Source organism: Hydra viridissima, unplaced genomic scaffold (genome assembly GCF_058129835.1).
Source record: "Hydra viridissima isolate aposymbiotic clone 2 unplaced genomic scaffold, HvirCarnegie_v1 scaffold_1, whole genome shotgun sequence".
In the NCBI taxonomy this organism is placed as follows: Eukaryota; Metazoa; Cnidaria; class Hydrozoa; order Anthoathecata; family Hydridae; genus Hydra; species Hydra viridissima.
In genome coordinates this window covers 22,979,228-23,051,316 of record NW_028324300.1, presented here as the reverse complement: position 1 = coordinate 23,051,316, position 72,089 = coordinate 22,979,228, and the positions used below count along the sequence as shown (strand labels likewise).

The window sequence follows — 72,089 nt, the reverse complement described above, 5'->3', positions numbered from 1 at the left end:
AAGAAGAAGAAGAAGAAAGTGGTTTTTCACCATTCAACATGACTTTAGGATCCGAAGAGTCATGGTATGTATCAATTTGAATAATGAATCTCATATTTAAAAAATTATATATATACATATTTCCAAAATGTGAGATTCTTTAATCAAATTGATAAATACAATGCCTCTTTAAATCCAAAAGTATATTTCAAGCAATATGTATAATATATATATATATATATATATATATATATATATATATATATATATATATATATATATATATATATATATATATATATATTACACATATTACTTAAAATAAATTTTAGTGATTATGAGGATGATGCGATTCTGTGGAAAAGAAAGTCTGCAAAGAAGCCGGTCTATAAATGGAGGAAAACGCAACTACCAATATTTGATGCAGCGTTCCAAGGAGAGGAATTTTCTCTACCAGAACGCAATGACATGACACCATTTGAGTATTTTAAACTATTTTGGGATGATAGCATCACCCAGAACTTAGTTGAACAAACTAATCTCTATAGTGTCCAGGTAACAGGCACTAGTATAGCCACAAACTTAAAAGAGATTGAGCAATTCTTAGGTGTTCAGATGTTGATGTCATTAGTTCGCCTCCCTAGCTATGAATCGTTTTGGTCAACAGAACTTCGATGCGATGCTGTTGCTGATGTTATGAATTTAAAGCGTTATGAATGTCTTAGAAGGTTCTTGCATGCAGTGGACAATACTACAAAAAATAAATACTCTGGCAAATTGTTTAAGGTTAAACCTGTATTAGATGCTGTTCGTAATAACTGCATCAAAATTGAACAAGAGCAAGACCAATCGGTAGATGAGCAAATGATACCTGCAAAAACAAAACGCAGTGGGATATGTCAGTATATGCCCAAAAAAATCCACAAATGGGGTTTTAAAAATTTTGTTAGAGCAGGAAAGTCAGGCATAATATGCGACTTTTTCATCTACGCAGGTGCTACTAGTGCAGGTGGCCAAACTTGCGGTGCTGAGGATATAATACTTCGACTAGTTCAAGAAATGCCTAAACACAAAAACTTCCGTATATACTTTGACAACTGATTTTCTACATTGCCATTAATTAATAAACTGAAAACTATGGGAATATTAGCTACAGGAACTTTCCGTAGTAATCGAATCGGAAAATGCCCACTTTTATCTGACATAGTATTGAAATCTCAAGGAAGAGGATCATGGGACTACCAAGTGGATCAGAATTCTGGGATACATTTAGTAAAATGGTTTGATAGCAAAGCCGTTATTGTTGGATCAACTCATGCTGGTGTCGCAGGATCAACGAAAGTCAAATGGTTTGACAGCAAAAAGAAAGTATATGTTGATGTCAAAACTCCTGATATTGTTGTTGCATACAATGCGTCAATGGGAGGAGTAGATCTGGCAGACATGCTGATACCATTATACCGCACGAGAATAAACACTAAAAAACGGTGGTACTTAAAATTGATTTTTCACTGCATTGACATATCAAAGATAAATGCTTGGTTGTTATACCGAAGGCACTGTACTAAACTTCAAGTGCCTAAAAAAAAACAGCTCACTTTAAGAAGATTTATTTTACAGGTAGCAACAGCGTTGAAGCTCAAAGACAAAGATCCAGAAAAAAAAGTTGGTCGTCCCAAAAGAAGTTTCTCACCTTTAAAGACTCTCGGAAGAAAGCCATCAAACCCAAAACCAATTAGTGATATAAGATATGATGGATTCTGCCACTGGCCCGAAATCAAGGATAAAAGGGGGCGGTGCAGAATATGTAACATGACCTGTTCTTTTGCTTGTTCAAAATGTAAAATACAACTTTGTTTGAACAAGGATAGAAACTGCTTCAAAGACTTCCATGTACAATAAAATTAGATAATATATAACTATAGTAAGAAAAAATTATTTTAAAACTACAACGGTCTATTAAACATGCCTGAATTTACCCATATTACTATTACTATTATTTTTTTTTTTTAAAAAAAAAGCGTTATTTTCTATACCTCTTTTCGGCAAAGTTGCATATATGCAACAAATCATAAAACAATAATAATTATCAAAAAGATTTATTTTGTGTTTTTTTCTAGCACATAATGCCATATTCTTACAAAAAATTCATTAAAAAATTTTTTTTAGTAGTTTGATCATAATGTGCCGGATAGAGGGTTAACACTCTGCATGTTTATTAATGGTTATCAATTTTTGGTTATAAATGGTTATAAATGCATGCATTAAAACTTAAAACTTTAAGTTTTAATGGACGCATTTATTATCGTCTTTTTAACTCTTTGCATCTAATTGACATTACAAATTCAGCGAGAAAGGTTATAAAGGGAACTGTCCAATGGATTTGAATAGAAAAAGTGGCTTTAAAGGGACTCTACAAAAATTCACTTTCAAAGATTCATTGTTTTAAGAAAAAGTTTAAATGATGAATTTGTTAAACTTAAAATATTTTCATGAACTCATTGTGTTGCTTTATATTGATTTATATTTTATCATATTGTATCATATAATATTATATTATATTATATACAATGTTTAATTACATTATATTATCTTACATCACATTATATTTTATTACATTAAAGTAAATGAAATTGTATAATATATTATATTATATTATTATATAGTCCATTATAACATATTACATTATATATTATATTTCATTATATTATACTATATCATATTATTTTATTAACATTTTACGATGTACACAGTAAAAGAAAAATCGCACGTGTTACATGGACGAAGACTGCTTCGCGTGAACTTACAAAGTTTATTAGCAGAAAAAAATTTCTTCTAAAAGGAATTTTTTTACATCATCATGGAGGAAACATCCACATGCAGTTTGGATGTGACTTTCGTAAATCTAATCAAAAACTCTTCGCTTCATAAACACTTTACAATCGCCCTATGAAATTGTCAAATGGATTAATTTAAATAATTTGAATAATTTGAATAATTTAGTTTAAATGATGAATTGAATGAATTGCTGCAGAATCTGTGCACCATTTCATTAATATTTTATCTATCTTTTTTAAAGCGCTTTGACAAATTTTTTTAATGCCAATGGACTTTTTTTAAGCATTTTACGCTGATTTGGGTATTTAAGGGTTTAAAAAAACGTAAAATAAAATACCTTAGAATTTATAAGGGTTTATAAAAATGTTAAAACAAAATGACAACTTCAGTTTTAACGATTTCATATTTTTAACAAAATGCACTAATATATTCAAAAAAAGAGTGGAATTTTCATTAGAAAACATATCACTAACAAATTGTTATACAAAACACAAGTTACATTAATCATTAGTTTTAAAGATGCCAATGACAAAGGTAAACACGTTAAGCAAAGCTATATTTAATCAAAAACCAAAAAGACAAATTTGGTTTTGAATATCAAAAAAGAGCAAAATCAATAGCAACTTGTGTGCATCATAATCGTAGCTTAAAAAACCTTTGGGAGATTGAAAGTGGAGCTCGTCACGCAAAATCACTCATTAGATTATTGTGGATCTAGCGTCTACAGGATTTAAATAAACGTCAAATATTCGGACTTTTATTTTTGGCATGGAAGGAGCATGAGGATGATGAGGAGGAGAGCGTAGTTTTGATGAAAGTGATCATTGGTTTAAATGAGGTGATGAAAACAGCATCATGATGCTAAAAAAAACTTAAAGCGCAGCAGCTGAAACAAGATTTTTTTAAAAATCAATCAATATATTTCGTGTTAAGGATGTTACAAAAAACACAGGTCATTGCAAATAGTAATTCACTAATAAAACGCAATGACCTAAATATTATAAAGAAAAGACAAGAGAAAAACTTAAGAAATAAACTAGTCACATAGTAAAAGTAGAACTTTACAAAAATTTATAAGTAACAGAGTTTTAAAAGAGTTAAAATATAATTCAAATAATTATTATGTAATCGCATCTACATACATATATACACATATACACAAATAAGAAATTATAAAATGTACATAAAGATAAAGAAAAAAGTTATAAAGTTAAAGAATAAAGTTAAGCGTAACTTTTTAGGTAAAAATGATGGAGTGACTTTAAGAACAGATTCTTGGATTTAAGAATAAAATCTGTTTTTGAGGTCTACGGAAGGGTGTTTTAAGAAAGGATAAACTGATATGTAATGGAATTTTTTCCATGTTTAGTTGTCTGTTTTTGTGGGATGGTTAAGTTATTAAAAGTGACTAATTCTAAAGTTCAAGTATTTTGGAAGATTCTTGTTAGTTTTTTTAGAAAAGTTACTGCGTCTTAAATATTACTATTTCTGGTTTTTTAGTATTCAATGAGATTTTATTTGCTCGGAGCCATTGAACAAGACTGGCCATATCCTCATTAATATATTTATTTAGTTTTTTGAGGGAGTTTGTCGTTAATTGAAGATTTGTATCATCAGCAAAATGATACGTATTTAAATGTTTGATGGAAAGATTAAGATCATTGATGTAAATAATAAAGAGAAGAGGACCTAACATGGATCCCTGAGGAATGCAAACGCTTGACCAATGCAAACGCTTTTAATGTCTAAGAAAATGCCATTTAAAGTAACAAACTGTTGACGATTGGAAAGGTATGATTTAAACCATGGCAACGGTATGCCGCGTACACCATAATAGTTAAGCTTTGATAGGAGAATGTCATGGTCTACCGTGTCAAAAGCTTTTTGTAAATCAATGAAAACCCCACAGGCAAAGTTTCCATTATCAAGAGCAACTCTTATACTTTCTGTAATTTCGAGAAGAGTCAACAATGATTCTTTTCTTTTTTAGGAATTTGAAACGGTCACGTGCATGTTCAAATTCCTGATTTTTTACAGACAAGCGTTAGAACCAGACTAGGGAATGTCATCGGGTTCCGTTCGGCCGCTAAACAGGAAATTTCAAAAACATTTTAGGGTCCCGAACCCTTTTGGTAACAGAACCGTTAAATACCCGATAGCCCGACAACCTGAAACAATCATCAAGTTCGGGTATTGACTTTTTTAATACCCAAAAACCCGAACCCGTTCGGTTTTTGACTTTATCACCGTTCAGGTCCCGAAACTTAGTAAAAGATTTTAAAATTTGCGAAAATCGCTAAAAGCCACTAATTTAAAAAAGTACTAAATAAAACTTATTTAAGCTGAGAGTTAATTAAACAACATGTGTAAATGAAAGAGGTTAAATAATGTGTAAATTAGGGTGGTCCTTATTCATTACAAAAAAAAGTTTCTTCAGTTTTCTGACGGGGCACCCCCTTCAATGGTTGACGTTTATAAAAAAATTATTGTACTGAAAATTTTATTTGAAAAAAATACATTTTAGGGGTCTCTACCGCAGAGTTTATATCTATAAAAGTGCCCACAGAAGGCTCATATGCTTAGCATTCTACAATATGGATGATTAGGACAAATATGATCATAGAGCACAACATTGCTTTATTGAAGCACATTTAAACAACTGTTACAGTGGTAGATATTGTAATTATTATTGTCCTTCTGTGTTGAGACTGTCAAAGTGACAAAAACCGTCTAGTTAGTCCATTGCCAGGGTATTCTTCACTCGATCAGGAAATCGCTGGCGGTACTTCTTTACAATTAAGAGAAAGCACTGTTTCTGCTCCTCATCGTTTGTGTGCAGCTTGTTGTATTCGTCCATTAAGGCAACTCCACGTTCTGCTATGTCATTCACAACTCTCATACTACTGACAGTGCTCTTCGCCAACTGATAGTCAGCATCTGCAGACCAGAGCTTCACATCTTAGTTGAGGAAAGTTGACGGTAGACCAGTGATGGTGAAGAATCTACGACTGCTCTTGGTGACAAAGTCTTCCAAGTTCTTGGAGCTCACCAGCGTAGGATACTCAGTTATCCTCTTCAAAGGATATTCTGCACCCGGTGCTTGCAGGGCACTGACCATCAGACGTTTAGTGTCATCGGAGACTTCGTCATCAAAGAAAGCCAATGCAATCAGTTCTTCTGACAAGTACCACAAATGTCCTAAAATTTTCTTCATTGCGATCTGAGAGACTGCTTGATTCTGTGCCTTGTGTGAAATCTGGTACGGTGGAGTTTTCCCGCCACGGCGCTCCTCCGTGCCTCATGGCAAATCCCTCTTGTTGTATTATATAGTTTTAGTTGAAAGAAAGAGTATTAGCTGGAAAGACGTGTCTATATAAAAATTGAAAGTCTTTTCCCTGTCTTAAAATAGTTTATATTTTAAATTGGCGCCCGATGAGTAGAAAGTTGTTGCTTTATTGAGTTAGTTTAGTTCTTGTTTACATCGAGTTGTTTAAACATCAACAAAGTTGTTTGACATAAGTTATATTTTCAGAGATTGTTTTGACATTCATACTCATTTATTATGGCAGCCTTAAATAGGAAAATATCGCGAAGAGCGGGTTTACAAAACGACATAAACGAAATTAATGAGGAAATTGAAACGAACTTGTTAAATAATGGTGATAATAATTTAGACATTCTAAGAGGATTGAGGAACTCATTAAGTAGCAGTTTAATAGAACTTAGAGAAGTCGAGGAAGAAATTATTAATTTAAAGGAGCCAGACGACATTGCTGAATTCGTCATTCAGTCCAAAAGATTTGTACGCCATTCTAATCAACTTCTTGCACAAATTGATTACAAAATAAATTTTCAAAAAGTGTCACCCAATTCTCAATCTGTTAGTTCACAAAGCATCTCATTTAACTGTAAATTGCCTAAATTAGAAATACAAACCTTTGATGGAAACCCTCTAAAATGGTATTCATTTTGGGACCAATTTAATGCCACCATTAATCAAAATGATTCCTTAAGTGAAATAGATAAATTTTCATATTTAAAAAAGTATTTGCTTCATGCTCCTCTATCAGCCATATCAGGTTTAACATTATCAAATGAAAACTATAAAGAAGCAATTGATATTTTAAAGCAACGATATGCAGACCCTCAAGTGCAAATTACTGCACACATGGAAACCTTGTTAAAAGTTCGTCCTGTGACATCAATGGATAATCTTGAACAATTGAGGAAGCTTTATAACGAGATTGAAATCTGTATCAGAAATCTAAATTCATTAAAAATGGACATCACTTCATATGGTTGTCTATTTATACCTATTCTTAATGAAAGAATACCTGAAGAGTTAAAAATCCTTATTTCAAGAAGGTTTGGTAATAATATTTGGTCGTTAGAAAAAATGTTGGAATTTTTTAATGAAGAACTTTTAGTCAAAGAAAGATGTCAAAGTCTTCATGGACAGAAAGAACAGAAACGAAATAATGTGAATGGAAACATTCAATTTACTACACAAAACTTACATGCCCAAGGAGGTCAAGATTATAATAAGTGTTTGTATTGTCAAGGTAACCATTCCTCTACTAAATGCCGTGTAGTCACCAATATTGAAGCTCGTGTAGCCACTCTAAGAAAGTTAGCAAGGTGTTTTGTTTGTCTACGAAGTGGTCATATAAGCAAAAATTGTAGTAGTAATTTTGTATGCAATAAATGTGGTAAACGCCATCATATCTCAATCTGTCAAAAGGACAGTGATCAAAGCAAATATAATAACCCAAAAAATCAAGAAGCAAAAGAAACTAATGCAACTCACACATGGTCAAACACCAGCAACACTGTACTTCTTCAGACTGCCACAACTCAAGTTTCAGATTGTCAAAATTCTCAATCAAAAAAAGCGTGTTTAATGTTTGACAGTGGAAGTCAGTTTTCTTACATAACTGAAGAGTTAAGAAATGCCTTAAAACTAAAAACTTTACGAAAAGAGAGGCTCATTATTAATACCTTTGGAAACTCAGTTGGTCAAGTAAAAGAGTTAGATGTAATTCAACTTTATGTGAAACACAAGATTAACAAAGGGTGGACATATTTAGAAGCATTATGTATCCCAGAGATTTGCACCCCTATTAAAAGGCAAAATATTGCAGAAGCCGTCAATAACTATAAACATTTGAAACATTTAGCACTAGCAGACAATAAATTTAATACCACAATGAGTATTGATATTTTAGTTGGAATTGACTTTTACTATTCCTTTATCACTGGTGAAGTAGTTCGTGGTTCTGATGGTCCAGTTGCCATTAAATCATCATTAGGCTGGATTTTGGCAGGCCAAAGCAAGTTATCAATTCCAATTGACTCAAATAAACATTTTAACAGTCATTCCATGAAGTGTAGTGTTCTTCCTTTACGTAGTAATGTTGATGGTGAATTAAAAAACCAATTAGAAAAATTTTGGGAGCTTGAGTCCATTGGTGAGTTTAAGGACAGTGTTATGCATCAATTTGAAAAAGATATAAAATTTAATGGTAAAAGATACGTCACAAAATTACCCTTCAGACCAGACCATGTAATGCTGCCTGATAATTTTAACATTGCAAAGAAACGTTTAGAAAACCTGTATAAAAGGTTAAAATCGGATGAAAAGTTGTTAAATGACTATAATAAGATATTCACACAATATGAGAAAGATGGTATAATAGAAAGGGTTACAGGTGATGAAATTATAAAACCACCTGGATCAGTATGTTATCTTCCACATCATCCTGTTGTTAGAGAAGAAAAAGAAACAACAAAAGTGCGTGCTGTTTTTGATGCTTCATGTGCTGTAAATTTTCCTTCATTAAATGATATTTTATACCCTGGTCCAAACTTACTTTCAAAGATATTTGACATTCTTATTAGATTTCGTTTGAATGTTTTTGGTATTACGTCTGATATCAAGCAAGCCTTTTTGAATATAGAAATTGTTCCTGAACATAGAGATTTTGTTCGTTTACTTTGGTTCAGTAATTTAAGTGATGATGGTCAATTAGTTATTTATCGATTTACTCGTGTCGTGTTTGGTCTTACTTCAAGTCCATTTATTTTAAATGGAACAATACAGCATCATCTCAATAAGTTTTTGTGTTCTAACCCCGAAATTGTTAAAAAGATCTTACCTGATTGGTATGTGGATGACTTAGTTTGTGGGTGTGACAGTTTAAGTGATGGTATACAGTTTTATCATACAGCAAAAGATATTATGCTAAAAGGAGGTTTAGAACTTAGGAAATGGACAACAAATAATTTAGAATTACAAAGCCACATTAACAACATTGAAGGAATCAACGTTGATAATGATGAATACAGTAAATATGATAAAGTCAATATAAATACTCCATTGAATAATAAAATGATTTTGGGAAATGATTGGGACATTAAAAATGACCAGTTTGTGTTTAAGTTTCAATCACTTTTAGAAAAAGAGAAGTTGTTACCCAAGACGAAAAGAAACATTTTACGTTTAGCTGCATCAATATACGATCCTCTTGGGCTCATATCACCAATTACTACTCGTGTTAAAACTATATTTCAAATACTTTGTAAGGATAAACTGGAATGGGATGAGGAGATTCCTGATAGCGTCAAGTTTCTATGGGAGTCCTTTGTATTACAGCTTTCAAAAATTCAGCATATATGCTTTCCACGATACGCTATAAGAGAAATTAAAGAAGATATTATATCAATAGAGTTACATGCCTTTTCAGACAGTTCAACCCAAGCATACGCTTCTGTTATTTATATTCGTGCTATATCAAGAGCATCAATAAAAACCTGCTTACTAACCTCAAAGACTAAAGTTGCACCACGTAAAACCTTGTCCATCCCGCGATTAGAACTGTTAGGTTGTCATTTGTCATCCAAACTCATGAAACAGGTCAGACATTCCATTGGCGATAAGGTTATTGTATCAAAAATTGTAGCATGGTCAGATTCTTTAGTTGCATTACATTGGATAAAAGGTAGATCATGTTGTTGGAAACCATGGGTAGAAAATAGAGTAGTAAAAATTAGGGAGATAATTGGTTGTGATAGTTGGCACTTTGTTCAGGGTGAAATTAACCCAGCTGACATTCCTACTCGCCCTGATGATTTGTCTCATTGTAAAAGCAGTAGATGGGTGGAAGGCCCAGAATTTCTTAGGGAGGAAAGTGTCATTTTTCCAATGTTTGAGTTTAACAAGAATCATTTAATAGGAGAGGCTGATAAAGAATGTAGTAAGCATGGTAAAATAGTTGATTCAGAGGTAGTTAGCAATTTGTCTTCGTGTACTTTGTTTTGTGGGGAAGTTGTTCTCAAAAACATAATTGATATAAACAGGTATAGCTCTCTACAACATTTAGTTAGAGTCACCGCATATGTTTTACGTTTTGCAAAAAAATTGTTAAAGAACATTAGAAATATTAATGACAATAGCTTAACATGTGATACACTGACAGTTGATGAGTACAATTATGGTTTACATCTATGGGTTAAAGAACATCAAAATGAGATTTGTAAGGATGAAAAATTTAATAAAGTAAGAACTGCATTTAATTTGTTTGAGGACCAATATGGTTTATTGCGACTAAAAGGACGTTATTGTAACAGTGAAGTTTTAAATTTTGATCAAAAGCACCCTATCCTTTTGCTGAAAAGCAGTTATTTGTGTTATCTTGTAATTCAAGAGGCCCACAAAAAGGTATTCCATCAAGGCGTCGAAAGCACCCTTAATGAAGTACGAAAATTATTTTGGATCACCCAAGGTAGGAAGACTGTTAAATCAGTGTTACACAAATGCTACATCTGTAAATTCTTCCAAGGACGAACAATAAAAAAAGGGGGTGAACCTGATCTTCCAGAATTCCGAATACAATCAACCAGGAGCTTTAAATATACTGGACTTGATTATGCTGGTCCATTGTTTATAAAGGAAGATAATGAAAGAGCTAATGTGTTAAAGGTGTATGTATTATTATTGACTTGTGCAACAACTAGAGCAATTCATTTAGAGTTAACGAATGATCTTCAGACACCTTCATTTTTAAGAGCTTTGAGAAGATTCATATCCAGAAGAGGAAGTCCTGAACTTTTAATAAGCGATAATGCAAAAACCTTCAAGGCAAAACCGGTGCGTGAATTTATGTTAAATAGAGGCATCCGACAACAATTTATTCTTTCTGCTTCACCCTGGTGGGGTGGGTTTTATGAGCGATTAGTACGTTCTGTAAAACTTTGTCTCAAGAAAACCTTATGCAAAGAAATAGTTTCATATGATGAGTTGTCCTCAGTTTTATGTGAAGTTGAGTATTCGATTAATCAACGACCGTTAGTTTATGTTAGTGATGAGGACTTGTGTGAATCATTAACTCCATTCCATCTAATGTTTGGTGCTGACATTTCTCGTAGAGAGTGTATAATATCAGATAATGTACCGATCTGTTCATATCCACAAGACTGCTCCAATCGAACAAAATATATTAGAAAACTGTTTGAAAGTATTTGGAATAGATTTTATAATAGTTACCTGAACGAACTGAGACAACATAATTTGTACAGGAAAGAATGCACTGCCTCAAATAACTGCCAATTATCCAAAGGTGACATTGTATTAATCAAAGGTGAAAACAAAATTCCCCGTGGACAATGGAGGATTGGAAAAATTGAAAAGTTAATCACTGGTCGAGATGGAGTTGTACGAGGAGCAGAGTTAGCCGTTATTTCTAAGGAGAAAAGATGTACGAAAACTGTTAGGCCTTTACAGAAATTAATTCCTCTAGAAGTTAGTACAACACAAAATGTTGAAGAGTTAACACAAGAAAATGAATCTGAAAATACCAAACAATTTGGAGCTACTCGTCCGAAGCGTAGAGCAGCACTCGTCGGAGAAGAAACTAGAAGAATCTTTGAACAACTTTATTAAAACGAAAATTTTTCTTACATAATAGTTTGTTGGTTATATTTGTATTGTTGACTACAAGGGCTGTAGTCAACGGGGGGAGTATGTGAAATCTGGTACGGTGGAGTTTTCCCGCCACGGCGCTCCTCCGTGCCTCATGGCAAATCCCTCTTGTTGTATTATATAGTTTTAGTTGAAAGAAAGAGTATTAGCTGGAAAGACGTGTCTATATAAAAATTGAAAGTCTTTTCCCTGTCTTAAAATAGTTTATATTTTAAACCTTGTATTTGTCGATCTCCTTGATAAGCTCGAGATCAACACGAGGCGAAGATGGCGCTGACGGCGCTCTAAACCAGGTCTTGACATACAGAGTCACTGTGAAAAGACACACGTCTGCTATACCCTTCTCTTCTTTCTTTGTCATCTTGAACTGGCTTCTCAGCATCCATATTTTAAATGAATAAATAGCCTTGGCCATCCATCTGGCTCGATGCAGTCCTGCCGGAGCTTTGAATGAGCATCCTTGAGATGGAACGCCTCCCAGAAACATTATTGTCAGCTCTAGCAGTTCGCGATAATCATCACGAGGCTGAAACTGTTGCAGTTGGTTTTCAGCAAATGCAATAATTTCATTTGCAACACTGGAAACGGCACTGTGCACGATGTCATTCGAACTAGATGCCTGAAAGTTTGACCGGTCAATGATTTCCCAACTGCTTTGAAACCTTTTAAAAATCATAATGTCTGGACCCTTTGAAGGGCCAAGAGAAAGAGTAACCGTTGCCACTAAGACTATTTCTAAAATGTGATGACGGCAAGCAAACCAGAGCAAATCTTTGTCAAACTTCTGCTCCAGTAGAATGCAAGCACCATTTCTTGGACCACTATTGACGGAAGTAGTGTCGAAGCACACGCACTTGACTTTATCAGCTATGCCCCACGCTACAGTTACATCATAAACAGCTGTTGCTGCAGCTTCTCCAGTTCCAGATGGCAGCTTCGGTACACAAAGAAGTTGGTCAACTCCTAGTCCAGACACGAGGATTGGGAGCCAGTCCACAGTTTTTTTGCTACTGATATCTTCCAGCAATTTCCCATCCCAGTGTATTGTTAGTGGAACTGTTAGCTTGAATTCTGCTTTCAAGTTCTCTGCCATTCTCTGCCTACATTTCATCCTTTCTCTTCGAATGGACGATCGATTGATATTAAACTCTGCTGGGTCATGACCGAGGTGCTGCAGTGCTGGAGTCAGGACTAGTGCAGCATTTCTATCACTGACCTTTGCCATATCCAGACATACTGCTAACTTGTCATTCAGTATTTTGTGTGTGCCACGATTACGTTTAGTTCTCTTTGAAGTTGTGCTTGATGATGGCTCACCAAATGCTTCATTATCATTACCAGACTCCTGTTCGCTTTCGGAATTCTGAAGAATAGCTTTCTCCTCTCTGGCCACTCTGTCCTGTTCTTCTCTCTCTTTTCTTCTCTTGAAGTTTTCTTCTCTACTGTGAACATCTCTTTCTTTTTTGGCCATGGCTTTGTCAACACTTCCCATCTTACCACGTCGTCCCGCCTCACGCTGAGCTAACAGGAACTCCTTGTCCTTCTGCATGCTAATCATCTTCATGGCGTCCGCATGAGCAATGTCAAAAAGACTCTCTAAGCCATCCTTCCATTCTTCTTCCTTCTTCAGTAGACTTTCAGAGCGCTTTGCTTTATTTTCCTTATTTTTCTTCAGTTTGTCATATTCATGGAACAGACATTCAACTTTTTCAACAACGTGTTTCTTCAACCGTGTCGGGATGCGGGCTTTAGCCCACACTTCAAGAACGTCATTAGTTGTTGAATGTGATGCTTCACGAACGGTCTGTTTGGTGGCCTCTTTGTAATAGAAGAAAAGTGCCATGACTTCCTTCTTTGACGGTAACTTTGTAGAGCTGAGAATTTCAGACATTTGGCCTATCAGCCACAACTCAGTTTCTCGTCTTGTAGTTGGTTTCGAAGTCCTACAGCAAGCACTAGCCATCTCCCTTAAAAGAATAAATTTTATTTGTTACCATCCAATTTAATTATTCAAATTATATGTAATTTCTAACAAAAACTTATAGAGCTCAGAAAACTAACTGACAAAATTTATGTTATGCAATATAAATAAACGACAATGACATATGAAAACTCTGACAAGGTCTAAAACCAATAAATAAAATACACAATTATATGCATAAATGAAAAGTCAAGTTCGATACTATGGCACTCGGGCAATTGATATTAATTAACAATTTAAAATGGATTTAGCACAGCGGATCGGTCATTCTGTCTGTTTTATAATAATTCATTGTTAAATCAATATAATTTGGCAAATTAATATTTAAGCAAAAATAAACAAAGAAAACACTCACTTTTGATCCAGTATCCACTAGGTCAGTTGTTACGGAAGTTTCCCTGAGAGAGTCAGTAGTCACTAATTCAGATTCATCAAATATTATTGTTATATTGAGTGTCTGTCAGTGTCTGATTACAAATGGCTGACAGCTGGTGAAATGCATTCTGGATAATTTAACAATAAATAAGTAACATCATATTGATAAATTATGCAGGCGGTATAGTGTGCAGTGAAAGAGTTCACCAGCATAACAACTAGTGACATGCAGCCATGGAACCCCACATGATACTTAACTATTATATATGTGGTAGGGACCTCTAAATGTTTTCAGATTTAGCTGACTTTTTTTGTGAATTTTTTATGCATGCATATAAACAAAATTCAAGGGTGCCCTGTACAAAAATCAAACTTTGAAAATTAAGGACCACCCTAATGTAAATGAATGCAGTTTTGGTACGAAAAGTTAACTTTCTAAACACATTAGTTGCTTTATCATCATAGAATAAGTATAGCATTTTCACCTAAGAATTTTTACCTAACACTGATTACAAAATTAACATTTAAAGTTTGGAGATGTACTCATTCGGAGACTGTTTTCATGAGTTTCTTAACAGAAATAAATTAAAAAAAAGTCTGAACCTAGTTTTAAAAAATCATTTTCGACAAATTCTTTGTCTTCTTCAATGACATGCATGTCATCCATAACATTAAATGCAACAACAGGGCTTCCTCGATGTCATCAGGCTCCTCATTTAAAACTGATAAAGAGCTTTTTTTTTCTGAACAGAATTTGAGCAACATTTTTCTCTCAAACTTAGAGTAGTTGCTCTTGATGAAGAGCAGTTTTTCAGCCTTTAGAGGATCCATGCGATTTCTTCCCTTCGCGACTCTCAGGCTGGAAGCCCTGAACAAGCGCTCTAAGGAGGCAGAACTTGCAGGAACGCTGAGGATAACAAAAATGTTTTTATACTTTTTGTTATCGGAACTTTCAAACAAACAAAAAATACTTGTTTTCAATTTTGTTAAAATCATTATTATGATAAAAATTAAGAACTCAGTTTTTACCTCTATCTAAAGTTATGAGAGCGACCTTTTTGGTTAACAAAAGAGTGTGCTTCTGTTAACCAAAAACTCAAAATGTACAGAATGCAGTTAAAAAAAATTTATTTACAAGTGAAATTTTTACCTGTTAACCAAAAACTCAAAATGTCTGTTAACCAAAAACTCAAAATGTACAGAATGCAGTTAAAAAAAATTTATTTACAAGTGAAATTTTTAAGTGAAGCTTTTCATCTTTAAATTTAGATCAAAATCATAAAATTGTCAGTCTGACTAAAGGAGACCACATGTTGAATAAGTAAGGAAATTAAAACCAGAAACAAACAAAAAATTGCGAATCTCTACATAATTTGTTTCATTTAATAATCAAATGTATGATACTCTAAACATTTCCTATATATTACTTATTACAATCCCAAGAGAACCATATACATCTCTTTTGACAATATTTTGCAACTTTATTATAAAAATAGATTTCTGTTTTATTTTAAAGTTAATAGAAATTAACATTGAACTTCAATTTTTGTAGATTTTAAGATATTGCTGTCCGCGTATGGAACACATTGGATACAAGCTTATGTACTAACTGCGAAGTGTAAAATACAAAACAATTCGTTGCGATGAGTGATTAAAAATATTCTCTGAGACATAAAAAACAGAAACTGTCACGCTGCTACTACAGAAGATCAATAAATATCAAGTTTCTTTTAGTAGGTACGTGTGCAAAATTTTTAAACTATTCAAATATTTAATTATTATATATCATTGTAAAGAGCTTTAAATCAGTATTACAATGGTGAAAATTTCATAAAAAACTAATGATTCTACTAAAAGTTATGCCCATTTAAGTGACAAAAATTCATTATAAAGAATGCTTTAGAAAACTGCACCAACTTAAAAAATTAGCGTTCGGTTTACGATGGTTTTATAATTGAACTTCTTTGTTTAGTTTTTAGCGCACTACTTTGCCTCGGTTATATTTTTATTCAACTAATAACAGAATATGGTTTATGTGTGTGTGTAAATCATGTTTTAAATACTTTAAAAAAATCACCAATATTTTAAATAAAGTTTCATTTTTCCAAAAAAAACAATTTTTTAATGAATAAAAAAGTCAAATATGCAAAATGTTCATAATTGTGATTCCCCCCCCACCACCACCAACCTCTACAACAGAAGAATATTTGGTACCTTTACTGCGTGCAAAAAAAGAATATGAGCGTGTCATTATTTTTTAATGAAATTTGGCAAGCACATAGAAAGTAGATATATAAAATTGATTCAAAAGTTAGAAAAAAAACCCATCATCCCTTCAATGCCAATTCACTTCCAGAACAGGAATGAAGTTTTCAATAGCAATGAAATCACTAAAAATGTTAGTAACTACAAAAAAAAAAAAAAAAAAAAAGCAATAAGCTTACAACACTCTACTTTTAAAATATTATCTAAGTCAATATAAAATTCTAAAAAAAAGACGAGAAAAATCCATCCTTTCGACACCTACCTCGAGCACGCGGTGAAAAAATGGTCACAGATTTTATCTTTGAAATTGGTGCCGTAAATCGCAGATACGCACGTACCTACTTTTAGCTCTTTATAGCCCCACCCCTAATATTTCTTCTGAAAAACCCAACATCGAGTAACAATCTATTTGACAAAACAATAATAAAGTCGCCAAATATTCTTTTTGACATTTTTATTAAATGACATTCTTTTTTCCCTTACACTCCTCAAATATTAAATATAAAAAAAATTTCTTGAAGTAACATTAAAACTTATATTAAAAACCCATCTTTTTGTACTCTTGTTACATATTCAAGGGTGGAAACTGCATGATAAATATAGTCGAGTTTGAGTTCAGATTCAAAGCGTTGTTTTTAAAGGGAACAATTAAGTTCAACAAGTCGATAAAAATAAAGAATAGAACTGTTAAAGTTGAAACAAAACTCCATATGAATTGAAAAACAAGGTGAAACACACATTAAATTGTGCTTTTTGTTACCAAAAATTAGAAATTCGTGACCTCAAAAAACTAACCAATAGTGAGTTAAATGACGAGTCAGTATCTACTGACCTACTTAGATCTACTGGGAGTGCTTTTATAATTGAAGACATAAGTGGATAAAGGCGTTATGTACAAATTTTCATGAAAAAAACATGTACAACACATTTTTTTCATGAAATTAAATATTACATACACAATCTTAAGTGTTTGGTTACTATATCCCTCCATAAATATCAACATATCTTTGCTATATAAAAATATCTAGAACAATATGTGTTCAAAACTTTAACTCCTAATATCTTAGTTCTATATTGGTGTAACATAACACCTTCATCCACTTATGTCTTCAATTAGATATATAGTTGCATGATTTTCTTTATCTACTACATTTTAAATTGGCTCATCTATAGTGTTGTGAATAACGTCTTCAAGATGCAATTAGCGTGTGTGTAGGTGATAATGTGTGTAGGTGTTAATGTATGTAGGTGCTAATGTGTGAAGGTGATAATGTATTTCGTTGTTAATGCATGTAAGGTCTTAATGTATTTAATGTAAATCATACAATTTAAAAACTCAATTCCCTTTTTATACATTGTAAAACTGTATAAAAAGGGAATTGAGTTTTTAAATTGTATGATTCGCAGTCAGATGGGAAATATAATATCAAGTTCATAAAGATAACAGTGACTCATTAGTGTCTCAGGGAAGGTTGAAATAATTCCCCACAATAGCAATCTGCTCAATGGATTCAAGTGTTAAAGTTTTTATTTTAAAATGAAAATCTTGTTGTGTTTGTTTTAATGTATCATTTAACCAAACTATGTTGAGAGTTTAAAGTTATAAATTTAACCAATAAAAAATCGTAAGTTTTAAATACAATCTTTTGCTCAGACTCGAATATTGATTGTTTATCAGCCATTTTCAGGATAAATATAAATTATAGTATCAAAGCCTGTTTTACATCAATTTTATATGAAATTATCAATTTCTCTTTTCTTATTATTAAAAATACATTTTTGTCAGATTTTGAAGGCCTAAAAGTTTAGAGAGGGGGATTATGTTGAAGATAGAGTATAAACCAAGGAAGTACATGTAGAATGGAGTTTCTTGATATACAAATAAGATGTAAACGAACGAGTCATTTTACGTAGGGTGCATACTTTTTTAGCCCGCTTACATTTATTGCGCTGTTACCAGGTTGATTTGTTACCATGCTGTCAAACATTCCAAAAAACAGTGCCTACAAACCGAAAGTGGAAGATTAACAGCGATGATTTTTTTTTTTCTATCGTAAGAAATTGCTTTCAAGAAAATGAATAACAAAAGACCAGCAAAGGATCCATTCGGAACTCCGTCTCGTCGGATTTTTCTCGGTTTTTCGGAGTTTTGGAGTTCGAGAGAAATCGAGAAACCTCGACGGAACTCCGACGAGGTTTTTAGAAAATATCAATTTTTACTCGTAAAATAATTTAATTCTTATTTTATTTCTACGCTGCTTTTACAATAGGTCATGTTGTTTTCAAAATATAAGTGTTCTCTTTGTTCAATATCAACACAAATTTACATCGCAAAGCAATTAGTAATGCACAGTGGGACAGGTGGTGGTGGTGGAAAAAACCTCAAAAAAAAAGCTTATTCTATTCCAAACCATATAATAGAACATACTCGTACTTTTCCATTGTACTATTTCAGAAACTCTTTTGATTATAATAGTATCTTTTTAATAATAGAAGTTTTTAAATCCACAAAAATCAGTTGCGGTATAATAAAATGTAATGCATAATAAAATATCTTTTTTTGTCAAAAAGTAAGAATTTTTTAATTTTTAAGCAAAGATATTGTAAACAGTAACTTTTAAAATATGATGCGTGTGTGATATTAGTTAATGTATTTTAACTATTTAGTAGTTTACCTTTACAAAAAAAAGTCAAGACCTTCACCGATCAGTTAAAAGAATACGAAGTAACTGGTGTGAAATCAGAAGCAGTTTTGAAATTTGAACTAGCCATCCTCAGAATTCAAGCAACTTCCTTAGAAGCAGAAAGAGTTTTCTCCTCGTCTTCCAGATTTGTCACAAAGTTTCGTAGTTCACTTTCTGATGAAATGATAAATGTTTTCATCTTTTTAAAATATTATTTTAAAAAGATGAAAATATTTATTTATCTAAGAATAAATACTTTTTATTTATTTATCTAAGAATAAATACTTTTTTAATATTCTTTTTTTAGTTTTTACTGTAGGTACCCCCAGTGGCGTACCTAGGTTAAATAGCGCCTGGGGCAAACATCGATCTCGCGTCCCTCCTCCCCCACATAAAGTGCTTAATTACAATTTTTTAATAAATGATGACACAAACTTTTAATAAAACTTTATTATTCATTATAAATAAACAATTTGTTTATGTAACATATATTACAAATTTATTTTTCTAGCTTTAAATGCTGCAAATTTCTTAATAACATTGTCTCTTTTGCGCCCCTTTCAGGTTGGCGCCCATGGCACGTGCCCTGCCTGCCCTACCCTAGATACGCCACTGGGTACCCCAAGAAGTCTTTATTACAGAGCACCGCGGAAGGGCATTTAACTGAAAGTTCACGCCTTCTTCCTAACCGATGCTGGTTAGAAAGCCATTTATTTGATAAAACTTGTTTGTTAAAAGATTGCGATAAGAAAAATATCTAAGTACTAAAGAATATAAAAATATAATTTTTTTAAAAATTTATTATAAATTATAAATCGAAATATATAAAAATAAAAAAATTAAATATAAGAACAATGTTTAATTATCAACTAGATAGTTTATTTTTTTAATTTATAACAAAGTTTTATCGAAGCTCCGATTTTTTCTCAACTCCGACGGAGTTTTTTCTCGATTTTGGATCCTCTGAAGACCAGGCTTAGAAGAGAAGGAGCTACTACCCTATCTTATTAACTTTAAGCTAATATCCTTTTTTCAAGTAAAGCTTTCTGTTACAATGGCCTACTTTATTTATACGGCCGGATATTTTGCATTTTGAAAAAAAAAATAGAAAGCCAGTTTTCAAAATCGTAATGTTTCGAAAACTTAAGACTTTTTGAATATTTGCAAATGTATTTTACTTTCTAAATTTAAAAACTTGACAAAAGTAGTTTATATTCATAAATTTAGATACTAAACGAATATTATATAAGAAATAAATAAATAAAAAGATATTAAACAAGCCTTTATTTTAAAATTTAGAATTTAAGTAAACAGACACAATTTAAAAAACAAGAATATTTGTATAAAATATTTAAATCTTTTTTCATCAAAATAAAAAATAATTGTATTATATATAATTTATTGAGTTTTTCCAAATGTTCTCTTTTTAAAAGATTTTACATGATCAACAGCTACTTCGCTGGTAGAGATAATTCTTTTATTATTAAGGACAAGAAAAAGTCTGAAAAGAGTCACAAAAGTGATTTAACAAATATTCTAAAGCTTGTTGTGCATGTAAATTAAATTTCTTTATTTTGTTATAAGATTAGTCAATCTTAGCAAACGATGTGCAAACATAATCCAAAAGTGATGGTGAAAAATAGTGAGACCACCCCAAAAAATAATTGTTAAATAAGTATGATCAGGATTGCTTTCATCAATATTAGCACAACATAAAAATTCTTGGCAACATGTACCAAAGCGCTTTTTTAGTTTCTTTGCTATATATCCAGCAATATGAGCACCTACTTATCTACTTTCTGGTGCTAGACTCATGATTTCTGGAGTACATTTCTGGAGCTGTATTGATATCAAGAAGAAAGTTTTTCAAATCTGTTAAATTATTTTCTGACTCAAGTGGCATTTTTATACTATCATCAAAGTTAATACTTTCTTTAACTATACTTTTGATTTTTAATATTTTTTCAGAAATAGTGATATCTTTTAAACCGACCAAAAATCTTCCACCATTCATTTGTCTATATTGTCAAAATCTCCTTTCTAATGGGTCACTTTGAAACCTCCCAGTTAAAACAAAGTTATATCTGTCATTAAGTAAGTCCTCAATCAACGAGGCATAACAATTAAGTGTTCTTATTAATGCTGCAGCTGTTTGAGCACTTAAAGTAAACTTCTCACAGTTTGGTAACTTTTATAATTGCCAAGCTTCAATCCAGTGAGCCATTTCCCTAAAAAATTCAGATTTTTTATCTCCAGAAACAACTGCATTACCTAAAATATTACACGTTAAATACTGACATGAATTTGATAAAACCCATCACTTTTAAAATAATGTCAAAAAATCTGCACTACTTTTAAGATCAGGGAAATATGAGTGAATTGCTGCAGAAGTAGTTTCATCAAAAATTGCAAGCACTAAAGAAACTTTTTGTTTAAAATTGCCTGGATGTAATACTTTCACTGTTATTTTTGGTACATTACGCAAACCAGCATTAAGAGCGAGGTCTTTTTTCATAAATATTGTGGAAGGTGCTCCATTTTATTTCTCCACCACATACAATTATAGGATCTTTAAATCCATCAAATCTGGAAATAAAAATCTTTTACAATTTAACAAGTTATTTCTGATACTTTTAAAAAGATGTACAACATCAAAACAAAAGTATATCTTTTTTAGACTGTAAATAAAAAACAAATCTTCAGCTTGTTGATTTGATGCACAAAGGATTTTTTTAAAACAAGAAACATTAAAGGAATGGTTGTCACACACAATAACTCTAACATTAAATTCACATTCCGTTAGAATATGAAGACATTCAAAAGTACCTTCTTTCAACCATTCAGCATTGTTTTTTTAGGTGATGATTCAATCACATATGGAATGTTTTGTTTCAGGCCAACTATCACAAAACAAACTATTCCATTGTACAATTCTCCAAACTCATCACTACCAATCATCTCTCCACCAAAATACTCTTCACATCTTTGCAAGTACATTTTATCAAAAATCAAGCAAATGTCGTGAGATATCTTCCTTTCTAGTTTTAAATGTTTTGCACAACTTAGAGCATCAATATTTCCACTAGTTATTTTTTTAAGTAAAGATATTGATGGTAAAGGCAATTCTTCACGCAAAAGTTGGTATGACTGTGTAGAAGTATATCATAACATCAGTGAATACTTTATAATATTGGCTGAAAAAGTAAGTTTCTTCATATATTTAATTTGCTGTAATTCAGTCAATATAGATGAAAATTGTTCAGCTTCTGATTTAATGTAGGTAGGAAAATTATAAAACATACTTTTACAAGATAAACAACAATCTCTTCCATGACAAAACCACTGAGGCAATGGCAGGGGTGAACCTTTATAAAATAATTTAACATGCATCTCATTGTTTACGTGAATGCACTCTGTAACTTCAGGAATAGATAAAGTACTATGACTCAATTTATAAAAAATTACATAATCATCATACTTCAAGAATGAAAAACCATCTGGAGCAAGACTTTCAGTAATATCATTAAAGTTATTAATCAAATCACTCAATAAAAACTGTCTATATTGATCTGGCTGAAATATTCTTTTAGTTGGTGATTTTCTTAATGAATTAGAAGATTTTATAAGCTGTGATAGACCTTCTTCAGGCAAATTTGTGCAATCAAAAATATTTGGAATAGGCTTCAGTTTTTTTATTAATCGAAAACGATAATTTGTATTACCTTTGTTATAATATTTTTTTTCAAAATGTTTGATGCATATTACGGAAGAATTAGGTGTCCAATCTTTTCTATTTACAAATTTAATCCAATTTTTTTTCAACTCTTCATTTCTTGGAAACGAAAATACTACTGTATATACTTCACCATCATAATTTGAACGACAATTCACAATGCAACATTTGTTGACCATATTCTTTGAAACTCCAGTTGCTTTTTTAAAAACGCCTTACGAAAAAACTGGCCTTTTATTTTTTTTTTCAAAATGCAAAATATCCGGCCGTATAAATAAAGTAGGCCATGCTGTTACTAATTTTCGTAATCGAACATTTTTCGTAGCAAATACTTTATGAACTTAAAGCCGAGGTGAATGCAGCGATTAACAACTGATGTTTTACTTAAAGCGTTTTTACGGTTGTATTAGCCATTTTACTATCACAATTTGTTTTTATAACTTTATAAAGTCAATGTCAGTAGGTCAACATCAGCTATCTTCTTAGAGCAACAATTTATATTTAGCATTAGTTTTTGTTCAGCAAAGCAAGATGAATTCAAAAGTGCTGAGGATGATCAGTATTGAATTGCTGCAGTCGTTTTAGTCCATATGTTGGAGTACATACGGCCTAAGAAATACATATAAAATATGTATTGGTGTGCATATCTTATTAAATTAAATTAAATTAGAAATATACTTTTATATTAGCTAAGGATTAGTTTTATGATTGTACAAAACTGCTATAGATTTTTTTTTCAAGGGGTAATTGTAAATTGTTTAAGTTATATAACTATTGAAAATAATATTTGTTGTAACTTTAGTTAAGTCCCCGTGATTCCTCTGATTCAAGTTAACTGGGTATGCATGATAGTATGCTTGGTATTTGCAGCCGGCTTAAAGTTGAGCCATTTAGTACACAAGGTTTGAATGTTTTGTATTACTAGGGCTAAGTAATTATTTTATAAAATGTTGGCTTATAAAACGAATTGCAGTAGTCTAATATTTTAAGTAGTATATTGTTTATTGTGGTTATTATAACAGGACAGTTTTTTATGAGTGCGCACCTTTTTTGTGAACTGAATATGATCCAGTCAAAGTTGACCAATCTTGAGTAGTGACAGGGAAGATAGGAGGAACGTGTTTCTAGTGATCCTGTTGATCAGAATGTCTGTCATACACAATTTCCTATCTTTACTTCTCTGCAGAAATATTGTGAGACTGAAAAGCACCCAAAAAATATGGTAAGTTTTTACCAATTTCTGATTAAGAAAGTATAGCCATGATGTGTTACCCTTGGCAAGGGAATATAGTATGAATGATGATATAATATATTTCAGTTGTTAACTGATCTTTTTTAGTTAACATGGATGAAGCGTGAAGGAGGGTTGACTGTGTATAAGCACATTTCACGGGTGCTTAACAAATTGCTGGCGCATGACTTACAGCAGAAGATCAATAGGCCTGGAACACATGGGAAGCAGAAGTTTTTTGATAGCCTGGAAAATCAGCTCAAAAGTAAGTGCAATCTACATCTTTTGTGAAAAGTTGTACAAATATGAATCTGTCTGAGTGTGAGTCAAAAGTTTGACAAGTGGTGTTTGACTTGAGACAATAAAATAAAATAAAACAATTAACATCTTTTTATATGCAGAGATTATTAACTTTTATAATTAAAGATATCATGTAATGATGATTTATATAAATATTATTATATAAACTATGTTTAACTATTGAGTATTACTAGTTTAAAAAAACAACCACGCTTTACTACTCATACAGGATGGGTAGTAAAGCGTGGTTTTTTTTTAGCCGCTTTAGGGTTGCCCTTAAAGGACCCTGATATTTAGCGCGGACATTTTCATAAGGGTCCCTGAAGGGGTTGCCCTTAAGGACCCTGAAGTTGTTTTAAGGCGGGAAGTTAGTAACTTCACATGTTCGCTTTGTTCCAGTTTAAAAAATGCTATAGGTTTTTTAATGTTTGTTTTGATCCTTTATGCTAGTTAGTTTAAGTTTTATTGATTTCAAGTTATTGATTAGTATTACGTAGTGTTTTAAATAAATTTTGATGAAAAAGCAACTCGATTTCAGAGATGAGTTTATGTTTTAATTTGTTATCTATTGGTCAGTTTTCAAATTGTTAGTTTTCAAATTGTTGCATTTTACTTTTCAATTCAATCGGAGGTAAATAAGGATTCTTCAGATTTTTAATGCACACGCACTGCGTCCCTCTACTTTCTTACTTACAGAAACGTGCAAATGTTTATAAACAGCTAAATTTTTCATGTTTTTTCGTCATAACTTTTTGACTTTTCACTGAAAATGAATGAAATTTTTAACAGTTGTTCCTATAATGTGATTACATAGTATAACTTACTCAAAAAATGATAACTTGTAACGGAAGGAAGAAATTCAAACTTTATTGAAAACATAATCGTGCAAAAGTTTATTAATAAAAGAAAAAACTCAAAAAAGAGATTAATTCTAATAGGGATTGCATCTCGAAATTCGAAATTTCGAGAATTACGGAATTATTTTTTTGTGCTCTCTCCATCTTTTAAATTGTGTTTTTGTTTCTGTACATTTAAATATTCTACATTCTAATTCCATAAGAAGAAATAAAGAAAACAATTGTAAATTACAGTTATCCTACATATTATAAGTACACATAGAGAAAACATTCCTAAATTGCAGTTAACGATTTCATGACTTCATTTCATATCCACTTGTAATAATATTAATATTTGGTATAACCTCGTGTTCTTATATTTTACGATTTTCAACGGTATTGAGATTTGGTTATTGGAGTGCGATGTGTATTGAATTAGGGCCTGTTTATATGGAAAGCGGGCTGGCTCGGCAAACGAGCCAACCCGTTTACCGAGATTAATATTATTCGGATTAATATTTTTTAAATAGGTAAGCAAATAATAGCAGGAATAATAGCAGTTTTAATTTAACAACATTATTTGATAACTATTTAATTTTAATTTTGTTTTGTTTAACAAGTTAAATTATTGTCAACAGCACATTCTAAAATGTCTTCAAAGGAAAGTTATTCGGAATACACAAAGCAATGTAAAAATCAAAATTCTGTTCGGATTCATTTTTTAAGTGGATCGAAAAAACTAACAGCAAAATGTAAAATATGTTATGAAATAGTAAAAACCGCTGGTTCTACGACAACACCGCAGCACACGCATTTAAGAACAATACACAATATTAATGCATTAAAACGGGATGTCTTGCAAGTTGAAGGTCCAGAAAGCAGCGCATCAAAAATGATAATTACAAACTATTTCTTGAAAAAAAAAAAATGAATCACTTTCTGGAATCGTATCACGAATGTGTGTCTTAGATAACATACCATTCAAAGTTTTCTGTACGTCTTTCGATTTGAGAAATTTGTTTTTGGCTAAAGTCGCTCGAGATTATGTATTACCAAAATCACCTAAGTCGATTCGCAAAATGGTTTTAAAATACGCGCAAAAAATGCGGGCTAAAATGGGTTTTATAAATTTAAAAGAAGATGGAACAAAGTTTTGTTTAACTCTAAGTGAATGGACATCTTCAAGAAACAGACGTTATTTAAATGTGAATGTCCATGGCAAGAAACAGTTTTGGAATTTAGGTTTAGTACCTGTTGAAGGACGTTTTCCTGCAGAGAAATGCATTACGGCTAAAAACCGCATTGCAAGACAACAATCTAAATATCGATAAAGATATAACGTTTATAACAACTGATGGGGCAGCTGTGATGCAAAAAGTTTTACGGCTTTTGCCATTTAATCATCAGTTATGCTTCGCACATGAGAAACATTTAGCTGTAATTGATGTCCTGTATAATAATTCGAATGCAACTGAACTGGTGGCTCACACATATACAGAAAATGTTAGTGTAGAAGATCAAGTAAGTGACTTTGATGAATCGGGTAAGGAATACATTGAAGAGGAAAATGTTGGCTTGATTGAACAAACTTATAATGAAGCTGAGCTTGTTGAAACTGAAGAACTTGGATTCAGTTTTCTCATCAAAAAAGTTCTTTCGATTGCAAAGAAATTTCGTTTTTCGAGAACATCAAATGATATTCTTTAAGTATACGTGAAAGAATTTGGAAAACAGTTAAAACTTATTATGGACACTAGAACTAGATGGAATAGCTTAGTCGAAATGCTTGAAAGGTTTAAAAAGCTAAAAAGCTGTGTTAGAAAAACATTGGTTGACATTGCATCTGATATCGTTATTCTTGATGCTGAAATTTTGTCAATTAAAAACATTATCTCTGCACTTCTCACAGTGAAGCTTACTGTTGAAGCCCTTTGTCGAGAAGATGCAAATCTGCTTTCTGCTGATGCAGCATTTTCTGATCTGAGAATTTCGGATCTAATGAACTTTCATTAAAATTAAAGAAGTTAGAAGACCGAATAAGCGAAAGACGAACTAATGTGTCTGGAACTCTTCAGTATTTACGCAATGGCGGAAAAAGTGAGATTCACGCATCTTTCACTAGACCATTGAAAAAACAATAACCAAAGTTATTGAAAACTCTGCACAAAGATTGATATTTAACACTAACATGGAAACTTCCTCAGACGAGCAGTCAGAAGCTGACGATGTGATAGAAGTGATGTTGGAAAAACAAACTAAGCCATAACATTAATGCAAAAGTTGGAGAACAAAATTCAATTGAATTTATCGTCTAACATAAAGTCCATCTCAACTCAACAAATAATAAATATGAGCTTAATTTCAAAAATTAAATCTGAAATGAAATTCTTTGAAGAGAACGGCGTTCGTGGCAAAATATTAGAGTCCGCATACTCACATTTGATTTTGATTCCGCCATCGAGCGTGGAGTCTGAGCGAGCTTTCTCAATTGCTGGTAACTTTTGTGCTAAAGCTCGAACGAGACCCGGAGACGCAGCTTTAAGTAATCTCTGCTTCCTCAAGGCATACTTTAGGCAAATAAAACAATAATTTTATATTTTTTATTATTAAATGATATACCATATTAGAATGTTTCTGTACTAATTAAATTTGGCATAATTTTATGTGTCATTTTTATTATTAAAGGAATTATTTTTTATGCAATAAATAACAATGAATTATCTCAAATAAGTTATTTTTATTATTTTATAGACATAAAAAAAAATTTAAAATATTTTCGGAATTCGACCGAATTCCGAAAATATTTAATTTCTAATTCCGTTTTTATTTTCGTCAAAATTTCCATTCCCTAATTTCTAATTCCTTCACATTTTTTCATCACAGCACATCAGTACTTTGTTAGCCTATAGATTTTAATATTGCTTGAAAACAACAAGATATAGAGTCAACCAAGTTGATAAGAACATCTATGGGGATATTTTCCCAACAATACGAAAGCATCTGGAATAAATCATTTTTATTAGTCGGTTTTTCGCCTTGACGGTCAAAATGTTCCCAATAATGTTCCATTGGATTTAAATCTGGGTTATGAGAAGACCAGTCCAAAATTGGAATTTTTTCAAATTGAAAAATATTTTTTTCAAATTGAAAAATATTTTTTTCAAATTGAAAATTATTTTTTTCAAATTGAAAAATATTTTTTTCAAATTGAAAATTATTTTTTTCAAATTGAAAAATATTTTTTTCAAATTGAAAAATATTTTTTTCAAATTGAAAAATATTTTTTTCAAATTGAAAAATATTTTTTTCAAATTGAAAAATATTTTTTTCAAATTGAAAAATATTTTTTTCAAATTGAAAAATATTTTTTTCAAATTGAAAAATATTTTTTTCAAATTGAAAAATATTTTTTTCAAATTGAAAAATATTTTTTTCAAATTGAAAAAAATTTATATAGAACTTGCACGGTGCTTTAGATCGTTGTCTTGCTGGAGAATCCAACCAGGCATTTTGTCCTTTCCATGTGGCAACATAACATTCTTGTATATATCTAAATTCAACATTCTAATCCTTTATTCCTTCGATGCGATTAGGAGGACCAATAGAATCAAGACTGAAAGATCCCCAAACCATTATATTATCACCACCATGTTTAACTGTTTGATGCTGAGGAGCAAATCTTTCACCTTTTAGACATCTCATATACTTAATACCATCGCTACAAAACTTGCAAAACTTTGATTCGTCACTGAATAAGACTTTTGATCATCTTTTGAAGTTCAATTCAAATGGTCTTTTGCAAACTTAATTTGGGTTAAGCAAATTATTCATAATATTATTGGTTTCTTGGCAGGACAATGACCAAACAAATTATGTTGATGCAGGCGACGCTTTGTAGTCTCTACGCTGCACTTAACAACATAATTTTTGCTCAAAATGCTAATTAATTCGACAGCACTTTTGCGGGGATCTTGTTTTGATTTTCTTACCAAAGTTCTGTAATTATTTTTGGCCTGCCTGGACAATGCTTTTATTCGATTGTCTTTTGGTCTCTATATCTCATAACTAGTACGATTAAGCCACATCAAAAAGCTCAGAAACTTGCTTATAAGGAATCTTCTTCTCTACAGCATGTGTTATATTTTTCTTTTCTCGTGACGATTCTTTATTTTTTCCAATTATTTTTTAAATTCAATTTACTTTAAATATTATCTCTAGTAAATTAATTTTAATATAAATACCTTTTTCTAAATGAAATTTTGATTTTCTTAATGGGCATGGAACTCTTTACAAACATTGGCGCGGTTACGTTTGCAATAAAATTTGAATTTCTACCTTACATTACAAGTTATCATTTTTTTGAGTAAATTTTACTATGTAATCACGTTATAGGAACATTTTCTAAAAATTTCATTCAATTTTCACTTATAATACACTTTAAAAAACTTGTTTATAAATTTTTGTAAATCTTGATGGGTAGGAAAATGCTGGGCCAAAGCCTTATGTTTTAGGAATGTTTCAGTTTAATCAACAACAGGGTTAGGAGGGTACAACTTTTGATTAAAAGGGGCTACAATGTTTTTCTTGATTTTTAATTTTATGTGGGTTTCCAATTATCCAAAAGTTATTCCCTAAAAATATGGAAGGATTTATTTTTAAAGAAATAAATATTTCTAATTTATTTTTCTTTTTTTTCCTCCTCTTCTGATATGCTAAAAAGAGATATTTCCGAAAAGCTTTAAAAGTGAGTAGGGTATGGGTGGGGAAGGGGTGTTTTAGTGAGAGAGAGAATTGATTAGACAAAAGAGTTTACATAAAACTTGAATAGGAGGTTATTTGGATGTATCACTCATGCTCGTATGTATTTTGGTTATATGGGTGTATGGCCCTCAAGAATTGATATACTCATAAGGCCGAACGAAGTCGATTTTTGAAGGCTAGTAAAGTAAAACAAAAGTGTAAATGATTCTATTTTTCGAAACTCTGATGGGTTTTTATCACATTAAAAACTAATTTTCACAAAGAATTTCAACGGATCAATGAAAGCATAAAATCAACTCTTTTTAAGTCAAACCACACGAGCAATACTACAATTAATGTTTACGGTTTCAAATTTACAAGGGAAATGAAAGTTTTTCAATAAAAACATTTACAATTGTCTTATACGCATGTCTAACCTATTGATACCTAACAAATTAATAACTAATTATTTTCTAGAAATTTAACGAAGTAATAAAGCTGACACTGAAAACAAAAACTCACAAAATAGAAAATATGTTAAAACTAAAGTTTATCATAAAAACGAGGCTAACAAATAAAACAGACAAAACAATCTATCTAACTAGAAAACAAACTGATAATAACATCATTTACACTACAATTAGTAATATACTGAATCTTTACAATATACTGAAAGTAATGAGAGTCATTTTCTTCGTAAAACAGACTGAAAAGACTCTTGTCATAAAAATCTTCACTATTTTCTTTCAGCTAAAACTTTCTTCAAAAGAGTTTCGTCCTGTGTTTTTGTAAAAGTAGATCACTTATAGTTAGAAATGCTCAATGGTATTTTGCAAACGAGAGAAGAAAAGAAGTCGAATTCATCAATTATTTTAAATTTGTGGTACGGGAACGAACCGAAGAAATGTTCTCGAAAATAAAGCAATCGCCTTTTCAAAGCATTGATCACGTAAAATCTTCCCTAAACAAATTAAAATAACAAATAATTCTTACCATAATACAGATCAATACTTTTTGGTACCAAATCTAAAAACAAAAAAAGAACATTGCATGAAATTTTATTTTGGAAAAAACTTATTTAATTAGAAATAAAAATAAAAAAAGGAAGGGGAAATAAATTTAAATCGTTTATCCTGTGGCTCAGCAAAAGTTCAAAAAGTGAAATTTGTAAACTGATACTTTTTGACATAAGCAATCAATATTCCCTAGTAATAAGGAATCCACATTTTTTTTCCAAATTTTAATTATGTTATGGTCTTGTAACCTTGAAGAGTCAAAATTGGTGTTTTTTTATGGTAATAAAAAATTTTCTGGTCGTGTAATTAAGTCGAATATTGTTGTTAAGTTTTTTATGGCCAAAAACAATAAAACTACCTTTAAACTCTACATACATAATCTATTTCTAAAAATTAATATTTTTTATTATTTTATTCATTTTGACATATATTTAAGAATCTAGAAGCAAAAAACAGATAACTTTCATTTTTAAAATGTTATGCATATAAATATAATTAACAGATATATATGTTATGTTTATGTCTGAAATTTTTTTAAAGGAGCATTTGTTGCAAATGCTGGTCAATATATATTTTTTAAAAATGTCTTATTACCAAGTGATTTAGTTTATCTTAAATATCTACAGAACTGTTATTTTAAAGGAGGATAAATTATTTAAATTTTGTAAATTAACACTGAAAAATATTTAAATTTATTCTTTTTATTTTATTTTTTTTAATGTTCTAGTTGTATAAAGTGAGAGTGAAATAAATTTATAATCTCACTTTATACAACTTAAGGAGGTTAAATTATTTAAAACTTAATTATCTAAATTTTAACTTAACAAAATTTACTTTTATAAAATTCACTTGATCTTAATTTATTCAAAGGTGATGAGTAGACTTCTTAGTTAAATTAACATTGTGTAGTTGTACTTTACTGGAAACAATGCAACATATAAAGTAAACATAAACATAAAAAATTTGAAACAATAAAAATATAACATTTAGAGCAAAATAAAAAAACATCAAAAAAGATGTTTACGATATAAGAACATCAAAATAAACATTTTTACATTTTCTCTGTGGCAGAGTCATTGATTGCGTGTTATATATTCAACTTATATTACACAGCATGCAGTAAAAGAATTTTATTGAATTAGTTTTTTACCATGCAGTAAAAGAATTTTATTGAATATTAAAATTGAAAAATACTAAATATAACAAAATACTTGAAGTTAACAACTTTGTCATTTGTTTTTCAGAATTTAACACATTGAAAAAAAAAATCTTTTGAGTAGTAAGAAATGTAAAAACATCTTTTACAGTTCAAAACGTAATTTTTTTTTGTCTTTGAGATCAAAAACAATAACTTTGTTAAATTTGAAGGGAAAAACATAAACATAATTAGTTTAGTGTGTAACAATTGTGTGTAATATCTTTAATATACATCAAATTACAGATATTACATTTCTTTATTCACAAAATACAAGTAGAAGAGAGAAGAAAAAAGGTAATATGCCATTATCTAAAATTTTAATATAATATTTCTATTTTTGTTTTTGTTTTTTTGTTCAATTTTTTTCCAACTTTGTTCTATTGTTATGACTAAATGTACTTTGAAATAAACAACAGGTGTGTTATTTTAAAAACGCTGCAATTTTTAAACTAAAAAAATTGTTTAATTCATTTAAAGAAAGGTTAGTTAGACACTTAATTAAATAGCAAAGTTGTATAAAAAAACTTTTTAAAATAGAATTTTCGATTGCCTTTTAAAATATTTTATTAAACATTTAAAATGTTAATTAAAAGCTAAATAATTCTTAACTAAAGGTTGCATTAAGTTAAACTCATTAGTTCAATTAAATCTGAAAAACTATGAGGTCAGTCCTCTAGAGCTACTTTATGCTTTTAAAAGCCACATAAAAAATGTTTCAGAGGTTCTTCCAGAAATATTTAGCTGCAGAGAGATAAAAATATTTGAAAAATTTACACTTAACTTAAATTAAAGATTAAAACTTTTAGATATTTAAATCAAAATTTTTTAGTACAAAATTTCACAACTCAATTTCTTTGAATTTCAAACTGTTGATTACATTAAGACCCTGTTTACATGAAAACAAAATATATACCAATAAAATGCATAAAACTTCAAAAGTTTTTAAATACATTTTCTCCTACGCTTATTTAATATTGTAAAAGAAAAATCTTTTAAATATTGAATGAATCATCCTCCTTTAAAATGTTGTTTGGCCTAATTTTAATCTATTGTATATATTAAAAGATTACAAGTTTTTGGTTGCTATCATAATTTTCGACAAATGACCAATAAAAGTCAGCTACAATCAGATTATCTTCTTTCATACTAATATTCTCAAATTACTGTCTGCTAACTTAAGATTATGTAAGTGTCTATACTTTTCACTAGCAAGATTTATATATTGTCCGTTAAGAGGAGAACATATATCTTTTAAGTAGCAAACTATTCGTATTGTGCGGGCGAATAGACATTTAATTCGTAACTCAACTTTTTCTAAAATTTCTGTTGTATTATTGTTACCGAATGTTTTTATACATACTTCCTTCATACCTAATGACATGAATTGAACTCGTTTTACAATACGACGCTTATGTAAAACAACAACAATAACCTTAAAGCCAAAATTGTATTTGTGGGAAAGGAACGGTTTTGCGTGAAATCCCTTTGTGCTTAAAAGTACTATTATAATTTGATAGACAATCATTTTTTGGAAAATGCAACTTATATTTTTATGCAGTTAGTAAGCCAAGGAACGCACTTTCAAATATTTCATTTTTACATCTTTTTTGATTCTCGTTATTTTCCCTTTTTGATTTTTTAATAGTTCTTTGTTGTTTTTTGTTTTTTTTTTCAGTTGATTAATCTTTTTAACTTAACAAAGTCAAAATATTTAAAAGTAATATTAAAAAATTCATTAATTGAATAATTATAAATAAATGCACGAATTTAACAAAAACTTTTTTACATGTGAGATTTCTTATTATATCAATACAAGAAATATATACAAGAAATCTAACATATATAGAAATCTTTGATATATGTGTTATTCAAGTTAACATCTTTTTTTAAAATGGCTGAAGTACGTTGACTTTCTTTGTTAAGTTAAAACTATCAATCATCTGAAAAAAAAAAAACAACAAAAAGAATATGATAACCTCCAAAAAACTTGTAATATTTCTTGTTATATCAAAATTAAAAAGGATGTTAAAAGGATTATAAAAATTAGTTCAAGTAACGAGCTAATTTTTTGAGGAAAAACATATATGGCTTTTTAATATCCAACTGTGAAGTGCATTTCGATAAAAATAACTGACTACTTTATCATTCTACTACTTACTTTAAAAAATTATCTAAAAAAATTGGGAAAAACAGCACTAAATTAAACAAAAATTCTATATAATTAAAGAAAACTTAAGGGAAACAAATATAGAACTCATTATAACCATAATAAACTAATGATGAAAGCTCAAACAAAGTGTAATGTTTCTTTAACATTTTAATTGAACTTACCAAGTACAGCATTGAGCAATGAATTCCTTTCTTCAGTTGAATTCTTTAAATTACCAAGTAATCTTACTAAACATCTTTTGTTTTCATTTGCTAGTCCGCAGATCATAGGCAAACAGCTACGCAACTTTTTATTACTTATAATCTCTTCAGGACTCAAATAAATGTGTGCATGAACTGAAGCACAAAACTCCATTAAAGTGAGGTGAGCAAACTGATATTGATAACCCAGTTGTGATTCAACTCTGTCAATAAAACCCAAAAGTTCATTTTCAACTTCATCAAAGTCATTCACAATACCTTTCATTTCATCTTGGGAGAAAAGAATTTTACCTTGATTGAACAACTCCCATGCAACCTTACAAACTCTTAAAATATGTTGCTTGTTTCTCTCATTTTGAACTATTTTGTGAACTGCTTCATTGGTTTTGCAAATGTGTTTTTGAAAAAAATATAAAAAAATAGAGCAATGCATATCAGTCATAGTGTTGAAAGAATAAGAACCACTTGCAGCAATAATTAAACACATTGCTGATAAATAAAACGGAACTGATGCCATGGCTTTCACATAGAAAGACTCTTTAAGAACACTTTTAATGCATTCTTTTTTTTCACCAATGTTTTCAACATACTCATTAATTCCATTTTCATTAAAACCCATTATTTGAATGGTTAACTTGTCTGCACATTCTGTTACTTTTTCTTTGTATTGTGATATAGCTCCAACTCTTCCTGAGACAACCCATTTGTGCTTTTGAGTATTTAATGATTCTGCTAATGCATTAATGATGGGTTGTTTGCTTGGATATTGGGGATTATAATTTATTAATTCATCAATGTGAGCAAACTCATTCAACCCATCTATCACAAACAATACAGAGAAATGGTTACAAACATCAGACTCTTGAAAAATATCTTTGTAGAAAACTTTTAACAACTCATTTATGTTACTAATATTTTGATGTTGATTTAACTTTCTACATTCAAGATAAAAAACAAGATCCACATTTTTCCATAAGGTACCATTAGCCCAGTCAAATAAGCACTTTCTGAGCAAACAAGTTTTTCCTTTTCCAGCAATACCAGATATCAAGAGTAAAGATAGTTCTTTTGAGAACACTTCATCAAACTCAATTGGCTTATAGGTCATTTGTCTCTTAAAAAATAATTCTTGCTCAGCAATACTTACAGTATCTTTTTCTACTTCATCTGCATCAACTACAGTCAGTTTAATGAACTTATTTAAAAGTTCAACTTTAGCTGGAGTTTTTACTAAGTGCACAATTTCTTCTTTTTTTCCAAATGTTTTAAGATATAACTTTTTCAGTGCTTCACACATTTCTGAAAGAACAAAAAAATGAATTCTACTTTACGTTTCAAAAAAACATTTTTCTACATAAATGTAAAGTCATAAATTAATTTTTTTCCAGAACTCAAAATTCAATTCAAAAGATTCTGAAAAAAAAAATTTATGATTTTATATTTATGTTGAAAATTCATAGATAGTTTAAAATGAATTCCTAATTCACATTTATTTTAATAAATAACTGAGAACATTTACCTGAGGTGGATTTTATATTAACTACTATTATTGCATATTTTGTATCTAGTTCTTAGAACTTATTTTTATTTATTTATCTTTTATATATAATTTAACCTTACACAACCCTTATTCTTTGTTGTTATTTTTATTCTTTATTATTTATTACATATTAATTATTGTTTATTATTAGATTTATAAATTATTTATTACTTTTTTAAAATTACTTGATAAAATGTGTAATAGTAATAATAACAATAACAATTAAAATAAAAATAATAACAAAAATAGTAACAATAATAATAACAACAATAATAATAACAATAAAAACAATAATAACAATAGTAATAATATTAACAACAACAACCAAAACAGCAATCATAACAATAAAAACAATAAAAACAAAATTAATAATAATGACAATAACAATAATAACAATAAAAACAAAATTAATAATAATGACAATAACAATAACAATATTATTAATAACAATAACAATAATAGTAATTATAACAATAATAATAATAATAATAATAATAATAAAATAAATAATAATAACAATAAAGTTAATAATAGTAATAATAATAATAAAACAAATAATAACAATAATAAAATTATAATAGTAATAATAATAATAAAATAAATAAAAATAATAATGATAAAATAAATAATAATAATAATAATAATAATAATAATAATAATAATAATAATAATAATAATAATAATAATAATAATAATAATAATAATAATAATAATAATAATAATAATAATAATAATAATAATAATAATAATAATAATAATAATAATAATAATAATAATAATAATAATAATAATAATAATAATAATAATAATAATAATAATAATAATAATAATAATAATAACAATAATAATAATAATAATAATAATAATAATAATAATAATAATAATAATAATAATAATAATAATAATAATAATAATAATGATAATAACAATAAACTGTATTCATTTAAGAAAATTTTATTTTTATGCATTTTATGAAAAACCAGTTATGCTTCACTTAATTAGTTTTTACCTGCTAATTGTAAATTATCATTAAAAAAACAAAAAAACTATCATTTATTGGTTCATTAAAAAAAAAATTCAAAGTTAAATAGCCAAGTTCCAGGAGTGATTTAATTCTTTAGAAGCTGAAGTTGCTGGTTGGAGGATTTAAATTTTAACCAATCAATGGAAAAATACAATTTTAATTCTTTATAGATGTCAATTTCTAATCTTTTTAGCTTTGCTTAAGGTTTTAACAGGTGTTAAAAGTTGATATTAAAATTTTTATAAAGTTTTGTCAACTTTTTAATTTTACATAGTATATTTACAATTGACTAAAGCTTACAACTGGGTCTACTCATGTAATCATTTCTGCTAAAATAAATATAATGTCATGATGCTTCTTTGTCCTGTATTTTATGATGAAAAATGCATGTATTTTAGGATGAAAGGTACATCAGCATATCTGACCAAAAGAAATTTTTTCTGATTTACATAAAAGGTCTATACAATATGACTTGTGTAATGGGGTCTTTCATGTAAATTCAGGGTTTATTGACTGGCTGTGATAATTGTGATCACCTGTGTGAACTTGCATGGAATTAATCAATATTAGCTTTTTTCTTCCATATCTGTAAAAAATCTTTTGTATATTGCATTATTTGAGTAGGGAAAACACAGATTATGAATTATCATACTTTATTATAACTGAAAAATATTTTATTCAAAATATAATTTGACATTAATTTGCTTACCATCTTTTTGCTGTTCTGCATCTGGAAAAAAGAACAAAAAAAAGCATAAAGGTTTTTTAATGAACACAAAAAAACAAATGATACATATCATCTTTTATAATATTTAAAAAATCTAAAGGAATCAGATGAAAGGAGGACTAATAACTGTTTAAAAAAAAATAATGATAAATAAGAAAACTGAATGAGTCTTTTACTCAAATGATTAGAGATTAAACAAATTTCAATAAAATTTTAATAAAACTTTTTTAAATAAATTTTTAAATCAAATAAAATTTAAATAAATGAAAGATTTAAAAATTGAAATCACCTAACAACTTTGATCAGAAACTAATATAAAAAGTAACCATGATAGCTATCCATGAAATGTATTAGAGGAATTATCAATAATATTTAAAAATAAAAAATAAAAATAATCAAACACTATTTAAATAAATCAATAAAGAATACTAAATATAAGCTTTTACTGAAATAAAATTAAATATAAAGAATGTAAAACGAGGTTTTGCTGATTAAAACATTTGAACAATTAAGCAAATTAAAATTTCACACAAAAAAAAATCAAGTTCATAAATTCAAGAGCAGATGCAAAACTAGCACAAAAGCAAAAGAAATTGAAATTTAAAACAAAATATTTACTTTATTTCAAAAATAGTTTTTGAGATAATTGACGTTTAAATCTTATTTTAAAGAAAAAATTATTGCATTTATAATAGAAGAGGAAGAGAGAAATAAAAACTACAAAAATGTTTGTTTTACAGTTTCATTAAAAGAATTGTAGATGACTGTTTGCTAATGTAATTTCAACTGTGGTTTGTTAACATTGGTATTTGACAAGATTGAAAAAATGAATAAAAAAACGTGTAAATTTAAATCAACTTGGGAAATGTCAAGTGAAAATAAAGTAGATGTTAGCGATTCCACGGCTCAACGAAAAACATTTGAGGTTTGACAAAAAACACGTAACTTTCATGAACTTTACTCTCTTTTATCTTTTTGTATGCTTAAGCAAACACCTTGAGGTTTTTTGCATATATTAGTGTTACTCAACCTCTTTCCAGCCATATATAGAAAATAATATGGTTTATATGGCTTTATTTAAATTTTATCCATATTTTAAGACCACCTTTAAGAAAAAAGCTCGAAGCGGGAACATTTTTTTAAAACAAGCTTTTGGAGGTTAGGATTCCTTAGTACCAAAACACATCAAATTTTTATAAAACTTTCCAAATATATTAAAAAAGGGATGAGGAATCTAATGGAATGTGGACACTTTTTAACTTTTATACATAAATTTTTATTTCTTAGCGTTTCAAAACTTCAAGGTTTATTTTTATAGAAAAAAAAGTGTTTTTTAAAAGTGTCCAGGTGGAAATTGCAAGTTTAGTCTTTCTTTTTTTTATAACAATTATTTATTTATGTTTTCTTGAAGAATAGGTTCTAAGGATTTGTATATAGAAATTATGTATATATATATATCTCTATTCCTTCGCATATTTTATGACGCTTGTTTTGATTTTGCGTGCCATAACAATGCAAATTTTCGGTGCCATAACGATGCAAATTTTCCATACTTAAGCCCTATACCTTTCGTCAAAAAATCATCAGTTTTTGCACTACAAAAAATTCAATAATTTTAGATGCGCTTAACTTCAAAGGTCGAATGACCCCTCATTTTTTAAGTCAAGTCAAGCTCTATACAATGATATAAATTACACATGTTTATTTGAATTATAAAAAAATCGTCTGGAATGGCTATAGATGTAGAGTTTTAAAGTGCAGGGTGACAAGGTTGGCAAAAACCTAACCCATCTGGATTTTTGGGTTTTTGAAAAAAGACTATATATATATATATATATATATATATATATATATATATATATATATATATATATATATATATATATATATATATATATATATATATATATATATATATATATATATATATATAATACTTAGGTTAATTATTTTAAAAAATTATTTTAAAAAATTATTTTAAAAATTCAATTACTTAAGAAGAACAACTTTTTTAAAAAATTCTTACCCAACTTTTAATTATCTGAAGCCTATAATACCCACAAAAAAAAATTCAAGAAAATCACCTAAGAAGGATATATTTTGTAAAACATCATTTCTTTTCATAACTTGAAGAGAATTTTGAATGCAAATTCTGTAATCATTTGGATGCTTTTGATAAAGCTTCCTTAACAAAACTTCAATTTTATACTTTTCTCTTGTCAAGTCATCATGATCAAATTGATAAACATCCACATCATGATTTATTTGATCAATAACAATGTCCACATCATCAAAACCAGTGCCACGTGCAAATATTTTCCATTCTGATGCTACTTTATCTTTTAAAATATTCACTAATTTTGCATCCATTCCTAAATAAAAGTTACTTATCATCTACTATACTTTAAATTAACTTTTTCAATTGTATGATTTCATTAACTTTTAATCAAGATATATATACAGTCCAATATGTTTCGGTATACATAGAGGAGAAAATTTGTAAAAGGAGTTATTTAGGAGAAGAGAAAATGTAGAACTGAGATGTGGTGTTCGCTGCGAGAAAACTACAACTACTTGAAAATGAAACAAGCAGTATACAACTTAAATTCTTTTAATTTTATTACTATAAAGGACTGACTATCAAAATTAATACTAAAAAATTGTCATGGTTACTTTCTCCCTTAACAACTTAATTGTAAACAAGCAGCAAATGTAAAAGGGAACGAAATTGAATGTTACAGTATTAAACATTTGGTGGCATAAGATCTAAATTTATTTTTAGTTTCTTGTAAATGAATGCTATGTAATGGAATAATTATATTAGATTGTTACTTAAATGATCGAAACAAATAGAAAATGCTAATTGCTTTGAAGAAAGATTTTAATGAATGATAAAACAAGCTTTCTTTCTAATACCAAATCAAAAGTAACTTTGGAAGACATGTTTAGAATGAGTGGTTTTAATGAAAAATTCTCTCAAAAAAACTGCAGTTTCTAAGTGAATGTTTGTTTTGAGTAAAATAGCGTCGTGCATAAATGCTTTATATAAAAACATTGACTAAAATATTCGAATATAATATTGGTTTGCTAACTGTGCCTTGTCCAGAGTGGTATAGATAAATCGACGCTACTCGACTTTCGTACCCCCTTTTTTAATGATTGATTGTGATTGAGAATTTTATGCTTATTAAGAATCGTGTAAAAACATTAGTTTTAAAATCATTGGAAAGTGCTCTAATCTGAAAATGAAAGTACAAAAATATAAAACAAATCCCTGATATTCACCATCTTGAATAAACTAACTTTACGGTTGACTTCTCAAAAGCAAAACATTTCCAGCATTGTTTTTATTATAGAGAAATGTTTTTTGGTTTATTGTAGGAGAGAAAGTTCTTTCAACCAAAATCTTTATTATTATTAAAGAAAAAAGCAATCGAATAATAAAAATAGAATTCTAAGTATTCTTTGCAAAATATGTACTTAATAGATTTTGATTTACACGATTTTAGGCGCTAGGGTAATGGCGTTTATTATTGGTCTTCGAAGAGCCATGATATTTAAATAAATGAAGAAACAGCAAAACTTTTCTGAGAAATTCCTCTTTATATGACAGACTAAACTAAACATTCTCGGGGGGGGGGGGGGGGGAGGGGGAGGGGGGGTTAACTTGAAATATCAAAAAAAAAAAAATCACTAAAAAGGTTTGAATGAAAGATGTAAAGAAGGGTAAGCTGTATATTTTTTAAAACAACATTTGAAAAAACTAAGTCCCTACCTGTTTAACTGTTAAATTTGCTCAAGAAAAAAACGCAAAAAAGTCTGAAGAAATCTTGCACTGCACTTACAAATTTGTCAGCTCATATTCAAACTAAGGGTCTGCGTATCATTATTATTTTGAACCGATAACGATATGAAACGATAACGATATCAAACGATATGAATTTGTCTATGAAACGATAATATCGGTTTAGTTATCGTTTGAACCGATAACCAAACGATAACTTATCGGTTGAAACGATGTTATCGACTTTTTTTTATCGGTTTATCGAAATACATAAAAATAACGAGAATACCGATATTTATCGGTATAATAACGATATTTTTTACAATATTCCAATTTTTTTTTTTTTTAAATGCCAAATTTTAGTTCAAATATATCATAAATCTTCAAGTCGAGTCAAGATGTCGTTTTGCCTATTTTTACCGGTTTTAAAGGTTAATCGTTCCCAATTGTATATATTATCTAGATGTCTTACTTCACAAAAACTCTGTAGAAAAGAAAAAGTGAAGCAACACTGTTCTCCAAATTGAACCCCAGGTTGAAACTCTCCCCACTCCTGATTTTTTTACATTAAATCAATCATATGCATTAGTAAACACAATGTATGTTGTCAAAAAAATCTGAACTAAGTGTTAAATATGTATACTTCCAAAATTAAAACGCATAATATTTGGCTTTTTTTCTTCCAAAGTTTTAATAAAGTCAGCCATTATGGTAGTCAAAATAACCCATTAATATATATATAGATTAAAGAACTTTTGATATACTCTCTAGCCAGTGTGTGTGTGTGTGTGTATATATTTATATGTGTGTATATATATATATATATATATACATATATATATATATATATATATATATATATATATATATATATATACATATATATATATATATATACATATATATATATATATATATATATATATATATATATATATATATATATATATATATATATATATATATATATATATATGTGTATATATATATATACATATATATATATATATATATATATATATATATATATATATATATATATATATATATATATATATATATATATATTAACACACACATATACATATCGATATTATATAATATACTTCACGTAGAATAATGTATTTGATAGAAAGTAATGTATTTCAGGTAAATAGGAGTACTATTTAGCGAACCTCTAATATGTATCCAGAAAAATAATTAGCCAGGGTCAAATGCTTTAAATGTAGCTGAAAAAATCTATGGACTCTGCTACTTAAATCTTAGTATAGATTATTTATGTTTATGATTTTATGATTTAAAAATAAGGTTAAAATAAGATCTGTTAAAACATTTTTTCTCTTTATGTTATTTTACAGTTTGATTCAATATGTTTTTTTATTGTTTTTACTTATTTCAAAAACTGTTATAAAATTCTTTCTATTAATTTTAGAAGAGTTTCTCATGATTGTTGCAAAAGTAAAGCTGTAACCAATTTCATAGATATTAGTGAATAACTTGGAGATAAACACGCAGAACAAGTAGCATCTGGATTGTTAAAGTATAAAATGGAGAGTGAAAGCATTGTAAGTGTAGAGCAGTTCAAGATGTCTACAGGTGGAAATCTTCTCTCTGTTACAGTTGGAGTAAATGAAATTAAGTCAAAAAGAAGGAAAGTAAATCATATCTTGTTCCAAAAATTTATGGAGCTATCAAATTCATTAGAGCTCTCTAAAAATAAAACCAAAAAATCATGTTCTACTTTACACAGGAATCTAACAAGTGCTGTAGAATTGATTATTAATGTTAAAATGACTGAATTGCAGGAAACTCTGAATATCTTTAAATGGTGGTCAAAACTTCATAAAAGTTATTATTAACGTTTTCGATCCAAAAAATCATTATTCTTCCTTTGAAATATACTAAGATTCTGGTGTCAAGCAATCCTATATTCTTGCCATTGTGGAGATGGTCTTAGAGGATAATGGCAATCTCCAAAAATTATTGGCACTTCTTCAACTTGAAGAAGTAAACTTCAGTATGCCATTTGACCTAAAGTGTGTAAATAGTGTTTTTAGAACTTTCAAGTCACTCTGAGAAATATGCCTGTCTGTATTGTGAAGGAGAATGCTCCCTTGAAGCAGGGAAACTAAGAACGTTGGGCTCCATAGACTTATGTTATGATCAATATGTATATGGTGGAAAAAAAAGATTGAAAATGCAGGAATACAAAAATGTAATAAATCCTCATTTCCTTTACTTAAAAGAAGATCAAGAAACTTTTCTTGAACACATTGTTCCTCCACCTGAGCTTCACATTATGATGGGAGTTGTGGATAAACTCTATACTTTGCTTTAATATGTTTGGCCAGCTTTTCAAAGCTGGTTGAAAACACATTACATATTAATGAGAGGGTACCATGGTGTAGGTTTAGATGGAAACAATGATAATTGATTTATGCCCCTGTTATAACTGCAGCAATCAATATTTTACCAATAATGAATTGCTTGCGTAAGTTTTTATTAGTGAAATCAGCTATGTTTGGTTTGGAAATGGGTACAGATATTTCTGTTAAAATTGAAGATTTCAAAAGTTCATTTTCTAGTATTCAACTATATACAAAAGATGTATTTAGCTATGACTTGACAGTTTCATGGAAAATACATATTTTAGTGTGTCACATTCTCATCTTTGCAGATTGCAATAATATTAGCTTAGGTAGCTATGCAGAACAATGTGGTGAATCAGTTCATCACAAATTTAAAAAAACTTGGATGAACTATAAAAGAAACAGGACAAAAAAGTTATGGAGAAAAGCTAGAATCTGCTGCGGTAAATTTTAATTTAAACAAGCATTAACTTAAACATCATTTGTGATACAAATGTATTTATATTATGGTTTTTTTGTAAATGAAATAAATAAATATTAATGGGTTATTTTGAATACCATAATGGCTGACTTTATTAAAACTTTGGAAGAAAAAAAGCCAAAAATTATGCGTTTTAATTTTGGAAGTATACATATTTAACACTTAGTTCAGATTTTTTTGACAACATACATTGTGTTTACTAATGCATATGATTGATTTAATGTAAAAAAATCAGGAGTGGGGAGAGTTTCAACCTGGGGTTCAATTTGGAGAACAGTGTTGCTTCACTTTTTCTTTTCTACAGAGTTTTTGTGAATTAAGACATCTAGATAATGTATACAATTGGGAACGATTAACCTTTAAAACCGGTAAAAATAGGCAAAACGACATCTTGACTCGACTTGAAGATTTATGATATATTTGAACTAAAATTTGGCATTTAAAAAAAAAAAAATTGGAATATTGTAAAAAATATCGTTATTATACCGATAAATATCGGTATTCTAAACTCTTCGATGTTATCAAAATGTTCTCCACGGTACCTGATCATCAACCACTTGAAGTTCAACCCACGAAGCCATTCACAAATTTTGTCGATGAAGTTCGTGTCTTTGTGAAGTTCAAGAGTTAATTCTTCAGCGAGTCGAATCCACGGAAGGACGAAACCTTCGAACTCGTTTTTTGATACGAATGTATATTTGATGTCTATCGACAAACTTTCAATTTTATGCTTCGGTGTCCATTCATCGATCTTCACTGGATGGTATAACGTGACACGGCAAACGTTTGTCGAACATAAAACAAGAACAATTTTTTCATCCTCAGATAAAATATTTTTCCGAAGTTTTTTATAAACAACTTTTTTATAAACAAGTAATTCATTTAACTTGCATCCTGCTTCAAAATATTTCTCCATGAAATATTTCTCATGTGAAACTTCATGAGTAGTTTTTCCATCGCTTATAACAATCTCCCACTTTCGTTCATCAATTGATCTTTTCAAGTCCTCGGTAATCGACGCCTGCGCTTCAAAGAAGCATTCCATGAACACCTTTCGCTTCTCACTTACCTGATCCTTACCTGAAGAAAAAAGACCTAAAGAAGAATTATAAGAATAACATGTTAATTGTACTATTAATAGTTATTTATTGAAAACAACAATTATTCGAGAAAATCAACTTTCAAAAATTTGAAAACACAATATCGTGTTAAATAAATATAAAACGGATATTATTTTCTTTATCGAAGAGATTAAAACAGTAAAAATCATCATAAATCAATTTAAAAAATTTTTTTTATTTATTAAATAATTATTAAACAAGTAAATAATTTACGAAATACAAAATTAAAATATTTATTGAAACTTGTCGTACGCCGTTTTACAACTTTCGTTGCGCATAAACCAATAGAAATACGAATAACAAATCAGCAAATCAGAAGCTTGGTCAAAAGCATTAAAAGAGCGTGCAACTTTAAAAACCTCGTGAGAGTTTTCATGCAAATTAATTTTAAACTGAAATAAAAACATTTTCACTTTCAAATAGATGCCCTGCAGTGAAATTGTAACTTACCGTCAACCGGGGTAACTTTGGTCAGTTTCGGCAGTTTTTCTTAAAGATCTCTGAATCTTATTAACTTTTTTACAGTTTTCTCTTGTGGTAATAACATTATAGGTCTTGGCTTTAGGCCTCTATATTTATTTATTTTTAATTTTTTATTACAAATACTTATTTTTAAACGCCGAAAAGTGACTAATGTTACCCCAGTTTTTGGGGTAAAATTGGTCATTTATTATTTATCATGTTTGATCAATGATAACCCTGCTATAGGGTAACATTGGTCACTTATTGGAATTTTAAAAAATCATCAGTCCTTAAACACTTAAAGAAACATGAAATAAACATTTAAATAAACAAAAAATTTTGCAACTAGCTCCCTGTTATTGTGCAAAAGTCGTTAAAAGTCATTTTCTAGTAGGTCATCATCGTCATCTGAGGATAATAACACTTGTTCAACTCTTGCCCTTTTCTTATTATTCTTGGTGTTATTGTTATTCTTTGATGTGGTAGGAGTTGTGTTATTCACCAGATCTTGCGGTGTTATCACTTTGCTATTTTGTTGCAATTCATCGATCTCGGCACGTGCTGATTTCACATTGTCTGTCAACCTCTGGGTCAAACTGTTTTATAAAAGATTTGAACCAGTCGTCACCGGAAACGTTGTTTTTGGACCGTGAATAATGGACATTGGATCGATCCAAGTAATCTTTCACTATAAGTTTGATATCCATTGAAGTCAATAAAATTTTCCAGTGGGAGAGGGTGTTGATCAAAGTTAAAAAATGAGCTTCAGTCTCATTACTCAGACGCAACGGTGTCCCTACCTTCTTCGAATGTCAATTTTTACACTTGTTCTGTAGTGTACCCAATAGAATTCCAAACTGTCGACTAACCTTTTGAACGCTCGTTCTTCCACTTAAACATTCTTTCATGGCATTGGACAACGTTTCTTGACTGTATGTTGTTGCATATGCTCTTGAACCAGGCTTTCGCATATATTTCCACGGCAGTTTCACCGGCTAAGAATCCAAATGGTTCAATAAATGTATCATAAATGTCAAAAAACGCCAAAATAATGTCAATGTGGTCTACGAAGTAACTGTGCTATATTCACAAAAACTGCTGATATACCAAAATTGTTGATATAAAATGTTGATATAATAGTTGATATATATTGTTGGTATGTGTAACAAAATTAAAGAATATGTTATCTCTGTTGAAGTTTTAGGAATTAAAAAAAAATCAACAATTGACCAAAGTTAACCCTTCTGGCGGTACTTATTTGTAATTAAAAACATGGCGCCACAAACCACTTCACAACTAACTCATAACAAGATTTTAAAAAAGTATTTTTTGGGTAACAGTAACAATATATTTTTCGCAAATTAAAAAGTTAGTCGACTAATTTTAGTTAGACTAAAAAGTTAGTCGACTAATTTTAGTTAGACTAAAAAGTTAGTCGACTAATTTTAGTTAGACTAAAAAGTTAGTCGACTAATTTTAGTTAGACTAAAAAGTTAGTCGACTAATTTTAGTTAGACTAAAAAGTTAGTCGACTAATTTTAGTCTAACTAAAAAGTTAGTCGACTAATTTTAGTTAGACTAAAAAGTTAGTCGACTAATTTTAGTTAGACTAAAAAGTTAGTCGACTAATTTTAGTTAGACTAAAAAGTTAGTCGACTAATTTTAGTTAGACTAAAAAGTTAGTCGACTAATTTTAGTCTAACTAAAAAGTTAGTCGACTAATTTTAGTTAGACTAAAAAGTTAGTCGACTAATTTTAGTTAGACTAAAAAGTTAGTCAACTAATTTTAGTTAGACTAAAAAGTTAGTCGATTAATTTTAGTTAGACTAAATTTTTAGTCGACTAATTTTAGTTTGACTAAATTTTCTAGTCGACTAATTTTAGTTAGACTAAGTTTTCTAGTCGACTAATTTTAGTTACACTTAATAGTTAGTCGACTAAATTTAGTTGCGGTTTTTTTAGTTAAGTTAGGGGAAAGGTGCCTATGATGGCATAGTGCCTATGATGGCACACTGGTAATATTTCCAATAATATTGGTTTTGGTGCATAAGTGATTAGATCAACATGTGCATATTAGTAAATCATTACTTTTGGTGAAAACTCGTCCCTCTGTCATAAATAATGCTTTTGTAATCAGCAAACATAAGTTTTCGCATGTGGTGTTGTAGTTTTAATGCCCTCATATATTTAGGATTACGATTTTACTATACATCATACAGAAATGAAATTTTCATGCATTTCATCTGCAGGCTTTGTACATTTATTAGAATACTTATTTTAATGCTATGTGTAGAATAAGGTAGACACAGCTTGTTTTAATAAATACGGTGACTCTTTCCTATGATGGCATACCGAGGAGTTGTCATCATAGGAAAGTCTGCTAAATGAATTGAAAAAAATGCCTGAAATAAATTTTAATGCGCAGAAAAAGGTGATCAGGCTAAGAATAAAGATGTTTGAGAAACCAACACATTTGGAGATGTGATCTCCCCCATCAGAAGCTTCCCAATGCATTGGATTTTTTGTTTCAACGAAAGGATAAGATCTAGTATATAAAAGTTGTGTCCGGTGCCTTTAGCAACCCCTAAAATTGAATTGAAAAGGGTACGAAAACGTGGAAAAACTGGATCTCTGAATACCACACCGGATATCCAAGAATTAAAAGATAAGGCAAAAAAAAAAGATAACAAGGAAAAGGAAAAATTTGTTAGAAAAACAAAAAGAAAGACGTCTAGTATTGTTACGACTTTGAAATTATTCGATTGTCGACTAAATCGATTATTGTACTTTTCAAAGTCGACGAAAATCGACTAATTCTTTTTTTAAAATCGACTAAGTTGACTAAAAGTCAATTTAGTCGAAATTTTGAGTAAAAACTTTATCATAATTATATACTTTAAGTGACTCTCGGTACATATATGTACCACTAAATTGCATCGCTAATCTAGACGCCTTTTGTGAGTAAAATTCGCTTGAAATGCATTTATTTTTATTTGTTGATGACGTTTTAGGAACGTGCAACAAAATAGAAAATATTTACCTAAAATCAATTTAAAGCTGAAAAGAGGCGAATATGTGTTTCAGTGCAGTAAAGATGGACTGCTATTTGTAAAATGGCAAGACACAAAAGAAGTCCTTATGTTGAGTAATTTTCATGAAGCTGATGTTACAGAAGTGACGAAAACTTTGAAAGACGGCTTAAAATGTTTCTTGCCCAGAGATGATTGGGTTTCGTTGCGAAATTATGGGAGAGGGTGGATTTAGCGGACCAAAAGATAGAACTGGATCGTAAATCGAATAAATGGTGGAAGAAAGTGTTTTATCGCTTACTTATGATGTCCCTTGTAAATGCTTCGATAAAACATAAGGAGGCCACAAAGAATAAAATTCCTTGGAAGCAATTTTTGGTTTCCCTGGCAGAGGAAATGATAAATGAGGAAGAAAAACTGCAGCTGTACAACGTTCATTGTCGAGAGGGAGACCGTCTGTGAAAAAACTGCGACTGAAAAATGAATCTCCACATCTTCCTTTGGAAAGAACACCAAGACGTGGATGTAGATATGCGGAAAACCAAACACAAAATGGACAAAAACATTTTGTCTGGAACATGACCTTCCTTATGTTCAAAATGTTTTACAGCCAATCCTAAATAAAATATTTTGTAATATGTATGTATGTTCATTTTTGTTTATGTCAATTAGTTATGTTGTGCTCAAAATATACAAATTTATTGAGCAAAATCACTCAATTATATAAAAGTAAAGAATTCAGCTTTTTTCAAGAACAATAATTGTATGGTACTGACGGTACACATATGAGCGACTACAGAAGACTGCTGGTACATATTTGTACCACCAACCCCGCCAACCAATAGATTAGTTACTAATTCATCTAATCTATTAGATGAATTAAAATCAAATAAACAAACAAACTATAACGGAAATTACAATCACAAAGTAAAGAAAAAAAATACAGATGGGCATTTTATATCATTTTTCACAACAATTAAAGCAAAAAAAATAACAGAAAATTTAACGCAAAAAAAAAAACAAAAACGGTGGCGGATGGGGCGGCTAAACATTTCTTGGGGTAGCAGATTTTTAAAACGTTTTCGCATCCTTAACTGAGTAACATAACACATTACTTAAGATTTTGGTTTAAAAAGCATCAACTGGTTGCTATAACGAGAAAAAGGAAACATTAATAAGCGGTGCTACATACAGTAAGCTAAGAGTTAAGTTTATGTGATACAGCAAATTAAGTTCGATGTTCAGATATTTTGGTTGAATTTAAAAAACAGCTATGAATGATTATTCTGCGCATGGCTCAATAGTTAAAAATAATTTTTCTTTACAAGATAAACTACTTATAAATATTTCTCTTTACTCATTGGTTAGCATCATAACAATATCAAAGATGGATAAAATTAAATCAAGTGAAAAAATTGAAATAAGGATATTAAGATAATTACCCGAATAAATCGACTTTTAGTCGATTAGTAGGAGACCCATAGTCGATTAAATCAACTATTCGATTTTTCAAAGTCGACTTATTTCGACTTTCGACTAGTCGACTTTTAGTCGATTTAGTCGAAGTCGATAACAACACTAAAGACGACTGTTGAAGAAAAATACTGCAGTGAGGAGATTAAAGGAAGTAATAATAAAATGGATTTCGAATCTGGTACAGCATTTTTGTATTGTTATGAACTTTATTCGCTATGTTGCTCTAAAGAACCATGGATTTGTTGTCAAAAATGCAGATCTTGGGGTCATTGTTTATGTGCAGGCATAAAGAGAAGTAGAAAAAAATTTATATGTGAACTATGCTTATAGACAAAATATCTATTTTTAATTTTGTTTCTTTAATCAGTTTTTTTGTTTCCATTAAAAAACAAAAAAAATTCTTGTTTGTCTAATTTCTGTAAATTGTGCCATCATAGGAGCAGTTAGTTGCCTATGATGGCATACTTGTATTTTTTTTTTTAATGGTATAAACTTTGAAAAAGCAAAATAGTAAAAATTCTGATGTTCATTATTATACTGCATGCTAGAGGGAATACACTCATGTCAAAAATTATTTTTAAAGCCTTCTGGTAATGACTCAGAGAAACGTTAAAGTTAAGTATGCCATCATAGGCACCTTTCCCCTACTTACAATTTTTAGTTTTGGTCACAACACTAATATTTTGCAACCTTATAACAAAAATAAATTTCTATTTTGTTTTAAACTTCAATTTTTGTAGATTTTAAGATATTACTGTCCACATATGGTACACATTGGATACAAGCTTATGTATTAACTGCGAAGTGTAAAAACCAAAACAATGCGTAGAACTGAGCGATTAAAAATATTCTCTGAGACATAAAAAACATTTAGAAGATACCTAAATACAAGAAAAAAACCACAAGGTTATACATATTTGATTTATATAGTTTTTTTAAGTAGTTTTGAATTTACAATTCTGAAGTCGTTTTTACAATATGAAAAAAAGTTGTTATTATATCCAATATTTGGTCAATAATTTTAAACAAAAACAACAAAGCAAACCTTTGGTTTTAGCAACTAAAACATAAAGAGGTTTTTATGTGTTTTAAATTCAGAAAAATTAGAAAAAAGGACTCTGTTTTCTGCTTCTATTTTTTTATACAAACCTGGACAAAAAAAGCACCCTTTTTGTAAACAAAATACACACAAATGTAAAGTCTAACAACCATAGAATCCCATGTCTACTAGTCATATGATATTGTTACTAAATTAGTTATTTGATGTGACTTTGAGTCTTTGAAAACCATAAAAACCACAAAAAGCTCCTATATTTTGGCCGTTTTTTCAAAGGCGAAATTCCTTCTTTTTCACAGATAAAAGATATCTTGCTTCTATTTTTTTGCCTGAAAGATACATGCCAAGTCTTCATTCTATTAAATTTTGAAACTTCCATAGTCGATAATATGGTTAGAATAAAAACGTAAAGCATCTGCTGTCTTTTTTTATAGAGGCTTTCAGTGCCGTACCCCATACTTTATTTGCCTGTACACAAACCACAAGTGTTAAAGAGCTGATTTTTTGTCAGGTATAGCCAACAAATATATGTAAAGAGTTTTTGATGTTTTTTAAAATTTTTTACCCTAAAAGTGAAAAAAAAACAAAATAGATTTACAACGGGGCTCCAAGTGCGATCAGTAGCGCAAAATGCTATAAAACTTTAAATGTGTTTTTCTGCTTTGGTTATAGAGATTAGACTTTTAGAACATTTACATCTGGTGATACCTGAGAACTTGCAGATTTATCCTTCATCGGTCGTTTTTTTGGTTCTCAAAATTGAGGTTGGAACCATTTTTGGATAGGTGTGACTGGGTGAGCTTTACCTCAATAGCATTAATACAAAATATAGTATTAAAGCCTGTTTTACATCAATTTTATATGATTTTATCAACTTCTCTTTTCTTATTATAAAAAAATACATTTTTGTCAGGTTTTGAAAGCCTAAAAGTTTTGAGAGGGGAAAAGAGTATAAAGCAAGAAAGAATACGTAGAATGAAGTTTCTTGATATACAAATATGGTGTAACCGAAAAAGTCATTTTTTGTAGGGAACATTTTGTTTTAGTCCTCTGCATTTATTGCACTGTTATCAGGTTGCTTTGTTATCTGATCTTTCATTTCCTTCTGGCTTTTTATGAGATTTATTATAAACAACTGGCAAAAATATTGAAAACCATGCTATCAAACATTCCATAAAACACAAAGAAACTACAAACCGAAAGTGCAAGAATAACAGCGATGAGCTTTTTTTAAGCGGTAAAGTTCTTTTTTATCGTAAGAAATGGCTTACAAAAGAATAAATAACAAGAGACCAGCCTTAGAAGAGAAGAAAGAGTAAAAAACTACCTTATCTATCTTAACCTAAAATCTTTTTTTAAAATGGTGCTTTCTGTTAGCAATGTTCAATTTTGAACATTTTTTGTAGCTAATACTTTAAGAACTTAAAGCCGAGCTGAATTCATCGATTAAAGGTCAACAACTGATGGTAAACTTAAAGTGTTATTACCGTTGTAATAGCTTTTAGTGCTTCTTTTAAGCTGCGATGTTACAACGCAATTTGTTTTTATAACTTTATAAAGTCAATGTTAGGAGGTCAACATCAGCTAAACATCTTCTTAGAGCGAAAATTCATACTTAGCATTTGTTTTCGTTCAACAAAGCAAGATGAACTCAAAAATGCTAAGGATGATTAGTCTTTAATTGCTGCAGTCATTTTAGTGATACTCATGAACAAGTCAGTAACTTCGTATATTCGCTTTGTTCCAGTTTAAAATATAGTATATATTTTTTAAAGTTTGTTTTTATCCTTTATGCTATTTAGTTTAAGTTTTAATGATTTCAAGTTATTGGTTAGTATTATGTAGTGCTTTGAATAAGTTTTGGAGAAAAAACTTCTCGGTTTCTGAGCTGAGTTTATGTTTTAACTTCTATTGGTTTGATTTTAAATTGTTGCATCTTACTTTTCAATTCAATCGGAGGTAAATAAAGATTCTTAAGACTTTTAATGCGCATGCACATTAAAAGTCTTAAGAATCTTTATTTACCTCCGATTGAATTGAAATCTTCTACTTTTTTACAGTAGCGTGCAAATGTTTACTAACACCTAAAATTTTCATGATTTTTCGTCATAACTTTTTGACTTTTCACTGAAAATGAATGAAATTTTTAACAATTGTTCCTATAATGCAATTATTAAGTGTAATTAACTCAAAAAAATGATAACTTGCAATGGAAGGAAGAAATTCAAATTTTAATGAAAACTTAATCATGCAAAAGTTTATAAACAAATGAAATAATTCAAAAAAGAGATGTTACTTTTAATTCTTCCACATTTTTTTATCAGTATTTTGTTGAACAGCCTCTAGATTTTATTAGATATTATTAATGGTCGTTTTTCACCTTCCAATTGACGGTCAAAATGCTTGCAAAGATGTTCTATTGGATTTAAATTTGGGTTTGGAGAAAGACCAGTCCAAAAATGGACTTTTTTCAAATTGAATAAAGTTTATTTAAAATTTGCACGATGCTTTAGATCGTTGTCTTGCTGGAGAATCCAACCACGAGGCACTTTGCCCTCTCCGTGTGGCAGCATAACTTTCTTGATTATATCTAAATATACATTCTGATCCATTATTCTCTCGATGCAATGAAGTGGACCAATAGAAACACGACTGAAAGATCCCTAAACCATTAGGGCTGTCCAGAAGTTATTACACAACCCAGAACATAGCCTAGTGAAGTTTTTCCCATTATACTATCAATTCTTTATTGAAAAACATTTTTTACAGATTTATTTTAAGTCTTCTAGGGGTTGCTCAAAGCTCTTGAACATTTTAACTAAAATATAACAGAAAATGTATTAAAATTAGGTCTTACTCAATTAAATTTATTAAAGTAGTTATGGAAATTGTTATTTTTTATATAGTAGTAATATGATGCACAACTTGTGCATGTTTGTTTACGTTCTACATATATTTCTAGATAATAATTCAATATTTTCATAGTTTTTAAGGCCCAAAATGAGGAAAAATGTCGAAATTGTCACTTCAAGTTAGTAAGTTCAAGTTATTAGTTTCAAATGTTTAGTGTTTTTTTGTCAAAATTTGGAAACAGCTTCCAATGTTGTTCCATACCTTGCAATAGCCATGCTCTCTTTTGTTCATCTATTGTTATTATTGTTACAAAATCTGAGATTAGTTTGACGCCTCGTTCGGCAGCATCATTGACAACTTTTACTGTTCAAACAAACTTTTCAGCAACTTGGAAGTCTTCATCTGCTGCCCATTGATTCACTGGTTTAGCAAGCCAATCTCTTCTGATGTTGAGATTCTGGAACAACAGATGTGACTCCGGTCCTAACAGACTCTTCAATGTTGCGTTGCGTTTGATTTGTCTGAAGATTGGTTTACCCATTCGGAAGTTTTCAGGCACTGCTATTGTCCACAATTTGTTTGCTATTTCTTGCTTAACATGGTCACTCATTTTAGGATGATGACTAAATAAAGCAAAAGGAACAACTTCTTCAGTGAGGTACCATCGATGGTTGTTTAGTTTGGCTACCACAACATCTGCAATTTCTCTGTCTACATTGCGGAAATCCATCATGTCATGAATGAGTTCTAGATCGTTTACGGGAGCATCGGCTCCAATACTGGCTTGCATCCATGCTGAGGTGTAAAAAAGAGCCAAGAATCTGTTTATACGTTCCCGTTTAATCACAGTTTCCTTGTCGTATTTCATTGCTTTTGAAAACATGAACATCTTCCCAGCATACATGTTGCAAGCCATCCAACGAGCCTGATGTATGGCTCCAGGTTTGAGGAAATGGGTACCACGAGGTGGTGTTTCACCCAGAACAATAAGATTATTTTCTGCGCACTCTCGGTAGTCATCCCGAGGAAACACAGATGATTCCTTGCTATTGAGCAGCATTTTAAAATTTTCAATGACTCGTTCTTTAACTTCCAACAACTATGGATTTTCAATTTTCAGCAACTGGATAGGTGATTGCTTATCGAGACCTGACCATGCCTCTTTGAAGGTAGCAAATATTTTGTTTTCTGGTCCTCTGATTTCACCAAACAGTGATTTCCAAACAGCGCTAGCTACAAGTTCAAGGATATGGTGACGACAAGCAAGATAAAATAGCTTTTTATCAACAAGTTCTTCGATAAGTTTAGCTGCACCCTTATGGACCCCACTGTTGCTTGCTGTAGTATCAAATACCAAAGCGACAACTGATTCTTTTAATCCCCATGCTTCTAAGAGATCATATGAGGCATCAGCTTGAGTTTGTCCTTTAGAATCTCCTAGTTGTGGCACACCCAGCAATTTTCCCGATGAAAATTCTGGTGAACCTGACAGAAGAATTGCTAGACGTTCAAACTTATCACCAAGAGAGTCCTGCAGTAACTTTCCATCCCAGTGCATGGCACCAAATTGAGGTGGTTTTTCCTTTATTTTCTCCATTATGTTTTCTGCAATGTGCTGTCTGTTTGACATTCGCTTTCGACGCGTAGTTGAACGGGATACATCGAAGTCGTCTAGATTGCCACCCGCTGCTTTTATTATAGCTGAAACTATCATTGTAGTTTGATTGTCGGACAACTTTTACCGATCGGCTACTGTCGTTAACTCGTCACATTCCATAATTTTTCTGGGAACTTGAAGTGTAACAAATTCTAAAAAATTGTAACAAAGGTTTTCCTGAACAAAAAATCATTAATTGCAACTTAATCGATAGAAACAAGTAGGAAATGTTGAGTGCTTTTAAAATATAGATATATTAAATGTTTTTAAATTTTTTTATTTATTTGAAGAAAAAAATTGTTTTAGATAAAAACTGTACATAAAATCTAATATTTTCAGATTTCGTTTTTGAAATAAAAGTATAGTTAACAAATGAAGAGCTAACTGAGTCTTAATTTTACAATATGCTAACTCATGAGCAAAATGTCACTTTGTCCATTTACTTAACTCGGCTTTAAATGTTACTTAGTTTGGCAAATAGACTTTTTAAATATTAAATCTTTACATTTTAATAATACAAAAGTTTTTTGATACCTTCTAACTCATACCCACATGATTTATCTAAAAACTATATTTGTAAGATAATATAAAATTCTTAACAAACACTTTATTCAAGCAAGAAAACACTTTTAAATTGACATTTTATCATTATATACTATGAAGCAACCTTTTAATTCAATTTTATTGATAACTTTACACTTTTTTGATGAACAATCGGCAATTTTTAAAAATGCTGATTGTTCATCAAAAAAGTGTAAAGTTATCAATAAAATAAAGTTTAATAATCTGATATTTTATAAAAATTTGCTAATAAGTTCATCATACATATCATCAAGTCTTTCCCAACCTCTTTACTTAATGACAGAAATGTTGATTTAAGGTGGCTTCACAGGAAATAAAAGGTGTAAAATCAAAAAAAAAAAAATTGAAAAACATGATTTTTGAGACTTTTAACAATGCTGAAAATGATGGTACAATTATTTTTTAATAATTTTAATTTTTTAAGCAACAATTTTGCATTTTGCAGGTATGATATAAAGTAGCTTCCTTAGCAACGCCTATAGCAACGGAAAAAAGCAGTATGAAAACTTTTGTTTAACCACTCTTTTGGTATGTTTTCGTGTTCTGCAATTATAAAAGATTTAGTTTAGAGGCTAACCATGTTCAGTTTTAAAGATAAAACCGTTCCACTTATTAAAATTGCATCATTTCACGATCATTTAATTACTTCTTGTGACAAAACCATTATACTAACACAAGTTGTGTTGATACAATGTTTACTTGAAATATTTTTTTAGATTAATAAATTAAATATATAATGGGTAATTATAAGAATACTTCAAGATCTAAGAAGAGAAAATTTAGTGGTAACAAGCACACCAAATGTATTAAAGATACGAATGTAACTGGTAACTTGTCTGAAAATGTTTCATGTATCAGTTCTAAAAAGTTAAAGTTTGATGTCGAAGATACAAGAAATGCCAACACAAATGATTATTTTCTTCTTGTTAATTTTATTTTTATCAAACAGTTATTTGATTTGGTTAGTGCATGTCCTGATTGTAAAAGTAAAGTTAACATCACAGATGATTATTCTAGCAGAATGGGTTTCTCCCATAAACTTATTTTAACATGTACAAATGCACAATGTTCTTTTACATACAGTAATTTTACTTCAAACATTGTTAAAAATGATAAAAAAGGTAGAAACATGTTTGATGTTAACCTGAGAATGGTAATTGGATTCCGTGAAATTGGAAGAGGACACCAACCAATGGTTAATTTTTCACGACTTATGAACATGTCATGTTTAACTGTAAATGCTTTTGACAATATAAGTAAAACCGTTAAAGAAGCGTACAAAGTTGCTTCAGAACAATCAATGAATGAGGCTGCTTTTAATGTTAAGCAAGAGTCAAAAGAAAAACTTAACTCTGGAGAAGCACTTGTCCAAGTTGCTATTGATGGTTCTTGGCAAACACGAGGCCACTCTTCATTAAATGGCGTTGTTACAGCCATATGTGGAGGAAAATGTTTAGATACACAAGTACTGAGTAAATATTGTAGAGGTTGTCAAATTTGGGCAAATAATAAAGGTTCTGCAGCTTATGAAACATGGAAAGCAAAGCACAAATGTAGTCTTAATCATACTAGGTCCTCAGGAGCCATGGAGAGTGCTGGTGCAGTTGATATATTCTCTCGTTCTCTCTTGAAATATGGTTTAATTTACAAATACTATCTAGGAGATGGTGATTCTTCTTCTTTTAATGATGCTGTTGCAAGCAAACCATATGATGTTTTTAGTATTATGCCAGAAAAATTAGAATGTGTTGGACACGTTCAAAAAAGAATAGGTTCACGTTTGAGAAGTCGACGCAAAGTGTCATATGGCAATAAAAAATTGTCTGGAAAAGGGAGATTAACTGAAGCAAGTGTAAATACATTACAGAATGCTTTTGGTATTGCTATCAGGCAAACAGCTGCAAAACAAAATTTAACTGATGAACAGAAAGGGTATCAAATGAAAAAAAACATAAAAGCTGTTTTGCGCCATTATACAGATTTTGAAGACAAATCTCATCGACATATTCTTTGCCCAATTGGTCCAGATAGCTGGTGCAAGTGGAAAAAAAGTAAAAATGCAGATGCAGATGAAAACTATTCTCCTAAATTAAACTTGCCTGAATGGATTTATGAAATTATTAAGAAAGACTTTGATGAATTGAGTAATGACAGTTTATTGAAAAAATGTCTTCATGGGCAAACTCAAAATTGTAATGAAGGACTAAATAATATCATCTGGTCCCGATGTCCTAAAAATGTTTATGTAAAGACAGATGTTCTTGAAATGGGAGTAAACTCAGCAGTTCTTTCTTTTAATGAAGGTTCATCTGGTATTTATCGTGTATTTAAACATTTAAATCTAGACTTTGGAAAAAATACAATAACCAGTTCAGTAAAAAAAGACCGAAAGCGGTTACAGAATATGGTGAAAAAAGGACAACCAAAAAAAGAAGAAAAGAGTTGAGAGGAATTAGGAAAGGTTGGATTGATAAAGATCAAGAACAATTATCAAAAAATAGCTACAAAAAGGGATGTTTTTAAAACTTTTTTAACTTATTTGCCTTATATCTAAAAATGAAGATTTTAACATAATTTATAAACTCAAAACACGATATCTCAACATTAAAAAATGCTTAGACCTTCAAATTTTCCCTAATTGTCCAATACATATATATGTAGAGAATGAACTAGAATCTTGATAATTGAATGAATATTTATTGATTGCTAAGTCTTTTTTTGAACCCTACCCCCTAAAAATTAGTCAATTTTCAGTTTTTAGGGACTTAAAAGAAATGTTTTTGTTTTTATATATTGATCTTAGTTCATCCTCTACCTCATATATCAGATAATAATATTGCAAAGTTGCGAGTTGTTTTAATTAGCCATTCTGGTTTAATCGTGTTTTGAAAAATAAATAAATATATGCTTTTTTATGCGTTTTTTATAAATAAAGTCCTCTTTTTTTTTTTTTTCAATAAGCATTTATATTTTATTGTTATTTTCATTAAATTGAATTTATAAAACTGATTTTAGAACAGATTTAAGTTATTTTACTAAAAAAAAAACATTTCCTGTGAAGCCACCTTAAATGTTGATTTATATAAATATATACATGTTGATTTATATAAATACATACATACATACATACATACATACATACATACATACATACATACATACATACATACATACATACATACATACATACATACATACATACATACATACATACATACATACATACATACATACATACATACATACATACATACATACATACATACATACATACATACATACATACATACATACATACATACATACATACATATATACATACATACATACATACATACATACATACATACATACATACATACATACATACATAAAAAGTTTTTAATTGAAATAGGAAATCTTTGAGTTACAGCTCTCATCAGCATGAACTACTTGAAAAGGAAATAAGTAGCACACAACTTAAGCTCTTTAAACTTTATTTGTATGAAGGACTGACAATCAGAACTGAGCCTAAAAAATTGACATGGTCACTTTCTCTAGTAACAAACGAATTGTGAACAAGAAAAAAATATGAGAGGGAATGAAATTGAATATAACAATAAGCATTAACAATTGGTGACATAGAATCTAAAATTATTTACAATTTCTTGTACATGGGAATTATAAAATAGAATAGTTGTATTAGACTGCTATTATATATATTATACTATTACACTATTATATAAATTATTTTCAATTGCTATTTAAATCATAGAAACAAGTAGTAAATATTAATTGCTTTGAAAAAGATTTCAATAAATAATAAAACAAACTTTCTTTCTAACATTGAATCAAAACTAACATTATAAGAGATATTTAAAATAAATGGTTTTAGTGAAAAATGTTCTTAAACTAAATTCAGTTTCTAACTTAATGTTTGTTTTGAGCAAAATATCTGCATAAAAATATTGGATTTAAAAAGTTCACATAAATTATTTCTTTGCTAATTATTCTTTTTCCTGTGGTATAGATAAATCAAGACTTTTCCAAAATAAATGGAAAAAATTCCAGATGCAAATGAAAAAACCTGAGAAGACAAGCACTTTAATGAAACATCAATTAATTTATTACTTTATTATCATACTCATATTAATTTATATAAAAAAATCTTGAGAAAATGATTGCCTCTAAATATGTTATTATTATTATTTAATTTACAAAAAAAACCCAAACAAACTATATCTATTGCTTCTTATAACTAGTCATTTTTCATTTCATAAAAATATTTCGTCCTTAATACTTTTGTTGATTTTAGAAATGCGCAATATATTTATTTAGAGATACGATTGTTAAAATTAGATGCCTACCTACTCGATAGTTAAAATTGCTCAAGGAAAGAATGCAAAAGAGATCTTGAACTGTATTAACTAAATGACTAGTTCAAACTTTGAGTAGTGATTACTCCAAAAAATTTTGCGACCGTTTGGTAAATAAGTAACAGCTTGAATGACATCTCGATGTTTGTAGCGTCATTTGCGTGAAACAAGGCAGCGCTTTAATTATCCCCTTGCAACATAAGTAGAAATCAAAAACGAGGTAAACATTAAAAAATTTTACAATTTAACAAAAGATTGTAATAGTTCTTTTAAAAACAAGGTTCACATAATATGTGAACTATTATTTCATTAAAAAATCTCGAATTAAATGCGCGCGAATGTAAACAAATGAAAAAGGTAGATTTTTGGCGGCGCTAAATATAAAATCGTCAAAGATAGTCATAAAATCATAAAAAGAACTTTTTTTTTTTGCGCTTTTTTGCATAAATTAAGATAATTTTGCAACGCAGTGTTACAAATTTTTCTCAGTTTCATGTAGGAGAGCGTAAACTTTTTAAATAACAAGTCATCTTGTAATTTTCATTGTATATTCATTTCAACTAACACAAAATGCACCTCGTTGGTTTTTATGAATTTGTGAATATAAACCAATTTTCACAAATATTTCTGGTCTGTGCAATTTGAAGGTAATTTTTGTAAACAATCTTTTTCACTTTAATCATAAAATTAAAATACAGATCTAAAAGGATTTATGAATATCTTGATTGTCAAACTTCATACCAGATTTTGTTGAAAAAAAAAAAAAAAACGCTGAGGAGACAGTGATTCAATAGCCATAAAAAATGCCATAATAAAGTCATATAAACAAAAAAATAACGCGTAATTTTGCCATTTTATAAGCAGCATGTTTTTATAAGCAGCACAGGAGTGGATCTAACGGGTGGCCATTGTAGCAATGGCCACATAGTTTAAATTTAACGACAGCTACGTTAGTTTTGAGTTTTTTCGCTTAAGGAATATCCCTGAAAATTTAAATTTGTCTGCCGTAATTTACGGATTTTGGCTAGAGAGATTCCTGCCATGGCTACAACGCTTCTTATTATACGTTACTGACGTTTTATTTAATCAATAAATGCTGTGAAAAAATGTTAAAATATTGATCTTTTTTTGAAACTTCAACGGTGAAAATAAAATATGGCCACACAGTTACAAATTCTTGGATCCGCGCCTGTAGCATATGTTTTATAAGCAGCATATGTTTTGAGCCTTTGTTCAGATCAGAGGATAACGATATTGGTTTTCCTTAGCATTTTCTTTCGAGATTTTACATGCGTTTCTTAAGCCTTTCTTGAGAATGCACTTAAAGGGAGTTCAAGGTAATATACAATATGAAATCCATGATCTAATAGCTTTGTAAAGAGTTGGTAACGTTGTGTATCAGTCATATTTGTCATTAATTATTTTAGAGGTCGACAAGCAATATGGGAAAGAATTAAACAAGTAAAAGAAGAAGAAAATATTTGCAAAATTAAAAGTAAGAGTAGATTTATATTCGTGACATTCGTGGCCTTTTGTAGTATAGATCAACCCATATCAAATGTGTATTGCATGTTTGCATTTTCCAAAGTTCTTATAAAATTCTGAGACGCTGTACTTATTTCAGTTTGTTGCTCTTTAAAGACTTGTTGACGAAGAGGTGAACCTCAGTATTATTGCATATTTTGTTATATCAATACTTATAGCAACAAAATTTGCAACGATTACTTAAAATAGATTTTAAAAATATTCAATTTCAATAAATAAACATGATATGTTTTCCTGGTCTAACAAACTAAATATAAAAAGTATCTTCATACTTTTAGAAACACACTTTATACTTTTAAGTTGTATTTTAGAACAAATTCAACAAGTAAAAGAGATCAAACAAATTGGTGAGCGATTTATTTTTCCTCGGTGGAAGAAGTGCATATGATGGATTCAACAGTATCAATCGTTTATTCTGAAATAAAAAATTACAATCGACTTTTAAAGTAGTTTTGAAGAGCATTATGCACCAATTTTTTTTTTTAAATCACTAGTTAAAAGAAGAAAAAGAAACAATCTTCACTGGAATTTTAAATTCTTAATAATATCTAAAAGTACAAAACTTAAAGTGATAAATATACATGCATGCCTTAAATTTAAAATATAAGATCATATAACATCCCAGTTGTTGTGATTCAAAAAAAAATATTTCAGTGTTTTTAAGTGTTGCAAAATTGTTTGAAATACAGAATTTGTATTTGCAGTCAGATATTAATAGAAAAAAACAATTTGAAAAGCAAATTTTTTGTGTCACTGAGGAAAATGTGTTACCCCACCTTCAAAATGTGTAAGCCCACCTTCAAAATGTGTAATCCCACCTTCAAAATGTGTAATCCCACCTTCAAATTGAACACTTTGAAAGTGGGGTAACACATTTTGAAGGTGGAATTACACATTTTGAAGGTGGGGTTACACATTTCAAAATTGAAAAATATTGCTGTAAGAAAAAATGAACAAATTTGAACGAATCTGCAAGAAAAGGTCGTCAAAACTCATAAACAATAACACATCTACACATTAAACAACGATTACACGAATTTTTTTTTGCTGATGAATAACAAGATTCAACTTGCAAAATGAAACAGCAAGAAAGTATTGATATAACGAAATATCCAATAATACTGAGGTTCACCTCTTCATCAACAAGTCTTTAAAGAGCAACAAATTGAAATAAGCACAGCGTCTCAGAGTTTAATAAGAACTTTGGAAAATGCAAACATGCAATACACATTTGATATGGGTTTATCTATACTACAAAAGAACGCGAAGTCACGAATATAAATCTGCTCCTTTTACAAACAAGATTAACATAATGATGAACATGATCATAACAGCAGAATTATGAATTTAAATTCATGCAGTAATAAATAAAATAAAGTGTTAAATTTATAAATGTTTGAAAATCCATGGTTTAACAGGCTCAAAGGTTTTTTTTGTAGAAACTCATCAATTCAAAAATCGCATACAACATCAATCACAAACTAAAAGTAGATTTTTTAAATTTTAGGATTGTTACATTTCCCAGCCCATTGTTAAAAAAGTATGCCCAGTTTAAGAGGGTGCATTATTTTTCAGCATAAACATTCCGGTTGGTAGTTTTAAAACTTTGTTGCTAAGCTGCATACAAATGGTTTTTTTGTTTGATCAGTATAAATTATACAAATTTTTATTTATACAAACTAACAGACACTCTAATACACTCATATAAACACACACAAAATGACACATAAAAGCTATAGTTATTTAGAAACAACGTATAACCATACCAAAATAATATTCCAAAATATGTATATATTAATACCTTCTACTTTCGTACGCTTTGTATGTAAGAGACAATCTTTATACACTTAAATATCTTTTCAAGATTCCCGGGGGTTTAAAAAATTTACTTTTTTTAATATATAATTACTAAATTAAAAAAGTGTAGTTTTTTGCAATTAATGCTGGTTGTATAGTTCCAAACAGGATCGATCGCAAAAACCATTGTACTTATGACTATCAAAATGGAAAAGAAGGTCCTTCCTATTTGTAATCCAGTTACTTAAAAATTGCAACACAACCAAGTGTAACAACCAATTAAACTTTTTCTTACATCTCTTAATATAAATTTATTTTTTCGCTTTAAATTAACAAATTAACGACTCACCAATGGAGTTGGTATTCATTTTTTGATATACATTCGTTTAAAATAATAAATTTTATAGGTTATATTATAACATAATTTACTAAAAAAGAAATGTTTTTTGTACAATCTCTTTTTTCAATTCACTGATGCAACTTGTTTTAATAATACTCATTAAATTAAGAATGAAGTTAAATTTGTTATTAGTTTTTTATTTTCATCCAGTGAGTAGAGATTACACTGACTTGGCAGTTAAGAAACTTTTTTCTTTAACACATAAAATATATCGTCGTTGTCGCAAGCAAACCACTGAAGTCTAAAAATTTCAAAATTTATTTTATTAATGAAAATTGTTGTTTAATACAAAGAACATTGTGGTTAATATTATAGCAGTTTAATTATATTTTAAGTATTGTTACAAGATTATTGAATTCACAAAGATTTATAGCTGATTACTAAGGGTCTGCGTATCGAAACATATCGTATTACGATACGATACGATAAGGTATCGGAATGTGCTTATCGTAAGTTTTTTTATATTACGATAATATCGTACCCAAAAAGTTTGCACGATAAAGTTTCGATATTTATCGATTCATTACGATATTTATCGGTCAATTACCTAAATATCGTAACTCATATCGTAACTCAAACGATAACGATACTTATTGATTCATTACGATATTATTTTTTTCGACTAAAAAAATAATTTTTTTAAAAACCTAAATACTGTCATAAAATTGCTGACAAGTGCACTATTTAATGTAAAAAAAAGAAATAAACAAAACTTTATTTGTAATTTTGATTTTTTAATTTATTCAAGACTTAAGTTGAAGCAAAAAACAGTTAAAAACAAAAAATAATTTTTTACTTGAATTGTTGACGTGACATGTTTAACACGTTAAGGTTTGTGCCTGTGACTTAATATAAGAAAAAGATTAAAATTTAATCTCAAAGTCAAGGTTCACTAAATCACTATATGGCAAATTTTAGAAACTTTAAGCAGTAAAATAAACCAATGACGCCACTAAGGCAATGAACCAATTTAAGTTAGTCATCCATTTCAACTGCTGATGTAAGAGTTGAAGTATGAAGTCCCTGACTTGAAGCAGCTGAATTCTGAGAGTTATTGGTGGAAGCCTCTTCAAACAATTCTTCTTTTTCATCCCGACTGGTTAGAAGCCATCTTTTGATCTGGACCTTAGGGTAGTTTTGCTGAATGTACAACAATTTTTCAACTTGTTCAGGCTGCAATTTTGTTCTTTTATAAGAGACAATTCCACCACCGGCACTAAAAGCTCTTTCTGAAGATGCTGAGGAAGCAGGTACACATAGCTATTTTTTAGCAGCTTGAGCAAGGAGAGAAAATTTGTATTTATTTGCTCTCCAAAATTCCAGCACGTCCACACCAACAACCCCTGGGAGTTTTTGAAATATTTCCCATTCAGTGACAATGTCCGACTTTGGAGGTGGAGCCGGACCAGAATAGAAAGTCATAAGTGCAGGAGCTTCTTCCATTCCAACATTATAGAAAGGATCAACTTCCGAAACATGACCTTGGATTTCAGCATGTAACCGTTCATTAAATAATGTTGTTGCAGCAATCCATTCCTGATAAGCATTGGATTGAGTAATCAGTGCCTCATAGGCTTCATCAAATCCACCCAGTTTTTTCAGAGCTCTTCCCTTGTACAAGGGATTAAGCAAATTGGCAACAGAGTAAAAAAGGTTTTGACAACCAATGTCCGGAAAACGAACATCCAAGTTTTCCACCAGCTTTTGGTGAAACATTTGTGCTGTTGGTGATGCCGCACCAGCCTTGATGAAATCCAGGCATTTGTGCCTCAGTGTGTAAATGTTTGAGATAACGAGGTGAATGCTTACTTCTTTGTCTGCAGAAAAACATTCTGAAATCTCAGCAACTCTCCTCAGAATAGGCAAAATTTCGTCATAAAGATTGAATTCATCTCTTGAAGGAATGACTGGAGCTAGTTTGGTGTCATCTTTTCCAGAAATGTCAATAATGGAGCTGAGGATACGACGCATTTTTACAATGCTTTCCAACATCATAAAAGTTGAATTCCAGCGTGTTTTCACAGGAGTGATGATTTTCACAAATTTCAACTTATCCTTGCTAACAACATCACTGTCATCAAGCAACAGCTTTAGCTAAAAATTAAAATAGAATTATAAGAAACATAACATAAAAGTTGATTAGTACTATTTACTATAATAAAAAACTGATATTAACTATGTTATGTTTTTACTTTTTAAATGTTAACATTTTATCAGTTGAAAAATTTTGTCACACAAAGTGTACTAAGAAGTTTATATTGCGCTTGTATTGAATTAAACTATAAACTAAATTACTATAAAAGCGAAAAAAGATGTTAAACTAGTTACCTCTTTTTTAATTCTTTGCTCAGACAAAGATGACTTGTGGCATCTTGAACTTAATTCAGTTGCTCTTTGGATTGCTTCGTGAAGATCCAAACTGTCAAAACCTTTTGTTTCTTTGACAGTTGCTTCAACTGCCAAATTCAAAAGATGATCAGCACACAAAAGAGATGCATCTACAAAATTGCACTTGTTAATTGCCGCTTTCATATTAGCGGCTGAGTCATGGACACACACAACGGACGAAACTCCATTATTTCCGGCCAACTCTGAGACATTCCTGAAAAGCAAAGTAAAATTAGTTGTTTGCTTTTTGATGTTTTAAAATATAAACTAATACTTTTGTTGTTATTTTAGATATAAATAAAAGTATTAATTTGTGACATTAATTTTAAACTAAATGGCGGATTTTGCTTATCTAAATAATTCAAACGATTAACTTAATTTACAGAAATTTTAACCTAATAAAAATTAAATACTAAAACATACTTATCCAGACGAAGAGCAATGGCTTCAGCTGTATGTCGTCCGGAAAACGGAGAAACTCCAATCACAAACATCCTTAATCGGAAGTCTTCACTCACATAGTGCATTGTACTGGCTTGGTATGCATCATTGTTTCTACTTTGCCAGAGGTCAGTTGAGATTGCAAATCCAGCGGTCTTTGGCAATTCCTCCTTTAGAATGTCATCCACACAGATTTTCACATTTTTGTACAACAACGGCAACCAAAAATTAAAATAAAAAATTATAGGTATTTCTCGTTACATATCAATATGGTTACCTACTAAGATAACCCAAAAAAAAATTGGTGTGGATTGGTCTTAAAAAAGTAGCTTTTTAAAAAATTTAGTTCTCTTGGAACTCCCATTGAATTGACTCCCCACAATGAAATTTTATTTAAAACAATTAAAGTTTTTCGTACTTGAACCGGGAGTATGTTGTTGCAGCCTTCACATTCATTTTTGGGTTGCAGTAGTGAACAAAATCTTTAAAAGCTTCATGTTCAACCAAAGAGAATGGCAAATTTAAACGGGCCAAAAACTTGACAATTTCAATGTCTCCTCTGAGCTGTTCGTTGTCTTGTGGCTTGTATTTGACCCAATGCTCTAGATTTTGGACCTTTTCTGCTGATGGTCCGGAAAGTCTTCCTCATTTAACTCTACTGCCCAACATTAATGGTGTCTTATCATCTCGGACCTGCTCATAAGCCTCGTCTTCATTGTAGGTCTAAAAATTAATATGAAACCCATTAAAATACCTAATATTGAAACATTCATCAGCATTTATCAAAAGTTATTGATATTTATCGTTAAATCTTGTTAAATCTTGGTATTGTAATAGTAATAATAACTAAAACATATGAAAATAAAAGTTAATATTTAAATTAAAAAAGTAAAAACGTTTGTAAACTTTATTGCACCTGTTTTAACTCATCAAAAGCAACATGGCGATTTTCCTCCAGGGCTGCAAACTGAACAGGATGCTTCCTTGTCAAATGTGATCTCATGCCAGATGTGTTCCTGTCCGCCAACTTGCAAATTGCAAAACAATACTCGCATTTTGCAGTAACAAGTCGCTCTTCATCTGGTGTAGTACTGACCTCTTCATCAAAGGGATTCCAAATTTCGCTCCTTGACCTTGGCATTCTTCAAAATGTTGTTCAATTACAAATTTATTACTAATTCAAACTAAAATTTTAATATCTTTCCTTATAAAAAAAAATTTATTTTAAGAGCCTAATTATGTACATCTAAGTAATTTAAAGAGTATCCCAAAAACTTTTTCCCAGAGAGTTTTTAAAAACGCTTTTATTACAATTAGCTAGTTAATTTCGGTTCAGTAGAACCGTAATTAAAACCGTAACCAAAACCGAAACCGAAGTTTGAGTGAAGCCGAAATCGAAACAATCTGAAACATGAAAGCCAAATCAATATCAAAATAACATGAAATAACTATTTTACTTAACAGTGTCTCATAACTCATTACAAAAACTTATATATTATTCAAATGCATCTATCTATCGATCGATATTGTAGTTTTCTCGCAACACATCGATGAGATGACAACAATATTCTCTTCAAACAAAAACCTATCTTTACAAATTTAGTCCTTCTTTTATACCAGACAATATCCCTCAAAAACGTCATAAAAACCAACAAGATTACGGAATTAATAATTTTGATAGTTGTTACAAACAACTATCAAAATTATTAACATAACGTTCTAACAAATTTTGCAACGGAACAACTTATCTCTATATATATCTTTATAGAACAATCCAACTGTTTATTTTTTTAAATAAAAACATACCGTTGTGTGACCTAACAAAGTCCTATGCTTTAAGAAAGTCCTAAATTAAAAATTGACAAATTCTGAAGATTTTTGTTATTATTATCAAATATATATATATATATATATATATATATATATATATATATATATATATATATATATATATATATATTTGATAATAATAATAGAAATCTTCAAAAACTCCATAACTATGACATTTTTTTATCATTCAAATTTGTTTGAATAAATAAATATTTGAAAAAATAAAATAGATTTGTTTTTGTAATGATTTATGGGACATAAGGCATTTAAACGATCAGTATGTAACATGATTTGATAAAAAAAAGAACATGTGAAAATATTTTAATATTTGATGATCGCTTAAAGAATGATTTGAGAATAGTAACTTGATTCAATTGTCACGTGATTTCAATTAATAATTACTTCAAATTTTTGTAATTGATAATTGATTTACCCACAAACAATTAAAACATCCATATAATTAGGAAATCATCATGATCCCACACTAAATAAAAACAAGTTTTCTAAACTTAAAGAAAAAACCTCCCTATAAAAAGTTTTGGTTCATTACAGTAGTAGTTTGAACCGTAATTTTGCCCGAAACAGAATAAGTAAAAGGTTGTCGAAGCAGAAATTTTGAATTCGATTTCGGCCGAAACCGGTAGCGAAAGTTTCCATTCGCTACAATTAGCGGCAACATTTCAGCTAGACGATATTTTAATCACATAAGTATTTTTTATTATTAAAAAAAGCGGACTTTAATAATGAGTTTTAATCGAATAAACCACAATTGTTACGAATATTTAAAGAATAACTTTTTCTTTTTTAAAAAAATAAAAATGTTTTGGAGCGCTTACCGTGGTGTGACCTAACAAAGTCCTATGCTTTAAGAAAGTCCTAATTTAAGAAATGACAAGTTTCGTATACATAAAATAAACATTTAAAGAAAAAAATTTAGTTATTTTATTTAACTAGATATCTAGTTTAAACAAAAGAATTATTTTCCGCAAATGATTCTTTTATATATACGAAATTTGTCAATTTTTAATTTAGGACTTTCTTAAAGCATAGGACTTTGTTAGGTCACACCACGGTATGTTTTTATTTAAAAAAATAAACAGTTGGATTGTTCTCCTAACTGCCTGAGCCGTTTTTAACAACTTAATTTAAAAAACGGCGTTAAAAAATAGGCGATTATTATTTTTTTATCAATATTTTAATCAATAAATTGAGAAAATATATTGCAAAATATTTTAACTTAAAATTTAGTTAAATCTAATACAAAATATTGTAAAATATCTAATATAAAACAACTTAACATTTAGTTATATCTAATACAAAATTTTGTAAAATATTGAAAAGTTTTGAAAACCAAACGATGTTTTATCGGAACGTATCGTACATATCGAAACTCAAAAATATCGTTATTCAATTTTTATCGATAAATTATGCGATATTTATCGCTAAAAGCGATAATGATATCGTGCATATCGAGACCCAAACGATATTTTATCGGAATCATATTGTAACATATCGGATATACCAATTCATATCGAAACCCATTATCGTAAAAAATATCGGTTAGTTTCGATATTTCGATAACGATACGCAGATGCTTAGTTTGCACAATTATACAATGTTATGAATTGGTTGGTTTAATGTTATCAAATCTACGTTGGCAGGACGTGAAAATAATTAAGGTTGCTCGATGTTATCCTAACGAAGTCGGTAAAACGTTTGAATTAATTGGTTGGCCTGACGTAATGATATCGACGTCGGCAGGACGTCATATTGTGTTAAGTGGCCCAATTACAAAATTCCGACGTCGGGCCAATTTGCGGTGTTATCTTGGAAAAGCTCGAGAAGAAGAAAAATCCTTAGCTTTTAAGGAAGGCAAATTAGAAGGAGAAATCATAAGAGATATCAAAAGAAAAATCAAAGGAAAAATCAAAGGAAAAATCAAAGGAAAAATTAAAGGAAAAATTAAAGGAAAAATCAAAGGAAAAATCAAAGGAGAAATTGGAAAAATTAAAATGGCTATTGAAGCTAAATGGGAAGATGATAGAGTTCTCAAAAAATTAAAAAAACAAAAGATAAACTGTCAGAATTTAAAACATACTTTGAGGGACATCCAAAACGTTTGGACATTGGTGATAATGAAAGTTTAGGTGTTCAACTTGAGATTTTTAGGCGTTCAACTTGAGTCGAGTCTTCTGAACTTGTTGTGTTAATTGACTTTAGCAAGTTGGATTAATTGACTTTTGATCTGTTTTTGAAAATATTTCTCAAAACCCGTTTTAAGATTTTCTACCTTACATTAACAGACTTCTTTGACAAAGTTGGAATATAAAATTTGAGCCGCAGTTCTATCAGTTGTTAGCAAATTATTTTGAAATGATTGAACATTGACTTTTGAAAACACACAATTGTTCTGAATCTTTTGATCACTGTAAACTGTTCAAATGAAACTGTCTTCATTCTTCAAAAACATTTTGAAGCGTATTTTTTTCCAAATTATATGTCTAATCACTTTTGTGTTTTCTTATTTAATTCTGATTTCTCATACGCTATCTTAAAAAAAGCGTTACTTTGCATCTTCAGTTTTAGTAATTTTAACACTTCAATTTACCTTTAAAAATTATTATACTCTATTTCAGGACAAGTAAGAA

At 29.7% G+C, this 72,089-nt stretch overlaps 2 protein-coding genes and 2 pseudogenes across 2 annotated transcripts; 2 read left to right on the top strand and 2 right to left on the bottom strand.

Moving 5' to 3' along the window:
- The first annotated feature begins 6,379 nt into the window (after nucleotides 1–6,379).
- Nucleotides 6,380–11,755, top strand: LOC149893970 (uncharacterized). The gene has a single exon (XM_090076679.1). The coding sequence runs from the start codon at nucleotides 6,380–6,382 to the stop codon at nucleotides 11,753–11,755; it is 5,376 nt and encodes a 1,791-aa protein (XP_089932805.1).
- A 9,667-nt stretch (nucleotides 11,756–21,422) lies between these two features.
- On the bottom strand, nucleotides 21,423–23,449 carry LOC149893969 (uncharacterized; annotated as a pseudogene).
- Nucleotides 23,450–30,723: 7,274 nt separating this feature from the next.
- LOC149893968 (protein NLRC5-like) lies at nucleotides 30,724–40,187 on the bottom strand. Its single transcript, XM_090076570.1, has 4 exons — nucleotides 39,899–40,187; nucleotides 37,797–37,817; nucleotides 34,485–35,822; nucleotides 30,724–30,965 (listed from the first exon to the last, which is right to left on the bottom strand). The coding sequence occupies exons 1-4, from the start codon at nucleotides 40,182–40,184 to the stop codon at nucleotides 30,910–30,912; spliced, it is 1,701 nt and encodes a 566-aa protein (XP_089932696.1). The 5' UTR covers nucleotides 40,185–40,187; the 3' UTR covers nucleotides 30,724–30,909.
- Nucleotides 40,188–43,145: 2,958 nt separating this feature from the next.
- LOC149893967 (uncharacterized) lies at nucleotides 43,146–44,032 on the top strand (annotated as a pseudogene).
- The last annotated feature ends 28,057 nt before the right edge of the window (nucleotides 44,033–72,089 follow it).

Bases quoted from the DNA above. Each gene is read 5' to 3' on its own strand.
- LOC149893968 (XM_090076570.1), bottom strand. From the start codon at position 40,184: ATGGATGCAAAATTAGTGAATATTTTAAAAGATAAAGTAGCATCAGAA. The intron at 37,818-39,898 runs GTGATTTTCTTG...TCTTTTTTCCAG, and splicing joins ACAAAATATATCCTTCTTAG to ATGCAGAACAGCAAAAAGAT. The intron at 30,966-34,484 runs GTAAGTTCAATT...TTTTGTTTTTAG, and splicing joins ATTGCTCAATGCTGTACTTG to ATTTGGTACCAAAAAGTATT.
- LOC149893970 (XM_090076679.1), top strand. From the start codon at position 6,380: ATGGCAGCCTTAAATAGGAAAATATCGCGAAGAGCGGGTTTACAAAAC.